This window comes from Miscanthus floridulus, chromosome 14 (assembly GCF_019320115.1).
Source record: "Miscanthus floridulus cultivar M001 chromosome 14, ASM1932011v1, whole genome shotgun sequence".
In the NCBI taxonomy this organism is placed as follows: Eukaryota; Viridiplantae; Streptophyta; class Magnoliopsida; order Poales; family Poaceae; genus Miscanthus; species Miscanthus floridulus.
This window is the reverse complement of record NC_089593.1, coordinates 20,773,465-20,845,108: the sequence shown is the minus strand read 5'-3', so window position 1 is coordinate 20,845,108 and position 71,644 is coordinate 20,773,465. Positions and strand designations below refer to the sequence as shown.

Sequence of the window (71,644 nt, the reverse complement as noted above, 5' to 3'; positions counted from 1 at the left end):
TAGCTGTTGTTTGGATCCAAAAGGGATAACTATTAGCAGATAGCTATTATCTATATATAAGGATATATCTAAACAGGGTCTAAGTAACATGTACATTAAAACAAAACACGAGGACTATATTAGCAAACACGTTATGCATGGTTGGTTGGTGCATACTCCCTATAGACACGGAAGGTCAAAGTTCAAACGGACACAGTTCTGATCTTGGCCCACGTGTCAGTGAGACAGCTACAACTCTTTTTTCAACTCGCCTGGTTCTTTATCGGTGTGTATAATTTGTAGGAAGATCCAATGTTAGGTACTAGTATGATTTGTAGGAGACTAGGAGTAGTATGCAGCAGTGAGATTAAAAAAGAGGTTAGGTACTGTGTGCAGGGAGAAGGTACATGTACGAGTGGTAATAATAATATGTACAAGTGCGGCGGGCAGTGTCGTGGTCGGAACAGAACACCGCGTAGCGAGCACAGTGTTCGGTCGGGAAAGGAGGTCAGGCCAGGTCGAATACAAGCGCGTTGTACTCATCCCAATATATCCCATATAATAATCTCATCACCGGTCGAATCCGGTCGGAGTACCTAACTCGTCGTTTTCCTGCCACCACCACCGGTCGAGGATCACGGATCGTCCGGGCCATATGGATCACACACAACAAACTGCATGCATGCGCACGACCGTGTTGATCTTCCTTCTCCGTTCTTTTTTGGCTGCATGCATGCGTCAACTTGTTCGATCTGCCGACGTCCATCGTATCGTAACATAAAAACCCCAGTTGCTTTGCATTGCATTGCATTGTTGAACAGAACCGAACCGACGCGTACGAATAGACGAACCAGACGTGCAAGCTAGCTGCACGTCAACGACGGCTGCAGGTAGAAAGCGAGTGTACTAGCTTCTTGGCACGCATGCAATTTTTACTCCATGCATCCACGGCCACGGGTCGACGATTGACCTTGGTACTCACGCTGCAGGGCGCGCATGCAACCGTACCGGCAAACTCATGTGACATGTGTCTTCCAAGATCCATCTCCTTGCTTTTGCATCTCTTTTGACCTGCACTACTCGATCCCTCGCCGCGTGGATATTCATGCAATCAAGCTCAATGCGATCCCGCCACGAGGGCACTGCCTTTCACGCGCATCTTCTATTCCCGCAGAAATATGAGGGCAATAAACCTCGCCGATTTGGATTTATAATCGACCACTCAAAAACAATTTTTGAGTCTACCGTCTATATCAATTTTCAATTTAAATTTTGATCTTATTGGTTGTTATTACAAATATTTATCCTCATATTAAGTTAAAACTTTTTTTTGGTTAGGGTAGCTTTTATTCAAAACTGTTGTGCATTTTATTAAAACAAGTATTTTAGGTAGCACACTAGTACACACTAAATTACATCATTTTAAACATGCACCACAGTACTTCAGATCCAAGGGCGCGCATCTAGCGTCTCGGGGTGGTCAGGGCTTGAACCCGTCGTGCCGCCACAGTGGTTCGGTCGAGAAAGAGAGAGGAGGTCAGGAAGGCAGCTAGCTACGACTAGAAGCGGCAAGCGCGTCGTGTCGTACCCATCCGGCATCACACACACACATATATAGACACACAGTATGATCTCATCTCATCGCGCGCCGGCCGAATCCGGTAGGAGTACCTAACTCGTCGTTTTCCGGCCACGGTACCGCATGCTGCACCACCACCGTCCACCGGTCGATCTGAGGATCGTCCGGGCTACATGGATCACAACAACAAACTGCATGCGCACGACGACGGTGTTGATCTTCTTTTCCCGTTGTTTTGGGCTGCATGCATGCGTGCGTCAACTTGTTCGATCTGCCGACGTCCATATCGTATCACTCTATCCTGTAATCTCTACGACTAAAACTTACGGATTATCAATACACTACTACAGAATGAACTTGTTGTCCCGGACGGTAACGGCCTTTAGTCCCGGTTACCACGCCGGGACAACGATCCCGGGACTAAAGGTGGAACCTTCAGTCCCGGGTCATCGAGCCAGGACTAAAGAGGGACCTTTAGTCCCGGTTGCCAACCGGGACTAAAGGCCCTCCAGCCGAGCAAATCTGGCGCACCCTTTAGTCCCGGTTGGTAACATCAACCGGGACTAAAGGTTCACCCTTTAGTCCCGGTTGGTAACCCCAACCGGGACTAAAGGTTCCTTTTCTTTTTCTTTTTTTTTGTTTAATTTGTTTTCAGTTCAGTTACACATATTTGTTTAATATATAATATGTTTTATGTACGTATTCTACGCTGCTAATATAAATACACGCATACATATAATTACATCTAATTCTCATCCCGAGCATTATTATATTCGAATAAAGTATGAAACTATATATATTATAGATATATATGTATATATACAACACTTTCATAATCTTGTTCTCGAAAATAATGATATCAATACACATTTAATTTACATCATTAGTTCCTTAGATCAAAGTAGAACTCGCCGTTGGGATTTAGCACTTTTTCTAGAAGATATCCTGCTATTGACTCTTGAACTGCTTTCAGATGGTCTTTTTGCATGACCCTTCGTTTCAACCATTCATATATATATATATATATTCATTTAAAAATAAATAAAAAATTGATATATACGTACTCTGAGGACATCTTCAGGAGTTTTTCTTATGTATGCAGTGATAAATTCACAAACGTAGTATCCACACAAGTTATTACCTGGTTCCTGCCGCAAACACCACTGTACGAGAAGAAGATTATTCTCATCATCTCACACGTAAATTGAAGTACGATATAGTAATTAAACACGTGGAGAAGTATATATAGTACTACTTACTGGTATTTCAACTACATTAAGTGGTGCCTTACAATCCTTGCGGTGTTGCCGAATAAACTCTTTCCAAACCCTGTGCGACCAATAATGTATGATCCTTAATAAATTATGGTAAAGTCTATTCAATAATAGTTGTGCGCAAGAGATCGAAATTACCCCTGGATAATGTTTATCATATCTTGGTATTGTGCCCGCTCTTTTCTCAATGAGTCCAAGATTACTAACTGACTTGAGTTTAACTCAATGACAATGAGTATCCAGTGAAACCTGCATTGGTTTATACACACACGTACATGCATATAAGTTGTATTGATATTACATAAAATGTGTAGACTACATTATTATTAACACTTACTCAAAGTTGTACGGGAAAAGTATTGTCTTGTCGTGCTGCTTCACGAAGAACTTCATGATATTTGTCTGTGCTTCAGATACCCAGTAGTCCTTGACAATAATATCGGTTTTGAATACGATATAAGGATCAATGAAGCCAACACTGGTGTCTTGTATTCTTTGGAGCTCTGACATCTGGAATCTGTATATAAATATAAGTTACATGTAAGGATAATTATATACACGTACGCATGGAAGTGAGTTTCTTAAATAAAAGTAAGAATCACTTACAAACAAAAGAAGCTAATGATTGATTTGTCCAGAGCGTCCAAGTGGTATAGTTGATGCAATTCTTCGAAACTAATATGTAAGATGTCATCTCCACGGAAGTAATGATGGTCTCTAAATCTGACAAAGATCCACTGCTCACCCCTGCCACACGCCTGCATGTACCACTTGTTGAGCAAGTACATTTACGTACCCAATTCATTCAGAGCCGCAGGGTTGTACGGACTTTTGCCAAATTTATAAGTCTTCCAGGTATCAACTTCCAGGTTCTGGATTGGAGCTTTGCCCGTCACTTGATCCAAGGTTAAACCAGTTTGTTCAAAAAAATCATTAAGGTCTTGAACCGACACTTCTCCAGAGTTGTCTGGTCGATAGACTTCTATGTTGGAACCATATTGATTAGCAACAACAAGATTTTACATTGGTTGCTTCTGTTGTCCGAGCTGTGGGATATCCTTCCCTGATGCTCTTTTCCTTTTCTTATGTGCATCATGTGACTTCACGAGGGAGCAGTCATAGTCTGATAGTGGCGGTGGCTTACGAACTTCAAGCATCTTTTTCTTGTGAGCTTCGACCTTCTGCCTCAGCTAATCTCGTGGTATATAAAAGTACGACTTCTCCTTAAGCTTCGCTTGTCTCTGCTTTTGGGTATCTATAAAAAAATCTTTCACTTTTTGCCTTCTTCAGCTGCTATTTGGTCATCAGTCTTTTCAGGAAGTATTTCTTGAGAAATAACTCTTTTTTTGGGGTCTTCTTTGCCACCGGGACCTTAGACGTCTTTGTAGTACGTCGCTGTGGAGGTGGTGGGGCGGTGTTGGAGACCGGCATGGAGGCGATGAGGCCGGTGTTAGAGTCCGGCTTGGAGGCGTTGGAGATCGTTGTGGAGGCGGTGGGGCCGGTGTAGGAGTTGGAGATCGTTGTGGAGGCGATGGGGCCGGTGTAGGAGTTGGAGATCGCCGTGGGGATGAAGTCGTCTCGCCCCCCGCGACGCTGTGATGTGATGGGGAATGAATGATTGGGCTAGGCTGGGGGGAGACCCTGCTACAAAAATAAGTTGTGGTCAATTATTTTTGAAGCCAATATAAAATTAATGGAAAAATAATATTTTATTCACTATCATTCGTACCTAGGGTGAGGTAGGGGAAGCGGTGGCGCCCCAAGAATGATGATGAAGCGTTTGCGCCATTGAATAAATGTCTTCTCTGCTTCTCCTAGTGTCTTCTCCCTATCACCGCCTTCAATGTCAAGAGGAACATTGCTGTAACCTTTGAGCACTCTATCGACCGAGACGCTAGCATATCCATGTTGAATAACTGACCCATGGATTCTTGGTGTCTTTGTTCGGTCTATTGGAGATACAACCCCGACAGCCACCATGATTGATGCATTATTACCATCTGGAATGTGCAGCTCACATGTTGTTAGAGGCTCGGTAATGTCATCAACAGGGAAGCGCAACCCAGCATCACCTTGAATAACTGGCAGCTCCATGGAAGCACAACTGCTTTTCATCCGACCAACGGGGCTAATGGTGACTCCCGGTGTCGATTGCATTTGACTCATTGCTAGCTGCACTTGTCTCTTGATCTCCTCCTGCATTCTTGCCTCAAGAGATTTTTCTCATTCACGTGATTCAAGCAATGCTTGTCGTGACTCATTAACAAATTGCTCCAATATACAGATTTGGTCTGCCTCCTCATCCTTCTTTCTCTGGCGGCTTCTGTAGGTATCCCTGTCTGCTGGGAATGCTTGCAGCCACGGAACCACCCTATAGCCTCTTGTTCGACCACCGTGTTCGGGATTCTCTAGGGCATATGTCAATTCATCCTTTTCTCTGTTGGGCTTGAAAACACTACTATCAGCTTCTTCCCTAGCACGAGCTAGTCTCTGTGTTGCTCTCTTAATTTTTTGGTCGAAAATTAGCTTGCCAGTGTCTGGGTTTAGGCTTCCCCCATGAGCATAGAACCAATTCTTCGTGCGTTGAGGCCAGTTCTTCTCTATTGTTTCAGGTATGATTCCCTTGGTAGTAATCTTTGCTTCTAGGTTCTGCCACTTGGGAATAGCACTCCTATAACCACCTGATCCCATGCGATGATGGTATTGCTTCTGTCGGGCATTCTACTGATTCCTCATCACACGTTCCTCACTCTCTTGAGATGTCTTGTATTGTACGAAGTCATCCCAATGGGACTCCAACTTGACAAACGCCTTAGCATTGAAATTCGGCGTTTCATTCTTCAAGATAAACTTTTTATACAATGTCTTCTTCCAACTCTGGAACAATGTTGCCATCTTCTTCATTGTCCAATCCCTCACTAGCTCCTTCAAAGCATCATCTGCTTGTAATATGAAATGCTGAGTGATATCTCTCCAAGCTAGGTTCTTGTCATGATCAGATACAAAACTAACATTAGGAGCGGATATTTTCTGCTTCCATTCACGAGCACTAACTGGGATCCTATCCCTTACAATGAACCCACATTGATTGACATATGTCTGAGCATGTGGTCCCAATGGTTTACCGGTGTCGGTGTCGAATTCTGATATTATGAAACGGCCCTCTAATGGCTTTTTTGGCCCTCGGACTTTCCTACTCTTGTCGGTGGTTGATGTAGATCCAGAGACCGGCTACATGAGTAGAAACACAACGATTAACAACAAATATACGTACGCATGCATCTATAAGAGATGATAGATAATCGAATATACCTCGCCATTATTTTCTTGTGCGATAATTTATTGATCTTCAACCACTGGCATATTCAGGATATCATCATAATCAGCAAAGTACTGACTCGTGTCATCCACATTGGTGCCGGCGTTGATAATATTTGCCATTATGTCATCATTCAAGTTATCATCCGGAGCAGCCATTTGTATCTTCAAGATAACACATAGATATATAGAATTACTATGGCACATAACATAAGTACATGTGATAACACATATAGAATTACTAAATCCAATTAAATATAATAACACATAATATTTCATAAGGATAAACAATAATAAGGTATAGGCTTTGGAATCGAATAAAAAACACTTTCGATCCAAAAAACATGGAAATAAGTACATGTATATATACATATAGAATGATACAATTTTCTCTCTCTCTCTCAACACATAGAATAAGTGCATATGTATATATCTCTAGATATGCATGTGATAACACATAGAATGTCTCTCTAGATACAATTTTCTCTCTCTCTCTCAACACATGGAAATAATTAAGTACATGTATATATACACATAGAAATAATTAAGTACATATATATATATGTATACATATAGAATCTCTAGATAGAATTAATTACTAAATCTAATTAAACCTAACATATATACATAGATAGAATTTTACTAAATCAAAATTAAATCTAACACATATAGAGAGAGAGATAGAATAATAATTACTAAATATATCAAAAACTATAATAAAAACTATCTAAAACTATCTAAATAAAGTAATAATTAAATTTTAATACATTTAAATCTAATTAACATATATCAAAAACTATCTAAAAACTAAGAATAAACTACTAATTAAATTTTAATACATTTAAATCTAACATATATATCAAACACTACCTAAAAAACTATCTAAAAACTATCTAAAAAACTATCTAAATAAAACAGGCTATGGATGCATGCATGGCCATGCATGCATGGCGGCTGGGCGTGCTGGCCGGCCACGGGGCCGAGCAGAGCCGCGCGAGGACGACGTACGGCGGAGAATCGACGGCCGCCGGGCGGGGCTCGACGACGATGACGGCATGAGCGCGGCAAAGACGATGATCGAGGCCGGGTGGGGGTAGATGATGACGGGGGCGTGCGGGGGTGCTACAGAGATGATGAGATCGATTCTAGATCGAAAAGTAGAAGATGAACCGGTCGATATATATAGGCCGTGTCACGCCCAATTTTAAGGATAAAATTGAATGCACAAAACTCGTGTGTGCCCCGGAATCAATCACACACACAAGCTGACAAATTACAATAGTATCATCACGGTGTCTCATACATCAGAGTTATAATAAAACTTAGTCTCATACATCACAGCGGAATAATAAAAAGATAATGAACTCTCGTGGCCGTCACCACAGGGAAGGTCAACTGGTTGACCACAAGCCTAATAATCCTCCAGGAAATCCTCATACCCGTTGTCATCTGTTACCCATCCGGGATTTTTATCCAAGTAAAGAAAATAAATAAGTGTAAGTACATTCCGTACTTAGCAAGCTAACATGGGGTTATGAAGCTCAAAAAGGATAGACTCTGGTTTACTGCAGTTAGCACTTTTAATAGGTTAAGCTTTTATTCTCAATTATTATCAAATTATGCTTAAGCTCCCATTTAATTCCCATAAGATCATATATTGGGGTCAAGTTTACCATATTTCATCATAGAACAACTTAATTGATCATCATCAAGTATCCAGTTATTCTGTGAGTTTTCCGGGCCGCTCGTAACCGCGAGCACAGCTGTTATAACAGTTTGTTACCCTCTGCAGAGGTGGTGCACATTCACCGCGAGTCGTGATCCCCATATGCCCGGGTTAATTACTCCCATGTCACTACCAAGGTGAGCGGGCAGGGTACACTATGAAGCCATTTCGTAGGTTTCCCTAACAAGTTAGGGCCGCTAGGTTTCCTTGGCAGGCAGATGTAGGGACCCCCCTTTTCCTATGGCATAAATCCGTCATGGCTATACTCATAGGAACAGAGGCAGCCCTATACCCAAAGTGGCAAGCCCCATTTGCGCCAAAAAGGTAACCTCTAACCAGCTAGGAAAGGTCCTATTACTGAGCTAAAGTCAGAGCCATATGACTCTCCCGGTTGCACTATCAGTCCCAGCTTTTGTCGACAGATAAGTCCTTATGGAGGGCCGGGAGCAACATGAACAAAGGTCATTTGCACTTTCGCCCTATGGAACAGTTGTTATAATTCATGTTACTCACTTTGTTCCATAGTATCATTCATCAACATGTATGTCAAATTCAGTTAGAGCACTAGCAATCTACCCATATGCATTTAACCCATAGGAGACAAGGAACGGGATAACAATCACTAGGATGTCCTTACGGGTATCAAAATTAGACACATGCAAATGAGTAATTGCTTAAAGTGAAATAGGACATCAAGGAAGGCCCATGTTATACTTGCCTTGGTTCACAAACTCGTGCTGGTCCTGCTAGTCGTCGAAGAGTTCTTGGTCTCCAACATTTTCCTCACCGTCTGAACGCGACCAACACGGCAACATACAACATTCCAAATACGAAAGTTATGATTAAAACGGGTTTTTCCTATAGCCCTATATTTAATTAAATCTAACCATGAAATTAAAAAGTTCCAAACTTGACTAACAGTAGCTCCAACATGTAGCTTATGAAATTACAAAGCTAACGCGATTTGAATGGATCAATTCGGAGTTAAAACGACAATTCTATAAGCGAAACAGTTCGAATGGCATTTCTGTAAATACTGAAAGCGTACTTTTGACTTAAACAGTGAAGTTTACGCTTTCCAAATGGGATTGCGCATTCGGGAAATTACGCCTTGGACTGCGGGTTCTATTTTCTGAAAACCGAGGGGCTCTTTAGCATAATCACCCGCGAAGGGGTATCTTCTAACGTGAGCCGTCGGATTTGAAAAGAACGGCCAGAAATCGATCCGGGGAGAGAGAAGAAGAGATGGCCGGCCGGAATAGTGACTCCGACGAGGCTTAGCCATGGCCGGCGGCAAAGAACACACCGGCGAGCTCGGTTAGGGGGGCTAGGGTTCGCCAAACGGGAAACCGAGGGCACCCGAGAGCTCGGGGGGGAGAAGGGGGTCGCGGCTATGCCGTTTTGGCGGCCGGGAACGGCGGCAATTGCGTTGGCCGCCATGGCCGGCGACCATGGCCCGCAGAGCTTGTGGCCAAGGCGCGGGAAGCCAACAAAACGAGAAAAGAAGAGCATGGGAGGAGAGGGAAGAGTACGGCGAGTCTCACCGCAGTGAAAACTGGAGCGGAGGCGGCTCGGTGACGGAGTTTCGCGTGGAGGCGGACGCCGGAGCTTGAAGATCCCGGTAGCGGCGGTTGCGGGTTCCTCGGTGCTTGGCGAGCGAGCAAACGAGAGTGGGGAGGGCAGCCAGGTGCGCGCGGGGGTCCGGCTCCCTTTAAAACGAGGCCGAGGAGCGGGCGACGCTCCCACGTCGCGAGGAGCGGGCGTGGAGCAGTTGCAGCCTCGCGACATGGCCGGGCGGTTCCGAGGGCGCGGGGCAGAGGTGGGGGACGCGCTGACGGGTGGGGTCGGGCTGTCAGCGGCTGGGCGCGTGAAACAGGCGCACGGTGCTGGGCCGGTGGTTGCTTGGCCGAGCTGGGCCAGAGCACGGGCGGCTGGGCTGGGCTGAGCGGCTAGCGGGCCGAGCGGGGAAGAGGGAGAGGAGAGTGAGCGGGCCACGAAAGAACGGGCCTGCAGGCCAAAACCGAGGAAGGGAGGAGATATTCATTTTCCTTTTTATTTTCCAACAAATTTTCCCAAAAGCATTTTCAAATTATTTTTGAACTCATTTGAACACTAATTTAAGAACAATCATCCCATGAATAAATAATGCAGCAGCATGTATGCATTCAAAAGTTTCAAATCTTATAATTGATTTTAATTCGCCAAAAATTATTAATTTCCTATAATTGAATGCACACTTAATAACATAATAAATCAAATTTACTTATTTAAAAGAATGAAAAAGTTTGGGTGTTACAGGCCGAGACCCTTTAGTCCCGGCTGGTAACACCAACCGGGACTAAAGATCCTTTAGTCCCGGCTGGTAAGCCGAATCGGGACTAAAGGTCCAACCCTTTAGTCCCGGCTCGGCTTACCAGCCGGGACTAAAGGATCTTTAGTCCCGGTTGGTGTTACCAGCCAGAACTAAAGGTATTTTTGGGCGGGCAACTCCGCCCACCCTTTAGTCCCGGTTCCTGGCCTGGGCCGGGACTGAAGGCCTAAAATTTTTGCAGCCCGCCAAAGTGTTGTTTTTTCATTAAGGATTGTAGATCTTGATGAGCTGCTCAAATGAGACACTAAATGACCTCAGATGAAAAATCTCTGAATACCAAGTTTGATCATCTCAACAAGATCTACAATTGTTACATAGCTCATTTTTCCATTTCAGAAAGTTTTATCAAACACTAGTCACAAATCCTTGATTCTCATATAGACTTTCTAAAACTATGTCACACACTTGTGAAATTTGAACTATATTTTATTCAAACTTTCTCAAATGAAAAAATGGCTTATATAAGGATTGCATATCTTGATGAGCTGAACAAGCTTGGTATTCAAAACTTTTCAATTGGAGACAATCTAGGGTTCCGAAAACTAGTTTGTAGGCGTCAAAATTCAAAAATCACAAATTTGAACCGTCCAAACTATCTCAAATGGAAAGTTGACCAAAACAATAATTGTAGATCTTGATGATTTTAACAAACTTGGTACTCAAAACTTTTCAATTTGAAGTCATTTAGAGTTTAGAATACTAGAGTCAAAGTGTTGCTAGTTTAGAATCACTCTTATGTCCAATCAGATAATGTCTCCAGATCTTCAAAGCATGAACCACAGCTGCCAATTTCAAGTCATGAGTAGGATAATTCAACTCATGCTTCCTTAGTTGTCTAGATGCATATGCAACCACTCTTCCTTCTTGCATAAGCACACATCCAAGACCCAAACGGGATGCATCACAATATATAGAGAAGTTCTTGTTTAAATCGGGCAAAATTAATACTGGAGCTGTAGTCAATCTCTTCTTTAGCTCTTCAAAGTTTGCCCGGCATTTATCCGACCATACATACTTAACTTTCTTTTCCAACAAAGCTGTCATAGGCTTGGCTAGCTTGGAAAAGCCTTCAATGAACCTTCGATAATAACCAGCCAATCCCAAAAAGCTATGAATCTCACTTACAGTAGTTTGTGGTTTCCAATTCAGTACATCTTGCACTTTGCCTAGATCCACTGCTATCCCACCATTGGAGACAACATGACCCAGAAAAGAGACTTCCTTTAACCAAAACTCACACTTGCTCCGCTTAGCGTACAACTTATGCTCTCTAAGCTTTTGCAAGACCATCCTTATGTGTTCCGCATGTTCTTCTTCAGTCTTGGAGAATATTAGTATGTCATCTATGAATATTACCACAAATTTATCCAGAAACTCCATGAACACCTTGTTCATCAAATACATGAAGTATGCAGGTGCATTGGTCAATCCAAAAGACATAACGGTGTACTCATATAATCCATACCGTGTAGTGAATGCTGTCTTGGGTATATCCGAGTTCCGAATCTTAAGCTGATGATAACCAGATCAGAGATCAATCTTGGAGAACACATGAGCTCCTCTCAACTGATCAAACAAATCATCTATCCTAGGCAAAGGGTGTTTATTCTTGATGGTAACCTCATTAAGTGAGCGGTAATCCACACACATCCGTTGACTACCATCCTTCTTATCCACAAAGATCACAGGTGCCCCCCACGGGGAAGAACTAGGGCGTATGAAACCTTTTTCTTGCAACTCTTTTATTTGTTTCTTAAGCTCTTCTAATTCATTAACTCCCATTCTATATGGGCGTTTAGCTATTGGTGCAGTTCCAGGTAATAATTCAATAATGAATTCAATGTCTCGGTCAGGTGGCATACCTAGCAAGTCATCGGGAAAGACATCCGGGAATTCCTCCACGACACGATCTTGTTCATTGATTTCACCATCTAGCTGATTCACTATGGCTATAGGCTGAGCTTGCACTACTACTACACAGATTCTATCCCCATTGAGTGATGTCACAACCATAGATTTCTCCTGACACTAAATCACTGCCCGATGTTGTTTCATCCAATCCATTCCCAGGATAAGGTCAATTCCTGCTGTTCTCAACACAATAGGCTTCACCTTGAAGTCTACCCCCTTAAGGAAATGCTAGTTGAGGGGCTCCAATAAGAAGCGGGCATACTACCTCCCGAGGAATTCACTAGTATTGGGTTTTTCATGGCACACAAAGGTATGCTATGCATTCTAACAAAAGCTTGGGAGATAAAAGAATGCGAAGCACCAGAATCAAAAAGTACGGTAGCAAAAATAGAGTTGACACTGAACGTACCCAACATGACCTCAGGCGTCTCCTGAGCTGCATCAGATGACACATAGTTCACCTTCGCTGTGAGAGGTGGTCGGGCATTGAACTTCTGATTGTTGGCCTGGTTCTGAGGTGCTTGTTGGTTCTGCTTCTTACTGATGAGCATAGTGCCCTACTTCTCCACATCGGTAACAGGCATTGGGATTGTTCGGTGCACCACTCTTCACAGGAGCATTGTTAGGCACTCCCTGGCGTGTTGCCGGATTGCTAGTCTGTTGCGGGGGACGCTGATTTCCAAACTGTTGCTGATACTGAGGGCGTTGCTGGAACTGGTTCCGCTGAGGATACTGACCACGGTTTCCCTGATGAGTTGGTCCTTGATTCCTCTGCTGGAAACCTTGCTGGGGATAAGCACGTGGGCGAGTGTTGCTTCCAGAAGCTTGCCCTTGGAGCCTTCTCTTCTTAGCTTCCATCTCCTTGCGCTTATCATCAATCACGATTGCGCGATTCACCAAAGACTGGAAGTTAGGATAAGTATTAGACATCAGCTAGAGCTGCAGTCCATCATAGAGTCCCTTGAGGAAATGGCATTGCTTATCCTTGTCATCTGCCACATCATTAGGAGCGTAGCGAGATAGTTGCGCGAACTTGTCCCGATATTCTGCCACAGTCATTGATCCCTGCGTGAGAGATCTGAATTCTTCCTGCTTCAGTTCCACTAGTCCATCAGGAATATGGTATGATCGGAAACTATCCTTAAATTCCTGCCAAGTGATATCAGGAGCATTGTTGGGACGTCCAAACTGGAATGATTCCCACCAATCCTGAGCAGCTCCTTGGAGTTGCCCGGAAGCGTACAACACCTTCTCCAGGTCGTTGCATTGTGCTATGTTCAGTTGTTTCTCCACAGCACGCAACCAATCATCGGCCTCCATAGGGTCTGTGGCATGTGTGAACACCGGTGGACGACCTTTCATAAACTCTCCACGCTTATCTCTAACCTAGACAGGCGGTGGACCTCTTGCAGGTTCATTGTCTAAGCGCTGCATCATAGCTTGCATCAGCTGCGCTTGCATTCCCAATATCTGCTCCATTGTCACAGGTGGCGGTGGTGGATTCATAAGAGCATCACGCCCACGACCATAGCCTCTGCCGCTTCCTCCTCTTGCGGCCATCTGTTTTCCAACAAATGTGCAAAATTTAGAGATTTTTTCTAATTATAGAGAGCTTACAAAAGATAAGAAACAATGCTGAGAATTTTCTGGGCAAGATTCAAATTCAGCAGTTCAGTAAAACTGTTATAACTCGAGTTTCAGAGATCCAACAGAGGTGCACCAAGATTCGTTAGAAAGCTTAGGACTTCAGCTACAACTTTCATTTAGACCACTTTTACAGATTCGAAATCGCACATAGTCAAAAATAGAGCTAAACCGAAACTGTTCTGAGTTCCAGACAGCGCAGGAACATCAACTTGTGCTAGCTAGATCTCCCAAACTTGAATAGCTATTGATGTGATTCCAAAGACACTTGAAAGATACAGAGGTCTAGTTATCTCCACAAAAATTTCAGAATTTTTATCATCACAGATTTCGAGTTACCAGATAAAGAACACAGGCTGCTCCAGAAATCAGCACAGCAGAGATAAGATAAAATGAAACATCTGCATTAAGATTTCTTTCTAAATTCAAAGTTCCAATCTACGGAAGTTGTGGACATGCCCACAAACTTCCAGCAACCAAGCAAAATACCAAATCAACCAAGTTCACAAATCAAACATCTAATCAACCAAGTTTACAAGACCAACAAGACTAAATAAGGACACGAACTAACAACGTGATAATCTAGATCAAGGCACCTAACACCTATGGAGCGGTGTCAATCATGGTGAAGTAACGGCGCTTCTTCTTGTAGATGGAAGGCTATCCCAATTGTGCTCGAAGTTCATCCACTTGTTTCTGAAGACATCTCTGCGCTCTCTGAGATGCACGCAGTTCTCCTTTGACCTCATCATCCACTCCCTGCATAGCGTGGACATGCTGCACTGTTGCCTCCAGAGTTGGGTCATTCTCTGGTGGAGCCAAAACTTGCCAAACACCCTCATGATCATTTCATGGAAGGAACCTGAAGCGATCCTCCCTCATGGCCTCGAAACGACGACCATGGTAGTGGATGTAGGCATTCTGTGCTGCATCCTCCATGCCATCCAAAGCATGGGCTCTCCTAGTAGGGGCACTGTGGACAGTCTCCACCTCATGTCCATTAATGATATCATTCCATGCGGTGACCACCAGCTCTACCTTCCAGAAGGTAGCCTCCAGTGGGTGCTTGTACTCGGCGCAGTGGTAGCTGATGGAGGCGTGCAAGTCGGGGAAGTAGTCGTCCAGCACGTGGGTGAGGAGAGTGTGGTAGTAGGCTGTCTCTGGAGCTGGCTTGAAGTAGTACTTGCACTTCCAGCCAATCTCATCGTCCTCCACGGGGGCAGCTAGGGAGGGTGCAGGTGTAGGGGAAGTAGTTGTCGACTCCTCAGGTGTAGCTACCACAGGGTAGACGGGTGAAGGGTCGAGATGGCGACTAGAGGGGGGGTGAATAGTCTTTTCTAAAACTTAATCGCGTCGGCTAACCGATACAAATACGGAATTTAAACTAACGGTCTAGCCAAGACTACACCCCACTATATATGTTCACTAGCACCTTGCAAAGATAACAATTATGCGACAAAGGTGCCGGGCTAGCTAGAGCTCTCCTAAACAATTCTAGGAGCAAGGTTACACAAACCTATGCCACTAGTACTTTAAGCGACAAGAGAGCTCCTACACATGCTAGTAAGCAAAAGCACAAAGCTAACTAAGCTCACTAGCAATGCTCAATAACAAGGCGACCAATGCCAAATTAGAGAGCGCGAATACTTAGCTACACAAACTAAGCAATGTGACTAACAAGGTTACTAAAACCAAATTAGCCACGCAAGGGAGCTACTTCTATGCTACACAAGCAAGAAGGTAATTAGCAAGCTACACAAGCTATCTAATTACAAGAGCAACAACACAAGCTTAATGTATATGAATGTAAACGCAAGCTTGTGTAACGGGGATGCAAACCAACGGGAAGAACAAGGTTGACACGATGATTTTTCTCCCGAGGTTCACGTGTTTACCAACACGCTAGTCCCTGTTGTGTCGACCGCTCACTTGGTGGTTCGGCGGCTAATTAGCATCACCCGCTAAGCCCGCACGTCGGGCACCGCAAGAACCTACCCCTTGAGTGAGGGTAGCTCAATGACACGCTTTACTAAAGTTGCTCTTCGCGACTCCCGCAGGGTGAGCACAAGTACCCCTCACAAGCACTTCTCCGGAGCGCCGCACAAGCTTCTTGCGGGCTTCGACGGAGACCACCACCAAGCCATCTAGGAGGTGGCAACCTCCAAGAGTAACAAGCACCACCGGTTTGCAACTCGATCACCTAGTGCCACTCGATGCAACCTCACAATGCAATCGCACTAGAATCGCTCACTCACACAATCGAATGATCACTATCAAGTATATGTGTGATGGAGGGCTCCCAAGCACTCACAAGTATGGACACTAAGTCCCTTGAGGTGCTCCACGCCAGCCATGGCTGAAGGCCACTTCTATTTATAGCCCCAAGGGCTAAACTAGCCGTTACCCCTTCACTGGGCAACGGTCGGGCCGACCGGATGCTGGACCTCAGCGTCCGGTCGCCCACAGACGACCACGTGTCTCGGTTCCAATGGTCACTTGACCTGACCGGACGCAGCAGCACTCAACTGACCGGACGCTGGACCCTCAGCGTCCGGTCGTTTCCAGTAAGCTCCCGAGCATGACCGAACGCGTCCGGTCGAACGCGATCGGACGCGGCCAGCATCCGGTCACTCTCCAGCTACTGCTACACTCCACGTCAGTGCGACCGGACGCAGCCTGCCAGCGTCTGGTGCATTCAGATCCAGCGTCCGGTCAGTTGACCGACGCCAGCATCTTCTCCATTCTCTTCACCCTTGCTCAAGTGTGCTAACTACAAGAATTTGCATCCAGCGCAATAGAAAATAGACATTCCATTTTCCCGAAAGCACCGAATCCCGCCTCACAAGCTCGGCGGAAGGGAGAGAGGGACCCAAACCCATCTCAACCCTGCAAACACCACCGCCTTTGTAAATGTGCCAACACCACCAAGTGTACACCACCATGTGTATGTGTGTTAGCATTTTCACAATCATTTCCAAAGGATGTTAGCCACTCAACTTGCCACGCCACTCGATCCAAGCGACAATGCAAAGTTAGATCACTCGAGTGGCACTAGATGACCGATATGCAAACAAGTTTGCCCCTCTTGATAGTACGGCCATCTATCCTAAACTCGGTCATAAACTTCTCTACACACCTATGACCGGTGAAATGAAATGCCCTAGGTTATACCTTTACCTTGCGCATTCCATTCCATCTCCTTCAATGTCGATGCAACACATGCACCAACACGATCAACAATGATATGATCCACTTCATATCATCATATGATCATATTGGTTCATCGATCTTGACTCTACTTGCTCTTCATCGTTGCCATCGTCCATCGGCGCCAAGTCTTGCTCAAGCTTCACCGCCACGCGGTCCATCACTCCAAAGCCTTCGACTTGCCCTTCACGCTTGCAACCGGTCCATCAAGCCAAGTCTTGTCTTGATCTTCTCCACCTTGATCACATGACTCAATGTCATGTCTCATGTGCATTTAAGCTCCTTCATCATCACATGTGTGAGCTTTGCAATATCTCCAAGCCATTTTTACCTCCATGGCATATGTTGCTCACACACATGTACCTGTGGACTAATCACCTGTGTATCTCACATAAACACAATTAGTCCACCTAAGTTGTCACTCAATTACCAAAACCAAACAAGGACCTTTCAACGGGCACGACGACTGGTGTAGGAGTAGGTGTAGGCGTTGGTGTAGCCATCTCCTCATCATCGGAGATGATCACAATCTCCCTCTCCGCCGGTGGGGCACGCGGGGTGAACATGGCACGATAGCCGGCGGTGCTGAGTTGAGTAGTCTTTGGATTATGAGACATCTATAGATTTAAAGTGAGATGAAATTAGAATCAATAATTTTAAATAATAGATTAAGGTATGAAAAGCATAAACGTTTTAATAAAATAACAAGGATAAGTCAGTAAGCAAGAAACTAGAGGAGCAAAGCTGCTAAAACGACCATTTTCTAACTAGGCTTGCGTCCTACAGTCAACACGTCTCTGATACCAATTTGTCACGCCCAATTTTAAGGATAAAATTGAATGCACAGAACTCGTGTGTGCCCAGGAATCAATCACACACACAAGCTGACAAATTACAATAGTATCATCACGGTGTCTCATACATCAGAGTTATAATAAAACTTAGTCTCATACATCACAGCGGAATAATAAAAAGATAATGAACTCTTATGGCCGTCACCACAGGGAAGGTCAACTGGTTGACCACAAGCCTAATAATCCTCTGGGAAATCCTCATACCGTTGTCATCTGTTACCCATCCGGGATTTTTATCCAAGTAAAGAAAATAAACAAGTGTAAGTACATTCCGTACTTAGCAAGCTAACATGGGGTTATGAAGCTCAAAAAGGATAGACTCTGGTTTACTGCAGTTAGCACTTTTAATAGGTCAAGCTTTTATTCTCAATTATTATCAAATTATGCTTAAGCTCCCATTTAATTCCCATAAGATCATATATCGGGGTCAAGTTTACCATATTTCATCATAGAACAACTTAATTGATCATCATCAAGTATCTAGTTATTCTGTGAGTTTTTCGGGCCGCTCGTAACCGCGAGCACGGCTGTTATAACAGTTTGTTACCCTCTGCAGAGGTGGTGCACATTCACCGCGAGTTGTGATCCCCATATGCCCGGGTTAATTACTCCCATGTCACTACCAAGGTGAGTGGGCAGGGTACACTATGAAGCCATTTCATAGGTTTCCCTAACAAGTTAGGGCCGCTAGGTTTCCTTGGCAGGCAGATGTAGGGACCCCCCCCTTTCCTATGGCACAAATCCGTTGCGGCTATACTCATAAGAATAGAGGCAGCCCTATACCCAAAGTGGCAAGCCCCATTTGTGCCAAAAAGGTAACCTCTAACCAGCTAGGAAAGGTTCTATTACTGAGCTAAAGTCAGAGCCATATGACTCTTCCGGTTGCACTGTCAGTTCCAGCTTTTGCCAACAGATAAGTCCTTATGGAGGGCCAGGAGCAACATGAACAAAGGTCATTTGCACTTTCGCCCTATGGAACAGTTGTTATAATTCATGTTACTCACTTTGTTCCATAGTATCATTCATCAACATGTATGTCAAATTCAGTTAGAGCACTAGCAATCTACCCATATGCATTTAACCCATAGGAGACAAGGAACAGGATAATAATCACTAGGATGTCCTTACGGGTATCAAAATTAGACACATGCAAATGAGTAATTGCTTAAAGTGAAATAGGACATCAAGGAAGGCCCATGTTATACTTGCCTTGGTTCATAAACTCGTGCTGGTCCTGCTGGTCGTCGAAGAGTTCTTGGTCTCCAATGTTTTCCTCACTGTCTGAACGCGACCAACACGACAACATACAACATTCCAAAAGCATTCATGCAAAGAAAACATTCCTATCATTAGAACAATACACCAACAGTATTGAAATCAAGATAAAATGTTTGTAAAACTAATCTACGTTTCGCTACGATCACGTCAACGCGAAGTTCACGAAAAACAGAGCTAAAATACGAAAGTTATGATTAAAACGGGTTTTTCCTATAGCCCTATATTTAATTAAATCTAACCATGAAATTAAAAAGTTTCAAACTTGACTAACAGTAGCTCCAACATGTAGCTTATGAAATTACGAAGCTAACGCGATTTGAATGGATCAATTCGGAGTTAAAATGACAATTCTATAAGCGAAACAGTTCGAATGGCATTTCTGTAAATACTGAAAGCGTACTTTTGACTTAAACAGTGAAGTTTACGCTTTCCAAACGGGATTGCGCATTCGGGGAATTACGCCTTGGACTGCGGGTTCTATTTTTTGAAAACCGAGGGGCTCTTTAGCATAATCACCCGTGAAGGGGTATCTTCTAACGTGAGCCGTCGGATTTGAAAAGAACGGCCAGAAATCGATCCGGGGAGAGAGAAGAAGAGATGGCCGGCGGCAAAGAACACACCGGCGAGCTCGGTTAGGGGGGCTAGGGTTCGCCAAACGGGAAACCGAGGGCACCCGAGAGCTCGGGGGGGAGAAGGGGGTCGCGGCTATGCCATTTTGGCGGCCGGGAATGGCGGCAATCGCGGTGGCCGCCATGGCCGGCGACCATGGCCCGCGAAGCTTGCGGCCAAGGCACGGGAAGCCAACAAAACGAGAAAAGAAGAGCATGGGAGGAGAGGGAAGAGTATGGTGAGTCTCACCGCGGTGAAAACCGGAGCGGAGGCGGCTCGGTGACGGAGTTTCGCGCAGAGGCGGACGACGGAGCTCGGAGATCCCGACAGCGGCGGTTGTGGGTTCCTCGGTGCTTGGCGAGCGAGCAAACGAGAGCGGGGAGGGCAGCCGAGTGCGCGCGGGGTCCGGCTCCCTTTAAAACGAGGCCGAGGAGCGGGCGACGCTCCCACGTTGTGAGGAGCGGGCGTGGAGCAGTTGCGGCCTCGCGACATGGTCGGGCGGTTCCGAGGGCGCGGGGCAGAGGTGGGGGACGCGCTGACGGGCGGGGTCGGGCTGTCAGCGGCTGGGCGCGGGAAACAGGCGCGCGGTGCTGGGCCGGCGGTTGCTTGGCCGAGCTGGGCCAGAGCACGGGCGGCTGGGCTGGGCTGAGCGGCTGGCGGGCCGAGCGGGGAAGAGGGAGAGGAGAGTGAGCGGGCCGCGAAAGAACGGGCCTGCAGGCCAAAACCGAGGAAGGGAGGAGATATTCATTTTCCTTTTTATTTTCCAACAAATTTTCCCAAAAGCATTTTCAAATTATTTTTGAACTCATTTGAACACTAATTTAAGAACAATCATCCCATGAATAAATAATGCAGCAGCATGTATGCATTCAAAAGTTTCAAATCTTATAATTGATTTTAATTCGCCAAAAATTATTAATTTTCTATAATTGAATGCACACTTAATAACATAATAAATCAAATTTACTTATTTAAAACAATGAAAAACTTTGGGTGTTACAGGCCGGGACCCTTTAGTCCCGGCTGGTAACATCAATCGAGACTAAAGATCCTTTAGTCCCGGCTGGTAAGCCGAATCGGGACTAAAGGTCCAACCCTTTAGTCCCGGCTCGGCTTAGCAGCCGGGACTAAAGGATCTTTAGTCCCGGTTGGTGTTACCAGCCGGAACTAAAGGTATTTTTGGGCGGGCAACTCCGCCCACCCTTTAGTCCCGGTTCCTAGCCTGGGCCGGGACTGAAGGCCTAAAATTTTTGCAGCCCGCCAAAGTGTTGTTTTTTCATTAAGGATTGTAGATCTTGATGAGCTGCTCAAATGAGACACTAAATGACCTCAGATGAAAAATCTCTGAATACCAAGTTTGATCATCTCAACAAGATCTACAATTGTTACATAGCTCATTTTTCCATTTCAGAAAGTTTTATCAAACACTAGTCACAAATCTTTGATTCTCATATAGACTTTCTAAAACTATGTCACACACTTGTGAAATTTGAACTATATTTTGTTCAAACTTTCTCAAATGAAAAAATGGCCTATATAAGGATTGCATATCTTGATGAGCTGAACAAGCTTGGTATTCAAAACTTTTCAATTGGAGACAATCTAGGGTTCCGAAAACTAGTTTGTAGACGTCAAAATTCAAAAATCACAAATTTGAACCATCCAAACTATCTCAAATGAAAAGTTGACCAAAACAATAATTGTAGATCTTGATGATTTTAACAAACTTGGTACTCAAAACGTTTCAATTTGAAGTCATTTAGAGTTCAGAATACTAGAGTCAAAGTGTTATTTTTTCATTTGACCAAATTTGACTTGGTCAAACTTTCTCAAATGAGACACTAAATGACCTCAGATGAAAAATCTCTGAATACCAAGTTTGATCATCTCAGCAAGATCTACAATTGTTACATAGATCATTTTTCCATTTGAGAAAGTTTATCAAACACTAGTCACAAATCCTTGATTCTCATATAGACTTTCTAAAACTATGTCACACACTTGTGAAATTTGAACTACATTTTGTTCAAACTTTCTCAAATAAAAAAAATGGCCTATATAAGGATTGTATATCTTAATGAGCTGAACAAACTTGGTATTCAAAACTTTTCAATTGGAGACAATCTAGGGTTCCGAAAACTAGTTTGTAGGCGTCGAAATTTAAAAATCACAAATTTGAACCGTCCAAACTATCTCAAATGGAAAGTTGACCAAAACAACAATTGTAGATCTGGATGATTTTAACAAACTTGGTACTCAAAACTTTTTAATTTGAAGTCATTTAGAATTCATAATACTAGAGTCAAAGTGTTGTTTTTTCATTTGACCAAATTTGACTTGGTCAAACATGCTCAAATGAGACACTAAATGACCTCAGATGAAAAATCTCTGAATACCAAGTTTGATCATCTCAGCAAGATCTACAATTGTTACATAGCTCATTTTTTCATTTGAGAAAGTTTTATCAAACACTAGTTACAAATCCTTGATTCTCATATAGACTTTCTAAAACTATGTCACACACTTATGAAATTTGAACTACATTTTGTTCAAACTTTCTCAAATGAAAAAATGGCCTATATAAGGATTGCATATCTTGATGATCTGAACAAGCTTGGTATTCAAAACTTTTCAATTGGAGACAATCTAGGGTTCCGAAAACTAGTTTGTAGGCGTCGAAATTCAAAAATCACAAATTTGAACCATCCAAACTATCTCAAATGGAAAGTTGACCAAAACAACAATTGTAGATCTTGATGATTTTAACAAACTTGGTACTCAAAACTTTTCAATTTGAAGTCATTTAGAGTTCAGAATACTAGAGTCAAAGTGTTGTTTTTTAATTTGACCAAATTTGACTTGGTCAAACTTGCTCAAATGAGACACTAAATGACCTCAGATGAAAAATCTCTGAATACCAAGTTTGATCATCTCAGCAAGATCTACAATTATTACATAGCTCATTTTTCCATTTGAGAAAGTTTATCAAACACTAATCACAAATCCTTGATTCTCATATAGACTTTCTAAAACTATGTCACACACTTGTATCATGCGGGCACAACAGTGATTTTTTTCTTGACGTATGACCCTTGGTTATGATCTTGTCGTAACCATGGAGTGTCTTCATCATTTAACATGATGCTTGGATCTTTCTTCACTATGAAGGGTGGAATTCGGACATTTCTTTCATAATCTTCTGACATGTCTGACTTGTCTTCAATTCCCACTATATTTATTTTCCCAGAAAGAACTATGTGGTGCTTTGGCTCATTGATCATTGAGTTGATGTCTTCATTTTTTCCTCTCTTTGATTTTGTAGACATGTCTTTCACATAGAACATCTGACTCACATCGGCAGCAAGGACGAATGGTTCGTCTTTGTACCCAATATTGTTGAGGTCCACTGTTGTCATTCCATACTCTTTGTCGACTGTTACCCCTCCTCCGGTCAGCTTCACCCATTGGCACCAGAACAAAGGGACTTTAAAATTAGGTGCGTAGTCTAGTTCCCATATATCTTCTATGCGGCCATAATATGTTTGTATATTCCCATTTGGATCTATGCCATCTATGCGAACACCACTATTTTGATTGGTGCTCCTTTTATCTTGGGTAACTGTGTAAAATGTATTCCCATTTATCTCATACCCTTGGTATGTGAAGATATGCCATGATGGTTGCCTAGCCAACAAATACAGTTGCTCATCAATATTATCATCGCCTTGACATTTTTTCGCAACCAACCACTGAAACTTTCTATGTGCTGACGCCTAATCCAAGCTTCAGTCTTCCCTGGAAACTTGGATCGTAAGAACTCCTTATGTATCTCGATGTACGGATGCACCAATGACGAGTTCTGAAGAACTGTGTAGTGTGCTTTATTGAAATAATCGTCTTCCATGCCGATATATGTTTTCTTCCCTAAAGTTCCTTTACCACTGAGTCTCCCCTCGTGTCGCGATTCGGGAACGCCAATCGGGGCAAGGTCAGGAATAAAGTCAACACAGAACTCAATGACCTCCTCTGTTCCATAGCCCTGGGCGATGCTTCCTTCAGGCTTAGAATAGACTTTCACATATTTCTTCAAGATTCCCATAAACCTCTCGAAGGGGAACATGTTATGTAAGAACACAGGTCCAAGAATACTAATCTCCTTCACCAAATGAACTAGGAGGTGTGTCATGATATTAAAGAAGGATGGAGGGAACACCAACTCAAAGCTGACAAGACATTGAACCACATCATTCTATAGAGTAGCTAGTTCCACTAGATTGATTGCCTTCTGAGAAATTGCATTGAGGAATGCACATAGCTTCACGGTGGCTAGACGTACATGTGGAGGTAGAATTCCTCTTAAAGCAACTGGAAGCAATTGCGTCATAAGCACATGGTAGTCGTGGGACTTTAAGTTTAGGAATTTCTTCTCTGGCACATTTATTATACCCTTTATATTGGAGGAGAATCCCGATGGGACCTTGATGCTGCTTAGACAATCAAACATGATGTCCCTCTCTTCTTTGCTAAGCGTGTAGCTAGCAGGACTTAAGTAATGACGTCCATCATCTGTCTTCTCTGGATGAAGGTTGTCTCATTCTTTCATGCCCTGTAAGTCCTGGCGTGCTTCAAGTGAATCCTTTGGCTTCCCGTACACACCCATGAATCCTAACAGGTTCACACAAAGATTCCTTGTCAGGTGTATCACGTCGATTGCGTTGCGGACCTCTAGGACTTGCCAATAGGGTAGCTCTCAAAAGATGGACTTCTTCTTCCACATGGCTGCGTGTCCCTTAGCATCTTTGGGAATAGATTCGCTGCCTTGTCCCTTTCCAAATACTACTTTCACATTCTTAACCATTGCGAGTACATCTTCTCCGGTTCGGTTATGAGGCTTCTTCCGGTGGTCTGGCTTACCTTTAAAATACTTACCTTTCTTTCTTACTTGGTGATTCAAAGGAAGGAATCGACGATGGCTACACGACCTTTCGACATCTTTAGATTACTTTGAATTCCTATAATAACGAGAAGGTGGTACTTTAGATGCAAATTGAGGGACATACTACATTGTTTTTCATAATGACATAGGTGAGTAATTTATATAAAATAATTAGGATTTTTGTGGAAAAGCTATATAATTTATCATAATGGAAAAGCTATATAATTTGTGGAAAAAATAGAAAATACCTAATGCTATTATTATAAATTATGTTTAGAGTATACTGGCCCCGTTCGCTTGTCTTAAAAATGGCTTATTCGGCTTCTTTTTTCAGCCGGAACAGTATTTTCCTCTCACAACAATTCAGCCGGAACAGTGTTTTCAGCCAGTTTCAGCCAAGTTTCAGACCAGCGAACGGGGCCACTGAATTAATAGCAAGACGCTTCGTTTTGTTTAGAATGTTTATGATTTACCTTTTTTAGTGTGTCTCGTGAGAAATAATGTAGAGATTGTAACAGTAAGATTGTGTTGGGCATAAATTTTGTTTGAAATATTCCTGTTGTTTGAACCGTGTTGTGTTATATATTGATTAATATGAAGAACATTAAACTCATCGACTGTTTCTGTCTTGAACCTGAGTGAAGACCTTTCGGGTGAATCACGCGGTATATTTACTGAAACAGCAACATGCCTAAAGCAGGTACATGCCCGAATAAAGTTAAAAGAAATTACACAACACGGTGTTTTAGGCCCCGTTCGCTGGTTCGAAACTTGGCTGAAACTGACTGAAAAACACTGTTCCGGCTAAATTGTTGTGAGAGAAAAACACTGTTCTGGCCGAAAAAAGAAGCCGAACGAACCATTTTTAAGACAAGCGAACGGGGCCTTAGAGTGACGAAATTATTAATACTCATTTGTTAAACGCGAAGTTTCAGAATCCAATTCATTTCCATACATGAAGCTCCGGAATCGCTACTCTGAGAGCTAAAAGTCTAAAACTTGTACAACAAGAACTCATGAACTATACTCCTATACATGATCTCTCCGTAGTTATGTAAGGAAAACACTCCCTTAATTCTAAATTATAAGTTGTTGCTATTTATATAGATATGCATTATGTCGAGATATAAAATAAAAATAGATGTATATAAAAAGTAATGATTTATAATTTGAAATAGAGGGCTATGTACTTCTGAAAACGTGACCGGGTTGCATTGTCGTCACAGGCGTCGGCGTGACTGCGTTGACCGAGCACGTTGCCTGAGGCAACTGGGTCGTGCAATTGAACTTGCAAAGTTGGTCTGCGCTGGGCTGGGCTGTGGAAACTGGTAGGTGGGGCTTACATATGTCCACCTTTTTGAACTGGGCTGTGTGGATGAATCATGGTCAGGACCGAAACGACGAACGAGCGCTCAAACACCAATCGACAGGGTGCAACGACGTACAAGACCCAGGAGCTCCCCTACTGGTGCACATCGGCCCAGCTCTGATGACAGAACACCTATATTACTGAAATATTCTAAATCCTGTCCTCCTATGTCCTATCTGCTGCCTCAGTGTTCTTCTCCTTCTTCCTTCCCAAGGCACCGATTGCTCACACCTTTTCCTGGACTGATGCCAATTGGAACTGTCACCTCCGGCTTCCTGGCTGATCTGTACAACTAAAAAAGACCCAAATATCATCGTCATCGCCCCGCTAATCGCCCCCTTCTGTGATTAACCGCGCTAATCACCCCCACCAAAAAAAATTAACGATTCGCCCACGCCCCCGCCCCCGCCCCGCTCGGCTCTCCACGGAACCGCAGTCTGCCCCGTTCTCTCTACCGTGGAACTGCTGCCCGCGCACGATGCCCACCTCCGCAGCGCGCTGCTAATCATCCCCGCCATCGTCGATGACGACGAAGAAAGCCAGGACTAGGAGACCCCAGCCACCTCCGCCGATAGTCTCGAGCAGAGGAGGACCAAAAGAGAAGACGAGGACGCCGAATCTTGGGCCTGCTCCCACCATCGCCTGTTGTTGCCTGTGCTGTCGTTCGTCGCTGCCTTTTCTTCTCCAGTACAGTGCGCCTGCTGCTCTCTCTCGTGGCGACGACTGGGCGGCCGCACTACACCAGGTGCCCATGTCTTCATTAGGCCCTGGATCTTAACCTTACACTTTTCCGACGAGGAGAACCACCAGGTGTGCCAACCCCTTCTCTTCCTGCTATGCAAAACGGAGCACCCAAACCATCTATTTTATTCGGATCTGATCTAATTACATATAGGTGTACATGTATGATGCCTGTTAACTTCGAACACTTTCAAAGATTATCATGTGTACATGTGCACACCCATGCCCTTTTACTGGATCTACGCAGAGATGTGTGCTTTGCACTGAATGTTCCTAGCCATTCTGCTCTTCATCCTCCCCACCTTGGTGGTTATCTTTCTTTTAATATTTCTTTCATGTGCACTATGTTGCAGGTTAAGCAAACAACAACTACTGTTGGGGCTTCAATTACTGTTAGCCAAGTTGGAAGCCGTCCACCAAGCACAACAACACCCGTTACCATATTCCACCAGCATCAAGAATGTTGAAAAGGAGATGGCAAACAAGATTTACGACCTTTGCGGTACGTCAACATTGGGATAATTTGGTTATAGATCTAGGGATATATGTATGAATTGTAGGAGCCCAGTGCAATTACACATTGGTGCAGTGAGTTAAATTGATCTGATATGTAAATTTGTTGAATTCTAGTCATCAAAGAGTCAGATACTGGACTGCCTCCATCAAGCCAATGTGATCTTGTGCTAGACAACCAGATGATGCATTAGGAGCAACCATTGCAGGTAAATCACTATATTGGAATGCACTGTAGGCGATTCATAGTTGTATTGTGCCCTGCTCTTATGCTTTCTTGATGTTATTCTATCAATATGTTTTGCATCAAGGCCTCCACAACAGTTTGGAGGAGTGGTGAGGAGGATCCATCCAAAGGGTGACCTTCAGCTGCCACTGCCAAGGGAGAGGGAGGGGCAACCTCCTGTTGCCACCATAGCAGATCAAGGAGAAGTGAATGAGGAGCCATACCCTAACCAATCATGGCAGACCCTATCCTCTATCATGCTGGATCGGCTCCTTGCATGAGTGCTCGTGGCGGCCCAGTGTGGAGGAGACTGGCGGCAGGGGTCTGAATTTGCAGCTACGCCCAACTGGTTGCTGGCTTTGCAGGTAAACAAAGCAAATTTAAACATTCCCCATGGTGAAAATTGTAGGCGTCATAGCAATCTCACTGGTTACTCACCGCATCTCTGATCCTGGTGTGTTCAATTAGATAATGACATATCTTTCTATAGATTATTTGCTACAAGTTGAGGTTCATCAAGATCTCATTATTGTGGCAAACATGAGGTATTAGGGCCTTGTTAATCACCAAAAATCACAGAAGCAAAACTTCCAATATTTATGTGACAGATCATCAGAAAGTATCAATGCCTCATTTATTCGTTGCTTCTTTATAGTTAAAACAGTGACATGCAACAATTCCACTCTTTTTTGTTGCAACCAAACCATTTTTCCATTTCAAGTAGAAATATAAATTGAGCACCTTATGGTCAATAATACAACTCTCATCCTTAGAAATATATGCAACTACTCATGAGGACGATCCACCTCATTGTTGAGTGCCTTTGCTTTGGAAGACCATAAGTACTTGACCACATGATATTATGTAGGATTTTTGTAGGGTCAGAAATAAATAGGAAATGAAGTCCAATTGCTGCTCATTAGGACTCTACTGGTTTGGCTTCTAGGTGATCTGCATAGAAAAGGATACAACCCAAAATGGAGTTTCTGCTTGGCATCTATGTTAGGCATAGTTGAAGTTCAGGCCATGCAGATTGTTAGCACAGTTCATATTGGCAAAGTTCAGTTCATGGAGAATAAAAAATCTTACATTAGAACTTGTTTGTGGTTTATGTCAGTTGTGCTTCTTTCTTTGGTAAAAAGAAAACTTTCTAATTTGGTCTCGTGCTTGTGGTTTATGCATATCTGTTGTTTGAAAATTCTTAATTGGTTTACCAGATGAAGTGTTACAAGGAGCCACACATATACAAGACAATATGATTCCTCTCTGTTTGTTGTTTTTTACGCAACTATTTGCTGTTTTTAGATGGAGCAGAATGTTTACTTTCCATAAATTAGTGCCAAGTTTGAATACTGATAAATTTGAGTAATTCCATACTTAGTTCTTCTTTTTTCCAGCATACTTATGGAATTGCTCTATACACCCTTTCGGATCTGGGAGCCTGTTCATTTAGTGCCTTCATAAAAAGTCTTCAGCCTCAAAATTTGGTTGATGAGTGTTGATGGAACATAAGTCCAAGGCTTCACTGCAACAATGGGTAATTGAGTCAATTAGATGCTTAATGATTCTTGAAGGCCAGATCCTAATGGCATTTTTGCATGTGTATTTCTGAACTTCATGGTTCCTGTGTGTGTGGCATGAGGTTTCTGTAGCACTACATAATCTCAACTATTTAAAAGGTAAAATAATTTCGTATAAGCTTTTTTTTCTTTTAATACAAATTTTATTTTCCTTTCTTTTAATAATTAAGTTGCCACTTGTCAGAGTAATGATAGGTCTTTGATATATTATGTGTGGAAATTCTCAAATAGTAAGGCATTAGGAAAGTAGTTATGTACTACATTATTAACGTACATGCATAATTGTTTTTTTGCATACATGAATTTCCTATCTTAATGTGATAATTGCAACAATTCAATCTCTCTTTTTGTAGTGGGCAGACTGCAAGAAAGGAACCTGCTTTGGTAAACCTTGAAGAGTACTGTAGACCACAACTATGGGACCTCGACTTTGCTTTTGGCAAATTGAAGATGAAGTTGTAGGATGGGGCAAGGTGCTGAAGGGTGATAAGATGTGCAGGGCTGGTATTTCCTAGATAGTATGAGTTAAAAAATTGCCGTTACATAATGTTTGCTCTTTTATAGACCATAATATAAGGAGATTTTGTCATATATACTGAGGTTGTGCCCATTTAGCTGCTTAGCATAATTGGTCAGAAAAAAATGGATATATTGATGCTATTTTTCAACCAAACCAGATTTCAGAGCATTGCTTAAGCAAAAGATGTGCTGGGTTGATTTTATGTGAGCTCTCTCTTTTCAGTAACATTCATCTGGTGTCTCTCCTACCAACAAATTATGGCAAATGCATTTGCACTTTGCAGACGACAGTGGTTTCCTCAGCCTCCCACAAGCATTTTGCTTGGTGGTCGAAGCAAGTTAAGATGAGCACTAAACCAATTTGGTTTTTCTTGAACTGAGTAGATAATCTCTTTGTGAACACCACTGCTATGATTTTATGCATCCTAAGTCAACTATCTGTTCCATTTCGAAAGTAGCTACATAGAAATCTCTTGAGCTTTTGTAACCTAATCACATACTAATCTAATAATCTATCATTTTGACAATTTCGTTTGAGCCTCTTAGTTGTATTGCCTTGTTCTAATTTTCTTTTTGTTTCCGTAGCAACGCACGGGCACTCAACCAGTGCCTAATTGCATGCCTATGATGACAGTACATCGACGATCTATTCCAACATTCCATCGCCCAATCCGTTTGCTGTGTCGCCACCTGTTGCATGCATCTCCATGCTGTCCTAGCTGTTAGTTCGGTGATTGATGTACAGTGTACACACACACCAGTCAGATGTGTGATACTACTACTGTATATCCAGCATGCATATGCATCATGTATACTATTACAGTTATGGGAGTGTGGATGTAATTTAAGTTTTATATTTAAGGCAATAGTAGTATACAGCTCAAGTGAAGGACAGGTGGTTTGAGATGATGGCATTGCTTGCGGCAGTGATTGGTGATGATCGTCAGTAATAGCAAAAAAAAAAAAAAAAACGATACCTTTAAGATGTAAATAGCAAATACATGTAAGTCAAGCTAACGTATGATGCTCAAATTAGGATTAAAAACATGGCTGGCATAGCAGTAGGCAACAATAAAAGCATCTGAGAAGCTGACTAGAGCACTGAGATCTTTACCTGGCAAATCTCTTGCTGTTCTTTTTGGTAAAAGAAAGAAAGGTAGCAAGTCAATTACTGGATCTTGAGACCCTATGGCTGCAGCCAAACTCTAAAATTCAGGAAATTATCTGAGTAGGCAGTGCCTACTTTAAAAATAGGTGAAAATATGTGCAGAAATGCAGCATAGTCGAATGTGTTAAGAGTGATGTAGTGCAGCACAACAAAATTTTGGGAAGTACATTGACTGATCCAACATACAAGTTCTCAAATTTAAGAAAAAAAATACCATTACATAGATTTCTTGATCTGCCGAAGGTGTTCATAATCCAAGAAGATTAAATAACTAAAAGAACTTTACATGGCAAGAGTGCTCCACGCATCAAAAGTTTCAGTAACCAACATTTCACTAACAGTCCAAGAACTTGACACTTCATGAGACCCAAGGTGGAAGGAACTCAATGAGCCAGTGCCATTGAGATTCCATATGTGGATGTTGGTTCCTTTGAGAACGTTGAAAGCAATGGTAGTAACTGGTGTGTAATGATGGAGTGTCCCTTAGATCTCAATTGTTACCTGCACGGACATAATTTATTTGCACGAGTCTAAAGTTAGTTCCAATAGTAGTTTTCTTAATTTTACTCAGAAAATTGCATGTCTCTTCTCTCAGTTTGCTCTTTATTGGCAGATAACTGAATGAAGTACAAACATCTTATTCAGATCATGGGGGAAAATAACATAGTCCATGAAGAGTAAATTCAAAGCGTGAATGATTAAAAAGCATATGACGTTGATACGACTCGAACGTACAGAACAGAAGAATTGTAGAATAGAAATTTTTATACATACCTACTACCAGGAACATCAAATGCTCTGAGCTCCTGCAAATGTGATGTTTTGCAGGATCTAAAGACTTGCAAAATCTTTTCAACGCGGTATATATAAAATTGGAGAGATATCCATCTGCAAGCATATGATGATAAAAATAAAATTATAGAATCATGATAGTATAGTACGTGTGCTCACAACGTTAGATTAAACCATTTGTAGTATTTCCTTGTATGCAATATTCTTAGTGATTTTTCCACATGTTCCATCCTGATTTTCTATCAATATTTTTAATCCATTTCTATTTCTCACTCGTGATATTGCGACGTATAGCTGTCCATGTGTGAATACTGTTTTTTTAAGTGTACTCCTACATTTGATAAAGTTTGTCCTTGGCTTTTATTTATAGTCATAGAATAACAAACTTTTATGAGGAATTGGCGTCGACATAACGTAAATGGCCAGTGACTTCCTCGTGTTGTTAAATTTATTCTCGGTATATATGTTGTTTCTCCATTATGTGTCCCTGTTATTATCTTAGCTTCTACAACATTGTCTCATAAATTAGTAATTATCAACCTTGTTCCTTTACATAGGCCTATACTTTGATTAAGATTTCTCAAGAGCATTATAGGAACACCGACTTTGAGTTTTAATCTATGGCATGGAAAATTATTTGCATTTAAAGTATTGGGATATTCAGTAGAGTATAATGGCATCATTACAAGTGTCTGTACATTGTGATATAGTATCTGCACTAAAGTATTCCTTTTCTATAGTTGGAACTAAGTTTAGCATGTAAGCATTGATTTCATCAACAATTTCATTAGTTGTTGCTAGAATTGCTCTATCCTTAAGATACTCTGGTTGGTTAAACTTTGTTTTGAAATCTGGATATGTACATTGAATTAAAGCTTCAATTTTGTTCCCTGCTGTATTTATTAATAAATCTTGTGGCACTTCGATTATAATGGAGTCAGGATCTGAGTTTTCGTCAGTACTATATCCATGTGTAATAGTTCCATTTCTCCAATTTCAAGTATCCAATTGTTGAAATCATTTAATTCTCTATATTCTAAACTATGTGGTTCCATTTTTTGTAAACGCATATTTTCATGTAGATACAATCTCTTAACATGGTTCCAAAGGTATGATCTAACTAACGAAGCACTTATGATTTGTGACTTCGATGCATTTTCAATAACAGGTAGTATCTGTTTTGGATCTCCTCCAAGAACGACAAATTTTCCTCCAAATGGTATATAAGAAGCTTTTGTGTCGTTTTCGAATAGTATATCTCATAGTGATCTATCAAGAGCTTCAAAGCATTGTCGATTCGTCATCAATGCTTCATCCCATATAATCAGAGCAGTTTCTGTAAGTAGTTCAGCAAGTTTTGTGCCACGTTTTATATCACATATTGACAATTCATCTATATCGATTGGAATCCGGAATCTTGAATGGGCAGTGCGTCCACTTGGGAGCAACAAATAAGTGACACCTGATGATGCAACTGTTAGAACAATTTTTCTCTGTGCTCTTAGGCATGAGATGATTGTGTTCCACAAAAATGTTTTGCCAGTTCCTCCATGCCTGGATATGAAAAAGAAATTAGGTTCTTTATTTAAAACACTATTGACTATGTAGTGGAAAGCATCTTTCTGTTCCTTATTTAGTTGTAGGTACAATTTATTTGCTTCTTCTTCTAAAGTGTTTACATTATAATTTAATTCTTCTTGAATAAGCAGATTGTTCTTAGTTGATATGCATTGCATTGATTTTTTAGGTAGGTTATAGTTGTTTATGGTAACCCCATCTTACTCAAGATTTGTTCTAATTCTGCAAGTAATAAATCTTGTAATTCTATTTCTGTAGGAGAATATTTGATTGGATGGTACCTCAAAATTAGTTTTTTCTCAATGTCATCTATCATTTTCCTCCAATTTGTGTCATAAAATTTTCTTTCATCTTGTAAATTGCAGTATACTAGTATCGTTGTGAATAAGTATCGTAATTGTAAAGCAGTTGCCCAATTTACAGCTTCGTCAAATGTTTTGTACCATTCATTGTCATTGTTTAATAAGCCACGTGCAGCACATGCTTCTTTAAAAGTTTGGTAAACAGTACCATTGTATGTTCTTATATCTTTGTAATCCTTCGCTCCTTTTCACAATCATTAGTAACATGCGAAGATAAAAACGTTCTCCTTCTATTGGGTTTACATAATATAAGCGTCCAATTTGAAATCCATGTTTTTGTTTGATCCATTTTTTATTTTTTGCTATCCCATCTCCAGTATTGGGGGAATTCACAATATGTAAGGTCTCTGGCTTCTTGATAATTCTTATTAGTTTCAAACCATTCTGTAAGCATTGTTTTTCTATTTTTAGGATCTTCAATAATGCTCCGCAGTTTTGTATTTTTGGTAAGCTTCACTATATTCATTAAAGGTATATGAACCGGTAGTCTCTCAACTAGAGGCCAATGATAATGCATATCAAACCCAAATAGTCTCCATAACGCATCTTGCTCACATAGATATCTACGGTCTAGATATTCTTTTATCTCATCTATATCGTTGGTTTCTTCATTTGTAGGTGGATCTTCACATTTTCTTATACGTTCAAACATAATCTTTGCTTTATCTGGTCCTTTATTGACATATTTGCAAAGGTATTTTAAGAGTTTACTCTTGTTTACATATTCAACATTTATATGTGCTTCGTATTTTTTAAGGAGGAATAAATTATGCGGCACAACCCATTTGTCAACTACAGAAATGAAGATTAAATCCAATGTGAATAGTTGGGAAAGTTTGATAAATATGATTGGCATTTCTCTACGTCTGAATTATTAGTAACACTTAGAAATTTTCCTACTAAAATTTAAAGCATATATAGGTACAGGAAAAAAAAAGAATTACTGAATAGTTGGGAGGAGATTTCACAAGGCTGACGACAATCCTACGAATGGGATAGGGATTAGGAATAATAGCTTACGAATCTCATATATCTGATTCATTAATTAGTCTGCTACAATCTAGGAAACTGAAATATTGGATTCTATTCAAGTCGCTCAGATCAGATTGATTTGGTTTGAAAAACTGAGAACCGATTCATGCATACCTGTTTAGCCTGACCCTTTAGGCAACACCGCACGAGGAAGAGGAGACCTGGGGAGGGGGGGGAGGGAGGCGCTCCCGGGCAGTGTTTATGTGGTGGTCGCAGCGCACAACAGAGGACTTGGGACACGAAGGCAGCCCCGAGCGGTGCCGAGATGCGGTGTCGGCGGCGCACGGCGGAGGGTCAAGCAGAAGGGGAGCAGCGTGGCTATGGATCGATTGTGAGGCGCGGCAAAGCTCGTGGTGGTTGCACTGCGCTAGGGAATCTGCAAGCTGAGATAGAGGATTGGCAAGACCGGAAGAGACGTTCTGGAAGAAATAAGCCTGCGGGCACGAGGATGGTAGCCTGTTGGAAGCTCGTGGACATACCTAGCCCAAGCTGTTGTACGACGTCCGATTGATATCCAATGGCCGAGAAATTCCTGCTGACGTGGCCAGAGCTTGGCCCTGCTTCCGTCATTTAGAGATGATGCGACTGTGCATGTGCAGAAACTTGACTGCATGCATCTGATGGCCATCCACCTTGTCGATCTTCAGTCTCAAGATCTTATATACAGTGTGTTGCCAGCCGTCGTAAACCTCTTCAATTCTTCATCATTCTTGCATATCAACCGCCGTCACCTTGGCATTGCCCTCTCTGACGACTGAATGACCAGGTCTGATATGTAGTACTGTATGTACGTCCTAGCTAATCCCGTGGCCGTGGTTGCCTTTGTCATTCTCACCACCTCTGACCTCCTCTCATTCTTGCCTTCGATCTGGCCGGAGTAGTGGTAGCCTTGTATATATTATTAACTATTAACTCGTCCTAACTGATTATAATAATGCAAAAATAAGGAGGAATAGACCAGCAGTGTGCTAGTGTGACAGCTAGTCCGTTGGCTAGCTGTTGCTGCTGCCTGCTGTGCACGCACAAGATCTGAAGATCATACATCTGTCTGTCTGCAGAGAAAGAAAGAAAGAAAGAAAGAAAGAAAGAAAAAGTGCCCCTCTGAAAGATACGGGCTATAGCTAGCGAGCTCTGTACAACTGTGTGTCCCGTTCGTGTCTGACTATTCATTCGCATGGATCAGTTGTGGGTGGAGCCTGGCTGCAATCTAGACCCTGGACACAGCATGCAATGCCATGCAAGTTGACAGTACAAATGCAGCAGCAGGCCGGTCGACAAGCTAGCTAGCTCCTGGGTTGTGCAGTTCCAACCATGCAAAAGCCTGTCTGTCTGATTGCAAGGCCCGCAGCCTAATCATTTGGGCGGGGATATATAGCGGGTGATTGCTGTCAGCTGCTGGTCCCGCGCATGCCCTGGACCATGCATGCATGCATTCGCGCGCGCAAAAGATGATCGGCTGCTTGCGGCGGTGGATGGCTGATGGCTCCAGCCTCCAGCTCAAAAACCCTTGTGGGGCTCCATCTATCTGCTACTAGCTAGAAGTTCCGATCCCTAGCTCATGGTCAGTAGTAGATAGACCATCAATTTTATGGGATGCTTTTAATTTGCTGCCGCTTCCACATGAGGTTGGAGGACGTTGGAGCTCCAGCCTCAAATTGCACTAATTGTATACTATTTGTAACCTGTCAATCTATTGCTCTTCATATATCTTCTCCCTTTGAATTCTGATGAACACTTTCCCTTGATCCCTTCTACTGCAAATCATGCATCATATATATATCTGTGAGGTGTGTACACTGATGGTTGATCGCTCTCCATCAACTAGCATCACTCTTGGATCGATCAGTGTACATGCATGATTTGTTAGCTGTCCATCCAGAGAAGAAGCTAACGCCCAGTTCACTTGAACTTATCAGCCCGGCCACAGGAACCAAACGTGACACACACAATCTAGTAACTGCAGAAAAACGTACGGCCTGATTAGCTAGCTAGCGTGACGACTGGACGGCAGGGTCTCAGCCTCTCATGCCAGAGAGCATTTCTAACTGCACGCATGCATGCAGATATATTTCAGATTGCAGAGCCATGAAATGCAAGGGGCCCGGCGGATCGATCGATCGACTAGAACTGAAGTGAAAGGGTTCTGATGTTCCAACTAACCGATATGATGCCTGTCTGATTCCCAAGACCGACCGACCTAACAATCATTTGGGCAAGATGAAAGTGTGTACTTACGGGCGACCGCTGTTAGCGCGTGTGTCGGTCCCCATCTGTGTCTGGACAACCATCAGCTCATCACTGAAAAAAAGATGAACGATCGATCGATCGGCTCCTGTTGATTGCGGCGCTGGACAGCTACTTAAGCCTTGTGGGCAGGGGTTTCCAGTCCAACACTACCTATAGCTAAATAATAAATGGCCGATCGGTAGCGCATCAGATTTTTAATTAATTAATTAATGTGTTGTTTCAGCATCACTCAGAACAATTAAAAGATGTTGATTTGCTATAGTATAGTGGAAAATCGATGGATGGTTGCTATGTATTGGTTGGTCCTTTAGCTAGCTGATTCCCATGAGATGGATAGAGGTTGCAAGTTTGGAACCATACACTGTACTCATACTACTTTCCTGTGAACAACGACATGCATGAACAGGGATAAATACCTCTGTTTAGGTTGTTAAAAATAGGCCAGATCTTGGAGAATATTTGTCTGCAGCTTTGTTTATTTGCATTGTACCATGATAGCAAAGAATATATGCCCATGCCTCTGCATATATAGCAAATAATCAAAACAAATCCTTCGCCTCTTGCACATGCTTTATTTGTTCAAGATATCCTAGCTAACTGATATTATCCTTTTACCTAAAAATAAAGAGATCATCAATACCACAAACCAGAATTCTTCTCTGTTCTCTCCTAAAACCAAAACTTGCAAAACTGTGAAAATATCTTGTGAATCACATGAGCAATGCAAAACTGTGGGCGGTTGCAGCATATTATATATAGTGTCGCTTTTGGAGAGTAGGCATCAACAATCTGGTCCTAAAATAATGGCGATTAGGTGGAAGATCCGCTTCTGTGGTGGTCCATCACTATATATGCGGCCAAGCCGCTATATATAACAAGATTTCGACGTATCATTTGATGTGGATGGCACTAGTTTACACGCTTTATTTCGTCTTCACTTTTGACTCACTATATATAAAATTAAGGAAAATTTTTAAATTTATAGGCATGAATCATTAGCTTGGGGTTATATATATAGTAGTAGTTACTATCTAGACACAATCCTATTATTAGGTTGGCGACCCAAAAGTTGTTAGCCTTTTCTCTCCTCTTGCAAATTAATGCTGTCCATGTGAATACGTACATACGAAAAAAGGGTGTTTACATGCACATCTAATGAAAAATGCTACTAAGATAACTATTAGTGTTATTATCTCATTTGGTCCAACTAGTGAGATAGTTGTTATCTAGATCAGTTATAGTTATTTTATTAGCTGTTGTTTGGATCCAAAAGGGATAACTATTAGCAGATAGCTATTATCTATATATAAGGATATATCTAAACAGGGTCTAAGTAACATGTACATTAAAACAAAACACGAGGACTATATTAGCAAACACGTTATGCATGGTTGGTTGGTGCATACTCCCTATAGACACGGAAGGTCAAAGTTCAAACGGACACAGTTCTGATCTTGGCCCACGTGTCAGTGAGACAGCTACAACTCTTTTTTCAACTCGCCTGGTTCTTTATCGGTGTGTATAATTTGTAGGAAGATCCAATGTTAGGTACTAGTATGATTTGTAGGAGACTAGGAGTAGTATGCAGCAGTGAGATTAAAAAAGAGGTTAGGTACTGTGTGCAGGGAGAAGGTACATGTACGAGTGGTAATAATAATATGTACAAGTGCGGCGGGCAGTGTCGTGGTCGGAACAGAACACCGCGTAGCGGTACACACAGCCTGTTCGGCTGGGTTGGCTTGCTCGTAAATGATCGTAAATTTTTAGTCAGAATAATATTTTTTTCTCATACTAAATTAGGCAGCAGTACTTCTTCATGAACCAGCAACAATCCAGCCCAGCCAAACGAACAGGTGATGGTTGCTTTGAACTGCCGTACTGTACGTGGGCACAGCACAGTGTTCGGTCGGGAAAGGAGGTCTGGCCAGGAAGGCAACCAAGGGGTCGACCAGGGTTAGATGATTAGGGCCTTGTTTAGATTGCAAATTTTTGCAACATGGATACTGTAGCACATTTCGTTTGTATTTGACAAACTTTGTCCGATCATGGACTAACTAGGCTCAAAAGATTCGTCTCGTGATTTACAACCAAACTGTGCAATTAGTTATTTTTTTACCTACATTTAATGCTTCGTGTATACGTCTAAAAATTGATGTGACGGAGAGAGAGTGAAAAAACTTGGAATTGGGAGGTAATCTAAACAGGCCTTAGATTAGAAGCGGCAAGCGCGTTGTACTCATCCCAATATATCCCATATAATAATCTCATCACCGGCCGAATCCGGTCGGAGTACCTAACTCGTCGTTTTCCTGCCACCACCACCGGTCGAGTATCACGGATCGTCCGGGCAAACTGCATGCATGCACACGACCGTGTTGATCTTCCTTCTCCGTTCTTTTTTGGCTGCATGCATGCGTCAACTTGTTCGATCTGCCGACGTCCATCGTATCGTAACATAAAAACCCCAGTTGCTTTGCATTGCATTGCATTGTTGAACAGAACCGAATCGACGCGTACGAATAGACGAACCAGACGTGCAAGCTAGCTGCACGTCAACGACGGCTGCAGGTAGAAAGCGAGTGTACTAGCTTCTTGGCACGCATGCAATTTTTACTCCATGCATCCACGGCCACGGGTCGACGATTGACCTTGGTACTCACGCTGCAGGGCGGGCGCGCATGCAACCGTACCGGCAAACTCATGTGACATGTGTCTTCCAAGATCCATCTCCTTGCTTTTGCATCTCTTTTGACCTGCACTACTCGATCCCTCGCCGCGTGGATATTCATGCAATCAAGCTCAATGCGATACCGCCACGAGGGCACTGCCTTTCACGCGCATCTTCTATTCCCGCAGAAATATGAGGGCAATAAACCTCGTCGATTTGGATTTATAATCGACCACTCAAAAACAATTTTTGAGTCTACCGTCTATATCAATTTTCAATTTAAATTTTGATCTTATTAGTTGTTATTACAAATATCTATCCTCATATTAAGTTAAAACTTTTTTTTGGTTAGGGTAGCTTTTATTCAAAACTGTTGTGCATTTTATTAAAACAAGTATTTTAGGTAGCACACTAGTACACACTAAATTACATCATTTTAAACATGCACCACAGTACTTCAGATCCAAGGGCGTGCAACAAGCGTCTTGGGGTGGTCAGCGCTTGAACCCGTCATGCCGCCACAGTGGTTCGGTCGAGAAAGAGAGAGGAGGTCAGGAAGGCAGCTAGCTACGACTAGAAGCGGCAAGCGCGTATACTTGGCCGTCGGGCCGGCCCGGCTCGGCACGGCACGAGCCCGTGCCAGGCACGGCCCGGAGGATGTCGGGCCGGCACGGCACGCGGGCCTCCCGGGCCGTGCCCAGCCGGGCGTCGTGCCTGACCAAGGGCCCAGGCATGGCCTGCTGGGTCGTTTTTCGGGCCGGGCCGGCCCAAGAAGGCACGGCCTGCCAAGCGTGCCAGGCTGGCCCGAGGCCCATAGAGAGAGGGAAGGGGAGAGCAGGAGGCAAGGGCAGCCACGGGGAGCGGCGGCCGCCGCCGGCGCGCTCACCCTGGTGGGGAGGGGGCTGCGCGGGCGGAGGGGAGGCAGCCAGGGCGCTTGACGCCGGATCCGTCGGGGTGAGCGGAGAAGGGAGCAGGGCGGAGCTCGGGGTTGGTGTCCCACGGCCCGCTCACTAGAAAAGGTCGCCCGCTCGCTGGATCCGGTAGTTGCTCGCCAGATCCGGCTGCCACCTCACTGGATCTGGCCAGTCTCCACCGTCGTCTCGTGCGGGCGCCGCCGGATGGAGGAGAGGAGAGAGGGCGCCGCCGGAGACCTCCCCGTGCCCGCCATAGCGGGATGTTTGGATCCGGCCTCCCCGCGCAGCGACGTCGCCGGATCTGGCATCCCCGCGCCTTTCTGGCACCGTAGGGAGGAGAAAGGGCGCACGCCGCCGAAGGGATAGAGGCAGAGAGAGGGCGCGCGTGGGCCGGCTGGGGCCAGCGCCGCCGTGCTCCTGGGACCACCGCGCCGCTGGAGGGTGAAGGTCGGGCGCCACATCTCGGAGACGGAGAGGGAGAGGGCCCGAGAGCGAGAGGGTTGGGCGCCGCATCTCAGAGACCGAGAGGGAGAGGAGGGGGAGAGGAGGGGTGCGGGTGCGGGTGCGCGAGTGCGCGACGGCGTGGGCGGTGGGGGAGAAGACTGAGGAGGGGTGCGGACCATGCGGTGCGGGTGCGGCGTGGGGGAGAGGCGGAGAGCCGGAGAGGAGGGGTTTGGGGAAGGTGCGGGTGCGGCGTGGGGGAGTGGCGGAGTGCGCGAGTGCCGCAGGGAGGGGAAGTGCCGAAGTGGAGTGAGGAGGGCTGGAGGGGAAGGGAGGGGGTGGCCGGCCGGGCCGTTGCCGGGCCGTCTGTTGAAGGCCGGGCCGTGCCGTGCCAGCCCACAGGCCTGAGCAGCGGCCCAGGCACGGCCTGCTCCCTCGGGCCGGGCTAGCCCGGGCCCACATGTCACTGGGCCGGGCCGTGCTCGTGTCGGGCTAAAAAACGGGCTTTTGTGCCGTGCCGTCGTGCCTCGGGCTACATGGCCAACTATACAAGCGCGTCGTGTCGTACCCATCCGGCATCGCGCGCGCGCGCGCACACACACACACACACATATATATATATATATATATATATATATAGACACACAGTATGATCTCATCTCATCGCGCGCCGGCCGAATCCGGTAGGAGTACCTAACTCTTCGTTTTCCGGCCACCGTACCGCATGCTGCACCACCACCGCCACCGTCCACCGGTCGATCTGAGGATCGTCCGGGCTACATGGATCACAACAACAAACTGCATGTGCACGACGACGGTGTTGATCTTCTTTTCCCGTTGTTTTTGGGCTGCATGCATGCGTGCGTCAACTTGTTCGATCTGCCGACGTCCATATCGTATCACTCTATCATGTAATCTCTACAACTAAAACTTATGGATTATCAACATCTACCCGGCAGAACCAAAACACTCATACCACTAGTAGAGAACAGACTTTAGAACGATGTCCCAATTTAGCGTTAGCCTCGGCATTTTTTGTCTCCGGAACTAAAGGTTCCTGCCCAACGGTCGTCCGCGGGGCAGGGATCTTTAGTCCCGGCTGGTATTACCAACTGGGACTAAAGGTAAACCTTTAGTCCCGGTTAGTAATACCAGCCAGGACTAAAGCTTTTAGTCCCGGTTTGGATGATGCCTCGGGAATAAAGATTAATCTTTAGTCCCGGTTTGGCCTCCTAACCGGGACTAATTATCCCGGCCTATAGACCAGCTCATTTCTTCCTCTCCGAGCCCGAGCCCGAGCCATTCCATTCAAACTCACTGCCTCTGTTCTTCAGCTTGCTGTTGTTCTTGCTCTCCCCCCTCCATTAGTGTTGCTCTTCGATTTTGGAGGTAACAAACTTAATTCTCTTATGTTTTATCAGTAGCTTATCTTATTTTGCGATGTAGATGCATGTGTAACTTTATATGTTGGACTTTATTATGATTTTATGTCATTTTTAGCTCAAAATCACATGATGATTTGCATATATGTTTGGATAAACAAAAGTTAAATTAGTTCATCAAAATCACTTGATAGTTTAGTATTGCTAGTATATGTAGTACATTTCATGGTTTAGTTAGATAAATAAATATTTTTATTTTTTTAATATATTACTTTAATATGTTACCAACCGGGACTAAAGGGTGCGGCCACGTTTGCTTGGCTGGAGGGCCTTTAGTCCCGGTTGGTAACACCAGCCGGGACTAAAGGTCCCTCTTTAGTCTCAGCTCGATGACCCGGGACTGAAGGTTACACCTTTAGTCCCGGGATCGTTGTCCCGGCTCGGTAACCGGGACTAAAGGCCGTTACCGCCCGGGACAATAAGGCCATCCTGTAGTAGTGTACGATCCATATCCGCCAGGCAAATAATTATTGCATCTCATGCGATCCATATCCGATAGGCAAATAATCACCGCATGGAGACACTGGAAGACAAGTAAATAAAATGGAATAAAACTCACGGAATCACCGGGAAGCAAATAATCATCGCATGGAGACACTGGAAGGCAAGTAAATAAAATAGAATAAAACGGAAAGAGAATTATGAGACGAGAAAGTAATTTATTGGAATATCACCATGCAATGATCATGATCGATCCAAATCTCGTCCGTCGTCTCTCGCATTGCGTGTTGACAGCAAATTTTTTTTTCTAAAAATAAATTATTGCCATGCCTCATGCGGGCTAGGATATGGTAAGTCTGAGTATACATGTTTTGGCAAGGCAGAGTATGGATAAATTCAATTCGATGTATAGCAATAAATTTTCAGCCTTTGAGTCAACTGATGTTTGTCGTAACTTTTAGACAACAGGCTCCAAGTCTAGGTTTATTTCAGATTTATTACGATAATGAATATGTTTCTAGACATTATCATGGTATAATACACGTGAAAAATTGAATTGATATATTCTTGATTTTAACTTGGGCTAATAAACATCTCATTCAATTTATATTGCACCGTTGCAACACACGGACACTCATCTAGTCACAGTAATACATACTGTACATCCCAGTTGCTTTGCATTGTTGAATAGAACCGAACCGACGCGTACGAATAGACGAACCAGACGTGCACGCTAGCTGCAAGTCAACCGCAACTCCTGCAACTAGGGCCTTGTTTAGATCACCTCCAAATTTCAAGTTTTTTCACTCTCTCTCCATCACATCAATTTTTAGCCACTTGTATGGAGCATTAAATATAGGTAAAAAAATAACTAATTGCACAGTTTAGTTCGAAATCACGAGATGAATCTTTTGAGCTTAGTTGGTCCACGATTGGACAATATTTACCAAATAAGACAAAAATGCTACTATTCATCAGGTTAAAATTTTTTGCAATCTAAACATGGCCTAGGATGTGATTCCGTTTACGGCGAGTCGTCCACGACCGCGACTCCACGAGAGAGAGAGGGGCAGGCGGAGAGGGAGGTGGCTTCTCCTCGAGAGGCGTGCAAGGTGGTGGTGGTCCCTCTGCGGTCTGCGCGGCCAAAGCTAGCCGACAAGCCGGCCGGCCGGCCCGTCTCGCAGGCAGTGAGCCGTCGTGTCAGAGAGCAGAGAGCCAATGGGCACGCACAACGGCACAAGCCACCAAGGCACCAACAAGGAGTGCGGTGCGGGACAAGCAAGCAAAGCAAAGCATGCAAAACTGCAAGAGGCCAAAGAAAGATATGGCGCCGCACTGTGCCCGTCACGTCTCGTCGCACGAGCCGCTGCCGGCAACGCACGGGATTTCGCGCGTTTTTGGCAAGCAACGGCGGAATGGGCAGGGACACGCCGCTCGAGCGCTCGCTACGGCCTACGGGTAGCTTGTCGCCGTCGGAGGTCCACTTGTCATCCATAGTAGTAGCTGGTCACAGCACTCTGCATCCGTGGGAGGCGCTGTTCATTTGGCTGAAAGAACTGTTCATAATTCTTGATTTGTTATGAGAAAAAATACTGTTTATTCACTGAAATAGTACGCCTTATAAGACAAGTGAACATAGCGTATGCATGTGGCATGCCATAATGGTGGCATGGGTGCCGCATTAATGGCATCGATGTTCATCTGGATAATGCGCGCATCTTCCATTCCCGCATAAACATGTGGGCAATAAACTTTGCCGATTTGGATTTGGATTTGGATTTATAATCCAATCACTCAAAAACAATTTTTGAGTCTACCCTCTATATCAATTTTCAATTTAAAATTTGATCGTATTAGTTGTTATTACAAATATTTATCCTCATATTAAGTTAAAACTTTTTTTGGTTAGGGTAGCTTTTATTCAAAACTGTTGTGCATTTTATTAAAACAAGTATTTTGGGTAGCACACTAGTACACACTAAATTACATCATTTTAAACATGCACCACGGTACTTCAGATGCAAGGGCGCGCATCTAGCGTCTCGGGGTGGTCGGGGCTTGAACCCGTCGTGCCGCTGCCACCGAAAGCATGGAGTCCCTTCATTTTTTAGAAATGAATGGAGTCCCTCCTAATAAGTCCACATACAAATTTATATCCATGAAAGTTTAGAAGAATGATCTAAATGTAGAAAAATAAGGAGGAGCCACTCCTATCATATATTTCTAGATCTGCTAATGTCTGTATCATATTGATGGTAAATCTGCTTTCGATTATGTTCATCTAAATTGCTTGCAAATGCCATCATGGGTAATAATCTAAGTTAACCCCCAAAAAACTTATTCTAATTACCCATCTATGCTATTATAATAGATAATTTAAAGGTACTCTCTAAATTAGTTGTATCTACCATCATTCAAAATAACCTAAAGAAGTTCCATTGCATATGTGCCTCCATAAAAAAGATAGCCTAAACTCTAAAGCAACTCCATAAGTTTGCATTTGAACTACCCACTTCTAAGACAAAAATAAGTAGAAACCAAAATAGTTAGTTGTGTTTTCTAAACACAGGCTATAGTAACGTGGTGTCCAGAAATGAAGGGTACGACATGCATCAAGTTTAGGTTTTTATATAGGAGTAGACCCGATAACGTGGGTTTGGACTTTGAACTTTTTGTTTTGGGCGTGTCGGCCATGCATTACGTGGATGCCTATACCATCCATTTGTGGGGAGGATCGATAAGGACAGAAGTTGCAAGGCGCGTAAAAGAAGAAACCAGACGACAGCGCTTCACAAGAACGCCATTGGAGACAGTTATGTACTACGTACTGTACGTGCGTGAGCAGCGATCTCCAACTTGGCGGCTTCTTTTTTCTTTCCCAAGACGACAAAAGCAAAGCTTCAACTTGCGCCTTTCTGCATGTCACGGGTGTGTTTGTGTGTACACCATCAGTTGTTATCTGATTTCCGGCGACCCCCTCCCAATCAGACGTTAAATCAGTGGAAAACCTTCGGTATTTGCTTGAAGATTTTATTACATTAGCATGCACCACCCCGGCGGGTATATTGGGCAAGGCACTCAATGCAAGTTTCGGTTTTGTTGCCAACAATTGTCCGGCGGTGACGCTAGCTTATACCGTCAATGGAATTATGCCGTTGCTTTTTCACTGATCACCAGCGCTCAGTGTGCTAGTGGCAGTTACCACCCGTGCCCGGTGGCGGTGCCCGCCCCGCCCGCTCGCCCGGCCTCTTTATATACCGCACCCCCTCGTCCTCGCCAGCTCGCCACACCTCTCCGTCCCGCTCTTCTCCCCAAACCCCTGCCCGTGGTCGCTTGGCGGCGGCGCCATGGACAAGGGCGCGGCGCTGGCCTCCTCAGATGCCGTCCACCACCACCCGGCGGGGGTCACAGCCATCGGCATCGGCGGCACGGGGTCCTCGTCGTCGTCGTTCGCGAGCTGGCGTGCGTACGGGCGCGCGCTAGCGCAGACCCCGAGCCGCCTGTCGCGCCGCGCGTTTGCCGCGACGGCGGCCCGGGAGGAGATGAGCCGCGTGCGCGCGCGGTCGGGCACCGACATGGCGCGCGCGCTGCGGTGGTGGGACCTCGTCGGGCTGGGCCTCGGCGGCATGGTGGGCGCGGGCGTCTTCGTCAGCACGGGCCGCGCCGCCAGGCTCTACTCGGGGCCCGGCGTCGTGGTTTCCTACGCCATTGCGGGGCTATGCGCGCTGCTCTCCGCCTTCTGCTACACCGAGTTCGCCGTCGACTTGCCCGTCGCCGGCGGCGCATTCAGCTACCTCCGCGTCACGTTCGGTGAGTCCTGAGTCGTTTGTCGTGGGCCGTGGCCGCCCCGGCCAGTCGCTTGGTTTCGTTCCGTTTCTTCCGTTCCTGCGGTTCGCGGCATTGCGGTGCTGCATGGTGCTCTTTATGCCCGCTGCTCAAGCTGGACCCATGTTTGGCATGCAAATTTGTTTTGGATACAATTAAACTGCAAATTGCTGTTTCTCCAACGAGCCGGCACGAGACTACGTATACCTATTTGACCATATTTTATCCAAAAAAAATCACCGTATTTCCATCTGCCTCTCTCTTGGCGAGGTACACACGCGAGCTAGGAATCCAAAGTGATGTTTTCTTTCCTTTCATGGATTCCTTGACTCCTGATTTTTTTCCTGCTTAAAAAGTCAGATTTGTTTTCCCTTTTATCACCATCCGAAAAAGGTTTGCCTTTCACTTGTCGATCGGCAGTTAATTCAGTTTCCGTTTTTCAACACGAAATCATCGTAATAATGCACTTCCAGTGCAAATCAAACATAGTCTGTTGAGTAATGAAAGCACTGTTTCAAAAAAAACATACAAGTACAGAGGAATAATAACACGACCTAATAAAATCCGCATGAGAGGAGCGCGGGTTTGTCAATTGGTCGCTATTTATACCCGGCACGAACGGTTTTTAAAAAAAAGTCCCTGGGACGACGGCGACGTCCAACAGAATTTATCACATCCGCATGAGACGGAGACGGAGACCGCCGACCCAAGCAATACCTGTTTCAGGACAAAGGTCACGGTCATTTTCGTTTCGCTCGCAACCACCCTGCATTTGCCGTGCAGATTCGCATGGTCCTCCGACCAACGTCAGTAAATCCTAATTTGTTCCGGTGACCTCGGGCTGACTGACAGCGACTGCTGCATCGTCGTCTGCACTCTGCAGGGGAGCTGGCGGCGTTCCTGACGGGGGCGAACCTGATCATGGAGTACGTCTTCTCCAACGCCGCCGTGGCGCGCAGCTTCACGGCGTACCTCGGCACGGCGGTCGGCGTGGACGCGCCCAGCCAGTGGCGGATCACCGTGCACTGCCTGCCCGACGGGTTCAACCAGGTGGACCTCGTCGCCGTCGCCGTCATCCTCCTCATCACCGTCTGCATCTGCTACAGGTTTCCTCTTTTTCTGAATATCTCATCTCGTGATGTCAGGCTCGCTCATGTGTCACCGTAGCACTCGGCTTTTTCCTTCTTCTTTCTGTTTTATAAAAAAGAGATTATCGTGGTTGCGGAAAGGAAACTTGTTATTGCTTTAAGTGTCACTCTTCTTGTTGCCTCTTCGTGTGTCACTCTCCATTGGCGGCTGCCTCTGCTGTCTACGTTAGTGGGGAGTGGCACGATGACAAGGAAAGGAAAAGCAAGTGCACGACACTCGTGTCCTCCTCATTTCGCTGCCTCTTGTGGTTGCAGTACTCCGTGGTTCTTCTGTCTTCTCCGGAAATATTCCGAAGGTTCAGACAAAGCAGGGTCGATCAAATGGAGATTTTGTTCCGTGGCAAGGAATCTTGTCGGCCTCTGTTTTCCAGTGTTGGAGTACCCTCCTTTTAGTTCCGTGATCGAATGTTTTTATTACGCCAAATGCGGGTGAACTTCGTCGAAAGATGAGGATCAAATCAAAAGCTAGTAGTCTAGCTACTGCACGACTGATGTCTGAATTCTCGTACTTTTCTGAATGATTGAGAGACAGAGAGAGGTGTAAACGGTAAATTTTGCTAGGAAAAACGACTAGTAGTTCGTTTTGTTTTCTTTTCTGACAGGTTTCCCATTTCAACGGCGGCAGCACCAAGGAGAGCTCGGTGGTGAACATGGTGCTGACGGCGGTCCACGTGGCGTTCATCCTGTTCATCATCGGCATGGGGTTCCGGCATGGCGACGCGCGCAACCTGACGCGGCCGGCGGACCCGTCCCGCAGCCCCGGCGGGTTCTTCCCGCACGGCGCCGTGGGCGTGTTCAACGGCGCGGCCATGGTGTACCTGAGCTACATCGGCTACGACGCCGTGTCCACCATGGCCGAGGAGGTGCAGCGACCCGCGCGCGACATCCCCGTCGGCGTCTCGGGATCCGTCGTCCTCGTCACCGTGCTCTACTGCCTCATGGCCGCCTCCATGTCCATGCTCCTTCCCTATGACGCGGTACGTGCGTGCGTGCGCTTCTCTGCTCTGACGCTGCCTGGCCCATGCGTCAATAACATGGCCTGTTGTTCTGCTCACTGATCAGTCTATGAAACTCTGAAGATGCCAAAATTCTGCCTAGTTCAAGATTCCATCTAACATAACAGCATTTGAGAATCAGAGAGAGAGAGAGAGAGAGAGAGAGGTCTAGGGAAATTCTTGGGATAACAATGGGGATATGCTCTCTAAAAGGCCGATTGGCTGGCTATCGTTGCAGACGACACGATTGATGCTGCTAGTACTGATTTACAGTACACGGTCATCTTGGGCTAGTTCAGTAGCCAGTACTACTACTAGAGGATTTGGTGCCAGGCAGCCACTGCACCTGCATCTGATTCTTGGCACCGGCTTCTGCTTGTTCCATGTCCCCCTCAGCTTTTTTCTGGGATGTTGGTGCCGTGATTTGGGATGAATCTGCCGTCCCAATCGCTCCTGGACCGACGGCCTCGAATCCACTTTTGTACCGTAAATATTCGTCAGCTTCTCGAATCCACTTTTGTACCGTAAATATTCGTCAGCTTACTCACAGCCACTTTTCGGTCATGGGACGGTGTTTTTCTCTCACAGTATTTCAGCATTAGCATCACTGTAAGCTAAATTTCAGCATCAGCCAGAACAGGGCGATTAACGCGAGGAAAAGCGCCGAGATTTTTCACTACCTTTTTCGATAGTGTGGCTGGCTTCTACTGTACCGAGTACTACCTGCGACCACGAATAACAGTGACAGCCAGTAGGAGTAATTCTCAGTCAATCTGCCTAGAATCTGCGACAGTTCTTTTTCACCACCTGGTCTGGTTGTCTGAATGTTTCTCTTTTTTTCGTTTGCTCATCATGTGCAGATTGACCCGGAGGCGCCGTTCTCGGGGGCGTTCAAGGGGCGAGAGCGGTGCGCGTGGGTGTCCAACGTCATCGGCGCCGGCGCCAGCCTCGGCATCCTCACCTCGCTGATGGTGGCCATGCTGGGACAGGCGCGGTACCTGTGCGTCATCGGCCGCTCTGGCGTCATGCCGGCGTGGCTCGCCCGGGTCAACCCCCGCACCGCCACCCCCGTCAACGCATCCGCCTTCCTCGGTGCGTATGCGATTCCGCTCCAGCTTTAATTCGACATTTGGACGCCGGCGGCTGACTTGCTTGCATCGCATCGCACGCAGGCGTCTTCACGGCGGCGCTGGCGCTGTTCACGGAGCTGGACATCCTGCTGAACCTCGTCTGCATCGGCACGCTCTTCGTCTTCTACATGGTGGCCAACGCCGTCGTGTACCGCCGCTACGCCGGCTCCGTCTCCGAGCCCGCCGCCCGCGGCGGCGGCGGCGGCGCGAGATGGCCGACTCTCGCGTTCCTCACCGTCTTCTCCCTGGCCGCGCTCGCCTTCACGCTGGCGTGGAAGCTGGCGCCGACCGAGCCGCGGGGCGTGCGTGCGGGCCTCCTGGCGGCGTGCGCGGCGCTGGCGGTGGCCGCGGTGGCCACGTTCAAGGCGCTGGTGCCGCAGGCGCTCGTCCCCGAGCTGTGGGGCGTCCCCGGGATGCCCTGGGTGCCCGCCGCGTCCGTCTTCCTCAACGTCTTCCTGCTGGGGTCGCTCGACCGTCCCTCCTACGTCCGCTTCGCCATCTTCTCCGCCGCCGCGCTGCTTGTCTACGTGCTCTACAGCGTGCACGCCAGCTACGACGCCGAGGAGAGCGGCCGGCTCGATGGCGACGGCGGCGGCAAGGTACAGGACGAAGCGTGCACGGTGTAGTAGTTCGTTGCGTTGGGCCGGGGCGTCTGTCTGACGTCATAGAGAGGACTCACTTGCTATTTTTGACACGTCGTCGTATGCTGACAAGAGCACAGGAAAAGAATCAAACAAGGGTGGGTGATATATAACCATATATACAGCCCGAAGGAAATAGACAAGAACAAAGGCTGAGAGATATGTATCCTGTAGTAACTTTGCAAAGATGAAAAATGTATATGCCAAGCAAAGATAGATGCATATAAATATAATCCAATATATGGACTTCCTTCGAAAATGTTGTGATGCTGTGTGTGAATGATTTGATCAACCTCATGAATTTACTTTTATGTATAACATTTTGCATGATAAAATCTATGACCAATTTTTATTGTGATTTTTATACGATTTTTGTGACAACTTTATAGCGGAACTTATCACAACAAGTTTTCATGATGACATTTTCTTTTTCTTTATTGAAAGAGAGCTTTATGTATTGCCCATAATGTTATAATCATGAGCAACAAGGTATTCAACACAAATCGGTGACCTTTTCAACTCAAATTTTATTCACAGTTATTACTGAATAAATTTATTGTAACAATTTCTACATATAACTTTTCTAGCACTATAAGTTCAACAAATAACTTACACACATAACGTCTTTTGAAAAAAAAACGGCATACAACTTATTATTCAACATAACTTTTATACATGACTTGTTTCAGACATACTTGTCAATAGTATACAGAAGCAAAATACTAGGTTAACATGGAAAAAGAATGAAAAAGCTAAGGAATGAGGAGAGGGCAGAAAAGTGTAATGTGGTTTGCAAAAAAAGAAATTACATATGTTGATAAAATTACACAACCATTACGCAAAAGACTAACCTAATAAGGGCAACTTCAGTGTTAGCTACTAACATCGAGCCTACTACAAGTCGATGTGTAGCCTGGTTTATGTTCAGGAATCGGGACCATACCTTTGGCTAGCCGTCCCTTGGCCCATACATGCGCTTCACGTGGGCGGGGCCATGATGGTGTGAATAACTCATCATCTAGTTTCGCTGAACAGGCCATTAAGAGAAACTCAGAAGCACGTGCGGAGGCATTCCCCGAAGATTGACCAAGAAAGACCCTTACGAAAGTGATCTCCTAGCAAAGGTACACGACATTCGAAGTTGTACTTGAGGGGCCAAGGACGCGTGGCCCAAGAGAACGAAGACCTTCACATGTTCCCAAGAACACAATATTGTTCCTAAGGGCGCGTTTAGTTGCACCAACTTTGGAGGTGCAAACTTTGCACAGTAAAAGATTCTCCACTGTAGCATTTCGTTTGTATTTGGTAATAATTGTCCAATCGTTGACTAATTAGGCTCAAAACGTTCGTCTCGCAAAGTACAACCAAACTGTGCAATTAGTTTTTGATTTCGTCAACATTTAGTACTCCATGCATGTACCGCAAGTTTGATGTGACGGGAAATCTTCTTTTTGCATAGTGCCAAAGTTTGAATTTTGGGGTAACTAAACAAGGGCTAAATGAACTTAGAGTACGTCCTACAAACTATTAGGGTTGTATAATTTGGAGACGGCTATCCATCTTCCCTATAAATATTAAAACCATGTAACAAGTGAAGAGAGACTGAATATTGACATCACAACCTAATTTATCTCTTATCTCCGGTTGCCACCAAAAACCTTTGGATCTCCACCGAAGGCCACGAGCGTGGCCAATCCCTCCAATAGCTCAATAGCTCGTTTCCCCCCTACCGTGAGCATTGGTACGTGGGACCCATAACCAATTAAAAGATGTGTTCTTACCTTGCATATATATTGGTCACATGTGAAGGAGAGAAGGGACTCTCTAGTGCAATTTTAGGGCTTCAACCAACTCATGCTACAGCAGCTACAGTACATGAACAGACCCTTGACTACACACGTGACACATGTCGTATGAGCAACATCAGATAGGCCCATCTACATGTTCTCAAAGTTATAAATAAATGCTACACACGTGTAAAGCCGACCGACGCCATCAAACAACAGAGCTAGCGTTCTCCACTCCACAACCGGAGAAGGAAAAGCACACGAGTATGTACCTCCGATCCTTCCGCGCACTTGCATTGCATCTCCACTTGGGCAGTGCAGTGCAGTGCAATGGCGTCCCCTCGGCGAGATCGGCACAAATCCAAAACCCCACGATCGCGCCGCCGCGAACACTGCACATTCGCCACGAGCAGATCAGCAGATGGTGACCTCCATTAACCTTTCAGAACATGCATGCAGGGACGACGCAGCTAGCGCTCCATTGGTGATTGGTCGCACGCCGGCGGCGGCTACTCCGATCCGGCTCCGACCATGTGAACCCTACACCCTACTAGTAGTAGTAGTAGCCATAGCCAGCGTATATGATGATTACCCGGATCGACATCGTTTTCGCATGCCGATCTTGTGTCGCGACGTACGGTCGAACTCGAGCCCGGCCGACGAGATGATCCTGATCCACCGCACGCACGCACGATTGCACGCATTGAGATCGATGGATCAGACACATTTTTTTTTTCCTTCTCCTTTTCTTTTCAGTTGCACGCACGCACGCGTGAACAACAGTTTGCCACTACTTCAATTCGGATTTGACGATGCCACTGCGTGCCCAATGCTTGCTGCTGACTGTTCTGTATTAGTCCCATATATATCTGGTGCTTTTGCTCTCTGAATATTTTGCATCCATAGAAACACTCAAGATAGCAGGCTTTGGGTTGGGTGATGACTGATGAGGATTGATCGAAGAACATAATTGGAGTTATCTTTTGATGGGATGGAAATAAAATTGGTACAGCTGGTGGCAATAATTCGCCCCCCAAGACATATGCATCTTTATTTTTGTTTGTGCTACCCACTGTACTGCATGTTTCGATAAAAAGTCTGAATATTTTTTAGTTTTTTCAACCTTGTGGACTTCCTTTTGCGTTTCTCGTTCACATCAAATGGCTTTATCACCTCGATCAGTCGCAATTAATAAATGGAAACGAGTGTGGCATCTGACATGTATATATCGAAACAAAATATAACGAGACATCTATCATTTTCCTTTGTGGCCTGTTTGATGCTGACAGACATTTTATTTTCTGCACATCAATACTGTCACGTTTTAGAATTGCTTTTGCTAATATGTACGTACGTAAGAGTGGCATTAGATGCATCTTACAAATTAATCTGTAAATAAATTTTCCTTAGTGAACCTGCTTTGTGCTTTCAGAAAAAGCGAAATCTCCAGATGTCAAGATAACTCATTCTCTATGTCTCCGAAACGATCTATCAGTGCGAGAATCAAATCCTTTATCCACTCAGGAGCAGAGGGCGGCTGCTGCATGGAGGGATTAAAGTTTTCTTCCACCGCCATCGATTCACCACCCAACTGAAAACACTGAGAGTGGAATGCAGCCTGAGAGTGAGAGCAAGTGAGCAACAGCACAGGTTGTATTTGGTTCACAGAATTTCAGTCCCGTAGGTGCCATTTGCCGACACTTCTTTTCAGAGGTTTATAATATCTGATCCGGGCTCTTTTTTTTTTTGAGAATCCGATCCGGGCATTTGACAAAAGGAGAATAGTGAGCGTCGTTTGGTTCCATTTCAGGCAAGTGTTCATCGCCTTTTTATTTTATATATATATGGCCAATGGGTGCATTTGTTTTTTCTTTAGACCAAATCCTGTGGCCTGCTTAGGCAATGCAATAGCGGTGCTAGCTGATGGCAGTTAGTGAGTGCAGGCATATGTGTTCCACTTCCACTGCACTACGTACGCTTTGCAGTTAGTTGCACCTTCAGAGATACCCTAGTAGATACTCTTGAACGACTGTGCACAATCAAATGCAGCTAATGATTCTTTTCTTTATTTGGGTGCCTTTTGGACTTTAATTTGTAGCAGTTTACATATCGCTCTAGAGATTCTTCCATGGCCCATGCGGTGAATGTTACAGAACATACAAGAGAGAAATACAAAGATACGCTGCTATCCGATACCAGCGCATTCATTCAGTTCTGTTACCCCTTCCCAACCGGTGTTGTCCGATCCCTTCGCAGCGTCGGAGCCATTCTTTTCCGTCGCTCCCGATTGGCACGTCCAACCAAACAAAAGTGGCGGTATCTCTTCACCGTAACGGTTTCGATTGCCATTAACGTTGCCGTTGCCTGGCACGAACCAAACAGCACCTAGGTGGTTTGCTGAAACAGGCATTCATCAGGCTGATCTACAGTATCTTTCTGCATAAAGAAAGTAATCTCTCTGTTTACACAGTATAATTTTAAGTTGTTTACTTCAAGTCTCTGCTCACTGCTCGCTGGTTTATTGTATTGTGCCGAGTTTCAGTGTTAAAAAGGTTGATTATAAAAGGGTTTCAGCACGCACTCGGCGACATGGATCGGTGGGTGTAAATGACCATCTCTTTTCGAAAAGTGCAGCGTGGAGAAACTAAGAGGAATGCACCCAGGCCGGAATGATATTCCTGGCTATCCTCATGTGTTGTGGTCGTGGAGGACAAAAAATGACTCGTGCGACATGAACTGATCAACTGAGTAGTGATCATCTTACACGAGTAGAGAACAGATCTTTGATCCTCGGTTAAAATGGGCTCTAGTCTCGGAATTTTTTACGCCTGGGACTAGAGATACATTTAGTCCCGGTTGGTGGCTCCAACCGGGACTAAAGGTCCCTGCCCAACGGCTACTGCGCCAGACAGAGGTGGCAGGGACCGCCACCAACCGGGACTAAAGGTATACTTTTACTCCCGGTTGGTGGCTCCAACCGGGAGTAAAGATCTACTCCCGGGCCGTGGTTGCGCCTGGGGTTGGAAAGTTACCTTTAGTCCCGGTTGGAGCCACCAACCGGGACTAAAGGTCCCCACTTTATATCCCGGCCGTCTCCTTCTTCCCCGAGCCCGAACTCAACACATTTTGAAGCTCACTGCAGTAGTGTTCTTGCTTCCTCCCTCCCTCCATTGTTCCTCCATCCATTCTTCAATTCCTCCATCGATTTCTTCGATTTCTCCGTCGATTCTTCAGTTGTAAAGGTTGCCAATCTCATACTCTCATTTTTCACCATTGTCTTATCTCATTTTGTTCACTATATATATATATATTGTTCTTTATTGTGGTTTTTTTCATTTGTAAGCAATTTGAGCTCAAAATCACTTCAAGCTTGCATATTTACATGAAAGAAGGTTAAAGTAGCTAGTTGAACTTGTGGACCGTGTTCATCTCGGCGACCATGTTCTCTGCCGAGCGGTAACGGACGTCAAGGAGGAGCTTTGATTCTACGAGGGAGAGCGGCAACGGTCGTGGAAGACCGTGTTCCCTTCCTCGTAGAATCGGAGCTCTTCCATGGCAAGTACGGTGCCGTTCGGTGGAGAAATGCTCGCCGAGATGATCACGTAAGCAAGTTCAACTAGTACGGATGGTTATTTATTCACATGTCCCGATATCGTCGCAGTAGTCTGTCAATCACCGTACTTTTTATTTTTACTTTTTATGAAATGAAAAACTTAGAAAATAGTTAGAAAATTATAGAAAATCCGTACTAGTTGAACTTGCGGACCGTGTTCAGCTCGGCGAGCATATTCTCTGTCGAGCGGTATCAGACATCAAGGAGGAGCTTTGATTCTACGAGGGAGAGCGACAACGGTCATGGAAGACCGTATTCCCTTCCTCGTAGAATCGGAGCTCTTCCTTGACTAAATACGGTGCCGTCCGGTGGAGAAATGCTCGCTGAGATGATCACGTAAACAAGTTCAACTAGTACAGATGGTTATTTATTCACATGTCCCGATATCATCGCAGTAGTCTGTCAATCACCGTACTTTTTATTTTAACTTTTTATGAAATGAAAAACTTAGAAAATAGTTAGAAAATTATAGAAGATCCGTACTAGTTGAACTTGCGGACCGTGTTCAGCTCGGCGAGCATGTTCTCTGTCGAGCAGTAACGGACATCAAGGAGGAGCTTTGATTCTACGAGGAAGAGCGACAACGGTCGTGGAAGACCGTGTTCCCTTCCTCGTAGAATTGGAGCTCTTCCTTGATCAAGTACGGTGCCGTCCAGTGAAAAAATGTTCGTCGAGATGATCACGTAAGCAAGGTCAACTAGTACGGATGGTTATTTATTAAAACATGTTTTTGAGCTATAGTGTATTAAAAATGAGTATAGAGATATAGATAATTTTATAGTTTCTTAATTTTATTTGTTTATAAAATAAGAAATTTATTGTGTATTAAAAAATAAGTATAGAGAGTAGATGGCAACTGCTTCATTGTTTAGAGATATAGATAATTTTATAGTTTCTTAATTTTATTTGTTTATAAAATAAGAATTTTATAGTGTATTAAAAAATGAGTATAGAGAGTAGATGGCAACTGCTTCCGGGTCCTCGGCCTCTCATGATGTGATCCATACCTTCTTACACTCTTGCATTGCACCGCCTAAACCCTATGTGGACAAATTTATACTCCATCTGTCCCAAATTGTAAGTCATTTTATTTTTTTTAGAGTCAAAACATATCAAGTTTTACCAAATTTATAGATAAATTTACAAAGATTTACGACATAAAATAGGTATACTATGAAAATATAATAAATAAAGAATTTAATGAAACTTATTTGGTATCATAAATGCTATTGTTTTATTATATAAATTTGGTCAAAGTTGAGATGTTTTGACCCTACAAGAAAGTTGAAATGACTTATAATTTGGGATGGGGGGAGTAACTCATAATCAAAATTGATTATTTTTATTCTATCTTTATTTCTAACACCATAACATTTAGATAATTTATAATCCATTTACAGTTCTGATATCTTTTTTACCAATTACTCTATGTTTTCTAGCATTGTATATCCGTTGGTTTTTAATATGTACTTTGCTGAAACTTTAGCCTAAGTTAGATCTGCTCTTGCTACATCTTTTTGAGGCATCATAAATCTATATTTGGCTTTCAAAACTTTATCTTTTTGGTTGTTGCAAGACACTAGAGCTTATTATATATCTTTTATTCAAAATTTCCTATTAAATTAGAAAATGGATTCTAGATCATACATTATACTCTTAGTTATTACGATGACATAAACAGTAGTTTCAGCCTACACCACGACACTCAGAATGTTGAATTTTTCCTCTATCAATCATATGTATAGTAATATAGTTATATTTAAAATAAAACTCTTATAATTAAGGTACTAGTTTTGAATTTTGACATGCCATAATGTTTTAGTCAAAATGTATATAAAGGAATAACTTACAAAGTTTATTGTGATAGAGTTTGGTTTGTTAAGAAATAATTTCATCGCTAATGTATACATATATACTTGGTGACACATGACATCAATATTTCCTTCAAATTGAGCACCGGTACAACTAGATAATTTAGAAACATATATAGTATACTTTGCCGTTATTTAATTCTAAAGTCAAACTTCGGGTATCGATTTGAAAACAATATTAAAAAAAATGACTCAACCTGAACTTTTTGGGTAACCTGAATACCCACACCTAGATACACCCGTGGCCAACCTGAGGGCCGAAGCCGCAGGCAGAACACACAAACACAGCGCGATAGGTGTAGGTAAATGGGCCGAAACGAGCCACGAGTACTCATCCTCAGGGGCTCCACGCTATTGGGCTGCTAAACCAGGCACTCTTTCGGGCCGTATGCCCCTATCCGGAGTTTCCCCCACCAGCCCACGCACTCAATTTTGTTGAGATTTCCTCTCGTCACTCACCTCTACCACCTCGGCACCTCGCTCCCCGTCTCCGTCCTTCCTCTCCCTCCAAGTGTCGCAGCCAGGTTCCGATCGGCAGCTTCCTCGGTGTCTCGGTTTCCTTCGAATTCTCGTTCCCCTCCGAGCTCCAGACCCCTCCTCGTCATCCCACCGCTCCCCAGACGCGCGCAGCGGGTGCTGGTTCGCCGGGTGGGGAGACATCTCCTCCTACATTGAGGGTGTTTGACGGAATGACCCACATTGAGAGGTAGTCAGCGGGTCTTCTCTGACCGTAATTTTTTCCCCATCGTCGAAATTGATGCCCTGCTGCTGGTTGGACTGTAAATTGTCCCGTTCCCTTGGTTGATAAGTCACGGCTGAAAATACCGTTGATTGATTTGCTGTGAGAGAAAAATATTATTTATTGACTGAAACAGTATGGTTTATAAGTCAAACGAACAGGATGAATATACGTGGGCATTTTTGCTTGGTTCATGCCGTAAGTATAGGTATGTCGGAATAGCCAGACTAGCAGCCGAATAGCTTTTCAAACTTTTGAACCAGAAAATGGTGGGAAGCATGCTTTCTTTCGGATGTATATGCTGCCAGCGGAAGCTGGCAGAATGCTGTGTTGGCAAGGAAGTATTTGAATGGTACCTGTGCAAGGAAAGATACGGGTTCAAGTTGGATATGGGCAAAGAGTAATTCTCATATTTTTTGTTGTGAGCAAAAAGAGGAACTGTTTGTGCAGACTATGATTCACTAATGGAGGTTGCGATCAACATTGGCCATGATGTAAGGGATCGTAACGTCTAAAAGGGAGGACAAATCAAGTAACTTAAAAATTTAACTCTAAATTATGGTCTCTTTTTCTATCCTTGGCAAAAACCTATGCAAAAGATAAACTATCTAAACGTGCAACTACGGTTTTACTAGTATGTTGCTATCTCTACCGTAAAAAGGAATTATGCAACCTAGGTTTCAAACCTATCAACTAGCCTATCACTAAGCTAGGAAAGTAAAGCACAAACCAAAATTGCAATGTAAATGTGGAAGCTAAAGAGTAAGGTAGAGATATACAAACTCCCGTCGACGACTCCAATATTTTTACCGAGGTATCGAGAAGCGCGCAAGCTTCCCCTAGTCCTCGTTGGAGCCCCTCGCAAGGAATTCCTCGTAAGGACCAAGCTCCCGGTCGGGTAACTCCGTGGATAGCTCCAGGCCTTCCCCACGTGCAAGTGGGTCTCCGGTGTGTCTTCCGGCAAGCCTCTCCTAGATCGCTCTCCACCGTCTTCATTATCAAGCTTGTGGCCAAAACAACGTGGGTCTTGTTCCCTTCGGTACACGGTGGCGGCCACACCACAAACGCGGTTGGTGTGATTTCGCAACACTACAAGCCCCTCTGATGTACAACAACGGTGCGCGCAAGCACCGAGTGGTAAGAGGTGTGCAAACCTCACTAAACACTAGGCCTAAACCTATAGCAAGCGCATATGCGATGGTCTAATCAACCTAAGCACTTCGCAAAGCACTTACGCTAATCACCTAATGAATCACTAAGTACTATGCAAGTGGAGATCACTAAAATAGTGTATCAACACCCTTGATATGTTACCTCAGCTCTCCCCTTTTGTCTTGGCCGGTTGAAGGCATATTTATAGCCCCAAATGATAGAACTAGCCATTGGAATCAAAATCAACGTTTATGCTAGTGACCGAACGCTGTTGTCGTCCTGACCGGATGCTTTCGGTCTTGTCGACCGTTGGAGCACGCATGTTGATCAGACTCTGGGTCGAGTCCGATCTCACTGATCTGACGCGTCTGGTCACGCTGGCGCTGCTCTGGAATCTTTCTAGATATGATTGGACTCTACTTCTTGGTGCGTCCGGTCATCCTGCCGTCGCATCTGGTCATGCTGAAAACATTGCCATGACGAAGAACAATGTCATCTGTGCGTCCGGTCACTGCTTCCCTCAGCGTCCGGTCATAGCTGCTAACGCTTGCTATTGCCAAGCAACTAATCGGACGTGTCCGGTCCTTCTAAGGCCACGTCTGGTCACCTCTGCCGAGCTCGTTTCTTCGTGATCTTGTGTCTGCCTGGTTTCCATCTTCGTGCTTAGACTATGCTTGATATCTTGGGTCTTCTCTTGTGCTTCTAGGGTCTTGCTTATGGTGTTGATCTTGGGATCATCATGTCGCCTTTGTCTACGTCACGTCTTACACCCTATTGAATTACAAAACAATTACTTGCAAATTCATTAGTCCAAGACTAAGGAGCAATTCTTCTAATCTTCACATCTTCGACGGGTGGCTTCTCTTCAATCTCTAGTGCTAGTGGATGGCCATGGTTTGCATTCATTGGACCATAGTAGGCCGGTTGCCCATGGTTTTCAAGGTAGGCCGGATGACTATAGTAAGCCCTCAAAGCTTCAGCTTCTGTGTTGTATTTTTTGTGCAAATTATCAAGGTAGCGATTGACTTGAGCATAACAATCTCCCCAGGTTCGATAAATCCTAGGCACGTGACCAACATGGCACTACATACCATACCATGGTTGCATATACATTTAAGTAAAATAGGTTGTCATTCAAACATGATGTATTCTTATAAAATTTAATATATTTATGAATAATACACAACCATTGCATATATAGGAGTGTTTAGAAAATAGCTATTCACATGCCTAAACATTGATTGCTTCTGTTGCGTTTCAACTCTAGCCTACCCTAACTTATTTGGGACTTATAGGCTTTGTTATTGTTGTTGTTGTTGTACACAACCATTGCATAGACAAACAAAGGATACAAAATACAAATGTGACAACTATGTTGGCAATGTTCCTGATATAGGTCTGCAGCTTTCCACCATAGTTTCATTACGTTAGTCTGTTAATATAGACTAATTTTAAAAGTTGTTTTTAACTTTTGTTTCTAGAACAATCATTTATAGATGCCTTTTTTAAGCATGCTATACATTCTATCAAAATCAATTGACACTCTACCTATAGCGATTATTTTTCCTACAAATGAAATTCCGCAACATCATTTCTAGATATAGACCATTTTTACTAATGTACGTTGTTAAGCAATGTACAGGTTGAGCTCAGCTTCTCAAATGCAGTTCTTTGTACAAGCAGGCTTAAAGCCATTGCTGCATATTAAAAAATAGAGGGCAACAAAATAATTTATAAAAGGAAGCTTAAAAATAACCAAAAAGATAACAACACATGACCATAGCGCACATGTCTGTAGCCTCAGTAATAGTTACTACAACTCATGATTATATCATCACTGCACATGACCATAGCCTCAGTCCAATTAATATATTAAGTCATCATAACCTTAGTCTAAGTGCCATCATAGACGAGAGAAAACACTCAGATTAAATATAGTTGTCATCGGCACTGACATCATAGGAAATGGACAGTGCAAAGAAGTAAGAAGACACCATTGGCAATGGATCAATGCTCAGATTAAAAACAAATATCATAAGCATAGACATGTGCTTGGTATAGAGAAATCCTCATAATATAATCAATCGTCATTGGCATGGACATGTTCTCAGATTTATATAACATATTTCAACAATGGACATGTGCTCAGTATAACCATTTTCATTAACAAATTCAACTCGAGCTTGAGCAATCACTGAGAGAGAGAGATAAGGTTAACGGCCACCAACAGTTGTGGGAAACCAGGTTGAGCTACAAAAACTCCAAACCGTGGGGCATTTCATCAAACACATAGCAGAAAATGAGCCACGCACTCACCATGGGGGTGGGAAAGCAGCTGTCCACACGCTCCTGAAGGCCTCGGTGGTGGAAGTGCAGGCTTGGAGGAGGAAGGGCACGACTGGCGTCATGGATGAGGAATGAGGGCATGGATGGCGTGGTGCTTCGGTGTGGGGCAGTGGATGGCGTGGGGCGGTGCTCTAGTGTGGGGTGGTGCACAAGCGTCAACATCGAAGAAGAGGAGCGTTGGGCTAGGAATGGCGGGGGGGGGGGGCGGTGGACGGGTGCGCGGGGAACAGTGGTGCCCGTTGACACGGGGTGGTGATCTGATGACGTGGGGGGACGGGTTGGCGCGGGGTTGAAATGAATTTGGAAAATTTCAACCCGCGCCTTGCTATATACCAATGTTGGTTCATCACTGCCGGTTCTAACCAAAAACCGACTATGACGAGGAAACATCACTGTCGGGCCATTCCTCAAACCGATAGTGATGGAGGTGTAGCAGTTAGGGGTTAAGTAAGATAACTTTTCCCTTTCTTTCGAATTCCTCTGAATGGCTCAACGGTTAAGACCCCACAACTTAGCCCCCGAGACTCGTGTTCGAGTCCCAAACAGCCCAAATTTTTTTGTTCAATTTTATAAATTATTAAATAACTTTGGGAAATGGTTCATCACTACTGGTTGTAAGTCTAAACCGACAGTGATGAGGAAACATCACTGTCGGGCCAATCCTCAAATCGGTAGGATAACTTTTCTATTTCTTTCAAATACCTCTGACTTGCTCAACGGTTAAGACCCCGCAACTTAGCCCCGAGACCCGTGTTTGAATTCCAGGCGACCCAATTTTTTTGGTTTACTTTTATAATTTATTAGGTGGCCTAAAGGACAAAAAGAAAAAATAAATTAGCCTTGGCACACATTCGATACTAGTGCAGCGGTTAAGTCTCAGAACTCTGCAGCCCGACACTCGAGCTCAAACCCGAGGGCTGGCAATTTTTTTATATATATCACTGGCGGTTTTCAAAATAAACCGACAGTGTTAACCAACATCACTGTCGGTTTCATCTCATCACTGTTGATTTTTGAAATCAATAGTGATGTTTATATATATTAAAAAATTTCTTTTATATATTGAATAAATAGAAACATGCGTATTCCTACATCAAAATGGCTTGAAATTTTTTTGGCAAGCATGTACACCAAAATTAAGACCCCACACAGGATCTTAGGTTTTTTGATCAGTTTTTTTATTTATTATATTTTTTGTGTGACGAATAAGACAAAAGATGGTGAATTTCATCTTGGACCCTATAGATTTTTTCATCAACCTCCACAAAATTCTTATCCCTAGGGCACATTAGAGCCTATGTAACAGTTTGGCACCATTCCGGATTTTTTCGTGGGTAGACTCAGTTCAACCTATAATTAAACGGTGTCATTGTGCGGAAATTCAATTAAACCTTAGAAAGTAGCAAACCATCTCCGAAAAATCCCAAACTAGGTGTTTCCTTCACACGTGGTACGTGCAAGCCCAAGAAAAAGTTTCAGACCAATACAACACCGGAATGCATTTGAACCATAGAAACCTTGATAACCTATGTGTATAGTCATGGTTCGATGAAAGGGCCCATGTACCTCTGTGAAGAATGTATACTCCGCCTATGTTGAAATAGCTTAAATTTTTTTTGACAAGCATGTATACCCAAATTAAGGCCCCAAACAAGATCTGAGGTTTTTCTGATCATTTTTTATTAATATATTTTTCTCTGTGTTGAATAAGACAAAAGAGGGTGAATTGCATCTTAGACCCAATAGATTTTTTCATTGACCTCCATAAAATTCTTATCCCTATGGCACATTAGAGCCTGTGTAAAAGTTTGACACCATTTCAGATCTTTTCATGGGTAGACTCAGTTCAACCTATAATTAATCGGTGTCGTCGCGTGGAAATTCAATTAAACCTCAAAAAGTAGCAAACCATCTCTGGAAAATCCCGAACTTGGTGTTTCCTTCGCCTGTGTCACGTGCAAGCCTGAGAATAATTTTGAAACCAATACGACACCGGAATGTATATTTCTAGTTGCCCAACAAATGTTACACGAATTACATGCATGTCAATAATTAAACATACAAAGCTGTACAAATTAAAATTAGAACACAATTAAACTACGACCTTGAAACCTATCTAAATAAACATTAATTACTATCGGAATCACTACCGGGATCGATCGGGCCACGCACACTAACATGTCTCTGTAGCCATATATGGTAGTTCATGTCACAAATTATGTATCCGCTTGTATCGATGAAGGTCAATGCCCATATGAGTGCACTCTCTCGTGCCTCACAATACCGAAAGAATTGTCGGCCATAGATGTAACCTACTGAACGACCACTGCCCCTGTTAGTAATCCTTATGTAGTACTAGCATCCTTCTATAGTGAGCTGCTGAGGTTTCCATTGCAGAAGTCCCAATCGTACCCGAGTTGCTCCGTAGCTTAGTCTAGAACAGCCCACAAGCCACATGCAACATAGGTAAGGTCCTAGAGCGCAATCTACATGCGGAGAAAAGAAAAAAAATAGAGAATGTTATTACAATAATAAACAATAAATAACCACGACTCAGATATAAGTGACCATTTTACCACATCTGCACGGTTGTAGCTCGCAAACCATTCGCTTGCTTATGGGACGAGGATATCTCCAGCATTCAAAGCAAGTGCCTTGAAGTGCGAGAAATCAGGCATATCATAGCCAACACATCGAAGTGCCTCTAAACAAATATACACGGCACTAAATTGGGCGCTTATCATGTCCGGGCTCTATCTTCCCATCTTGTGGATATGGTTCTAATGATTTGCACCCCTTAAAAGGATGAAAAAACTAAGTTCACACGTCCATAGCCGACCACTCGCATTAGATGCCGTATTCTCGACGATGTCCGAGACAAAGAACCAGCTAAGTGTTGTTCGCAGCCAATCTATTGGGGATATAGTCTGCGACATATATGTATGCAACAATGATATTAAACTAATTACACTTATTTGTTAGCATCAAAAAACAAAAGATGTTAGAAAATATTTCATACAATAGCTAGAACAGAGAACCGTGGAATGGCCACATTAGGAGAGAATGGCTCATCGTCAGGGTGGAAACCTGGTTCTTATGGTGAGGGAGGTCCGTTGTTCTTACCACCTGATCGATAAAATGCAAAAAAATATGAACATAAAATATATGCACAAAAAAATCTTCCAAGTAAAATATGGCAACATAATTAAATATAGATCGAATGCAAGGAATAAGAATATATATAAATGTAGAATGCAAATAAACATGAATATAAATATAGATCAAATGAATATTGATAGAATATTGGAGAAGACAACATATCAATACCATTGAAAAATGCAGGAGCCGTGACCAAATCACGTAGAGAGAAAGTGAATTTCTAGAGAAGTGAGAGTGAAACGTGAGAAATAAGACTGTGAGAGTTCGTGGGTGGGTGGGATCGATATATGTGGCCGGCGGTTTGTTTTATATAGAGGGGCATGGACATCACTGTCGATTTTTAAGTAGAACCGACAGTGAAAGTTAATATCACTGTTGGTTTTTAAATAAAACCAACAGTGAAAGTTAATATCACTGTCGGTTTGTGAGTAGAACCGACAGTGAAGGTGCATATATGTAAAGAATATATTTATTTAGATAGTACAGTGGAAAAGTTTTAACAACAACTATATATTTATTTAGATAGTAATGAAATACATCAAAAAATAACAAAAATATTTAAAATAAATTATATATACGATAACAAAGACCTTACATTAAAATTTTATATACGATAACAAAGACCTATTTACGTATAGGTCAATGTTACAATCAACGTGTATCAACACATTATATTGTAACCACCTCAGTAGCATTCTTTTAGCACCAACTAGGGTCAAACAGCAGCACCGAGGTGGTCTACGAGTTGTACCGGTTGGAGATGACAAGGTGGCATCGATGAATCCATGCATTGTCTGTATATGGCCTTTTTCCATATGCGCACAGCAGCCGATGGCTCTGTGAACCTCGTGGCATCTCCAATCTTTGGCGTTGCTATATCTTTAGTAGCATTCTTCTAGTACCTCTTGTGTGCATCATTTTGGTGGACTACGACGCATAATGATATTTGTGGTTTGTTGTGAGAGAAAAATATTGTATCATGGCTGATAAGCCCTGGCTGAAACCAACATGCAAGGGGAGGCTACCTCCTAGCCAATAGCCATTTTATAGGGGCTAGTAGTCATGCTACATTTTTGTTTCTGAACTAAAGTTGTCGGGATATGTGGGAGCACTGTTCCTACTATTGTGGTTAGTGGGAGCATTGTTGACATGTGAGAAGCATCTAGACATCACTGTCGATTTTAGTTTAAAAATCTTTAGTGAAGGTTGCCTTCTGTGCCAGTTCTAGGAACCGACAGTGATAGCTTCTATCACTATCGGTTTTTAAACCAAAATCAACAGTGATGGCCCTGCCATGCTGACACCCAGCAGCTAGGCTACCTGCCATCGCAGCCTTTTATAAAAAATATAAAAAAATTCTGAGCCTAGGATTCGAACCCAGGCCTCGGGGTTCTTAGTTTGGAGCCTTAACCACTATGTTAGAATAGGGATTATGTTAGAATTAGTTGTTTTTTTCTTTTATCCTGTCGTAACACACTACTACTACATAATAAATGAAAAATTAAAAAAGTTTGGCCTGCCTGAGATTAGAGCGCGAGCCACGGGGTCGAGAGTGCACGACCTTAACCGCTGAGCTAGGATAGAGAGTTCGGTTAGGTTGGTTTTATTTTTTTCTTTTATCCCATCGTCATGCACTGATAAATAATAAATGCAAAATCAAAAAAAAAATTTGGCCCGTCTAGGATTTGAGCGCGGATCTCAGAGTACAGAGTCTGCGGCCTTAACCGCTGAGCTAGGATAGAGAGTTCGGTTAGTTTTCTTTTATTTATTTATTTATTAATAGAAATAATACAGTTTGTTTATATTCTAAAATAACACAAAAATTTATGTCTTGATTATTTAATTCTATGATAATTAATTAATGGTCTATAATTATCAAATAATAGAGTTTGTGAACATCATCTCAATATTTGATTACATAGTCAATAATTAAATTATAGAGATGCGCACAAAATATAAATTAGATATTCAGTGCGAATTACTGATACAACGTCTGCATAATGATTATATAGTTAACAATAATCTAACTATCTTTAGGTGCATCAACAATGAGGGCCTCATTGTGATCAAGTCGTACGTAAGCAGGTTCGTCACCCTCTTGAAGGATAGGTAGGGGTACGTTCGCCCTGAATCGAGGCATTTCCTGATAGCCCCTGTAGTCTTCTTCGTCCGTCACTCCATCGACATCGACAATCTTCCTTTTCCCTTCTAAGACTACTTTTAGCCTTCCTTTTGTCTTGTTGTCCCTTGCATAGAAGACTTGCATAACATCTCTTGCAAGAACAAAGGGGTCGTCTCTATATGCGGTCTTAGTGAGATCAACGGTAGTGAACCCTTCGTTGTCAGTGTTGATTTCCTTGAGCCGAACCCACTGGCAGCGAAAAAGAGCCACCTTCAACGGACCATAGGCTAGCTCCCATATCTCCTCTATAAAACCATAGTATGTCGCCTGCATGTTGCATTTTCGTCGTGAGCATCAAAACGAACACCACAATTTTGGTGTGTGCTCTTTCTATCTTGCTTTTTGTGTAAAATGTGAATCCATTGATCTCATACCCTTGGTACTTAAGATATGTAGTCAAATGTCCCTTGGCTAAGGCATCCAGTTAATTACTCAACTTTATTCTAAGCAAGTGGTGTCGCAACCAGTTGATAAATTCCTCCTTATGTTTTTATCCAACCAAGCCTGTGGCCTGCTTGGATACAGAGTTTGCAGCGATTGCCTGTGCTCGTCAATGTATGGCATCACACCCTTGGCTTGCTGGAGAATAATGAACTATGCCTGTCTAAAAGAAATAGGGTCGTCTACTGTAACAGATTTCTCCCCAATCGTTCCTTTGTCACATAGTCTTCCCTCGTGATGAGATTCTACAACTCTTACCCTTTTGATGTCCAGATAATATGTGCAGAACTCAATAGCCTCCTCCATTGACCATCCTTCAACCATGTCCCCTTCTGACCTGAATCTATTCTTAACATACCTCCTGAAAACTTTCATCAATCTTTCGAAAAAGAACATCTGATGCAAGTACATTGGGCCAAGGGCTCTAATTTGGTCAACAAGATAAATGAGCAGATGCAATGAGATATCAAAGTAAGTCTGTGGGAAATGCATCTCAAGCCTAATGAGAGTTTCGGCTATGTCCCGCTGTAGTTGCTCTAGCATGGACACATTGCGTTGAAGAACGAGCACAACTTTATGATTAGGGTGCGTTCTTTTGGGGGAGGATACCACGCAGGGCAACAGGGAGCAGCAGAGTCATAATGACATGATAGTCATGGGCCTTCATAGGGCCATAGTTGAACTTAAGTTCTCTTATGTTCACTAGCCTCTTCGGGTTCGCACAGTAGCCCATCGTACTTTGAGTTCATTGAAGAAAGAAATAAGCGCACGCTTTTCTTCCTTCTTAAATGTCCATGACACAACCGAAAGTTCGAACTAGCCATTCTCTAGCTCCACGAGATGCAGCTCCTTCCTGATTCCCAAGTGTTACATGTCCAGGCATGTGGCAAGAGAATCCTTCGATGTCCTTCGGTGTCCATCAAGGTGTTAAGAGTGTTAGCACACACCTTTTTAGTGATGTGCATGGGATCAAGACAGTGGCGTACACTCATAATGGCTAGTAAGGTAGTTTCTAGAAAACCAATTTTTTCTTCCAAATGCTCCCATCAGGCGCTGCTACTGCATTATTCCCCTTTCAAAGGACAACCTCCAGTTTGTTGAGTTCTCAAAGTATCGTAGGCCTATCTCGATATTTTGGAGCTAAGCGTTTCTCAATAGTACCATTGAAATCTTTTTTGTTCCTACGATAATGGTGATCTTTAGGTAGGGACCTACGGTGTCCCATATAAACTATCTTTGAGTTATTTAGCAGATTTACCGCATCAGTGTCATCCAAGCACTCTACACATCCATTATAGCCCTTTGTCTTCTCTCCGGACAATGAACCTCGATCTGGCAAGTCGGTGATTGTAGCGATAAGTACTCCCTTGATCGTGACATGTTCCTTTTTGTACTCTTCCCAAATATTCAGCACACCCTTTTCAAACATCTTCACTAGTTCATAGATCACTGATTATAGAAACACATCGATGTCATTCCTAGGTTGTCTTGGCCCTTGGATCAGTAGTGGCATCTAGATGTATGACCGCTTCATACAGACCCAAGGTGGAAGGTTGTATATACAGAGCATCACTAGCCAGGTGCTTTGATTGCTTCTTACCTGGTCAAAAGAATTCATCCCATCTATACTCAAAGCAAACCAAAGGTGCCTTACCTCTCCACCAATGTCCTTATAGAACATAGTATTGACAGTCCTCCAGGCATGCCCATCGGTGGGGTGCCTCATCATTGTATCTTTCTTACGCTCTTTGCCATGCTAGCGCAACAGCTTGGCTGACTTTGGACATGCAAACAACCTATGCACTTGGGGAGCTATAGAAAAATACCAAACGACCTTTACGGGACCTCCTTTGGTCTTGGTACCCTCATCTAATGGCCCTTCCTTGTACCGTGGAGCTTCAGACTCGGGGCACTTGTCCAAGTCTTTGTATTTTTCTCCACGGTACAACATGCAATCATTGGAACACGTGTGGATTTTTTCAATCCACGATGCAATCGATGGGGCAGATCATTTGCTTAGCCAAGTATGTCTTTTCTGGCAAATCATTTTTTTTCTAGGAGCAATTTCCTTATTATACCTAACAACTGATCAAAGCCGTTATCGCTCAATCCGTTTATCGATTTAAACTCTAACATCATGATGTTGGCTTCCAGTTTGCTCATTGGACAATTCCTATACAATGGTGTTTTGTCATCTTGTCTCATTTTCTCTAGCTTTCTTAGCTGTCTTTCACTAAGACATCCGGTCTCTACATTACATAACAGCTGAGAAATGCCATCGTTATCCTCAGTGTCGTCAGCTAGCGTGTTCCTAAACACATTATTAACTGTGGCCATAGGTTCTGTGTTGACACTGGGTTCCTCGTCAGCATCGTGGATGGTTACGTCAGGCATGTCCACATCATCATCATTTGCCTGCAGAACATTCACACCAACCTCATCATGCATAGTCCATATCGTATAGTTTGGCATGAACCCCCTAGTAATCAAGTGCGATTGTATAGACTCAATTTGACGAAAGTTTCTTAGATTCTTGCAATCTTTGCATGAGCAGAAGACAGGGTTTCTATTTTCAGTATGGGCTTTAGCATCGGTGATAAACTGGCTGACGCCATGCATGTACCACTTGTCTATTTGGGACAGATGCATCCACTTTTGATCCATCTCTGCACAAAAAAATATTGAGACAGTAATTACAAAGAATTAATAAGAAATCAAGCTTCATGAACAACAATTGTAGCTCGAAAGTACCATTTTTTGAAAACATTATTGTACACTAATTATTGTAAAATTAAAATTGGTAGCCCTGGCCTTATAAATTGAAAATCGTAGTAAAAAATAATTATTGCACAATAATAAAGAACATCTATTCTACTCTACTTCTAAGAACTAATTATAGCATCACATACTAACAATGATGTTCTTGACCACCATGGAATAATTAGCTAGGAATTTAAATGTGTTCTAGATACCAACCTTTTGGATGATGGATTCATCAAAATTTGAACCTTGCACAAATGTCCGATTAGAAAAGTGCTCTCTAGAATGGAGAAAGAAATAGAATGAGAATCAAACAATGTAGCCATCAAAACGAAGCTAATTAAGCAACAAAATCAAAGAAGTGGATGTTTGTTACTAACCTTAAAGCAAAAAGATCAAGCCATTCTTCAAAATCCAAGCGATAACTTCATGGTGAAGAGCAGACGCAACAATGGAGGGAAGGCCCAAACACGCTCCTTTGTTCTCAGGATGGAAGAGAGAAGAAAGTAGAGGACGGCTGTAGCCTTTTTGGGCTATAGGCTTATCACCGTTGGTTGTTAGCTAGAACTGACAGTGATAGATCAAAATCAATGTTGACTCTTGGTTTAAACCGGCAGTGACGAGTGGCCGCCAAAACACTGCCGGTTCAAGTCACAAACCAGCAGTGATGTGGTCCTTCACTGCCGGTTTTAGCCTAGCCCCAATCATTTTCTCATTTTCAAGCTCATAACCGGCAGTGAAGGTACATCACTGCTGGTTGTCATAAATCCGGCAGTGATGAGGCCGGCAGTGATGTCCAAATCTGGGGTAGTATTATCAGCTACAGAAACCATCAGCCGAACAACTCGAATAATTACAGTCGGCTGCTGACTGTAAGGTTCTTTACAGTCTTCTCATAGCCCAGCCATATAGTAGTTAGGTCTTCACTATTAATACATAGCACACTTGTCTCTCTCATAAAGTTTTTTTTCTTATGCCTAAGCCGGCTATAAACTTACAACCCGTTTTTTCTCTCTCTCCTCTTCTTTTTCATCCACCTTAGTATTTAGCTAGCTTACAACCAGTTATTATACTTGCTCAAAGAGAGGAGGGAACCCACAATAATAGCAGCACCAAACTCATTTTATTTAATTTAT

At 43.7% G+C, this 71,644-nt stretch overlaps 1 protein-coding gene and 1 long non-coding RNA gene across 3 annotated transcripts; both read left to right on the top strand.

The window, feature by feature from the left end:
- Window positions 1–26,609: 26,609 nt before the first annotated feature.
- Window positions 26,610–29,793, top strand: LOC136502532 (uncharacterized). The gene is made up of 5 exons (XR_010770617.1): window positions 26,610–26,865; window positions 27,150–27,298; window positions 27,427–27,518; window positions 27,621–27,900; window positions 29,469–29,793. It is a non-coding gene; the product is annotated as an uncharacterized lncRNA (long non-coding RNA).
- A 16,233-nt stretch (window positions 29,794–46,026) lies between these two features.
- Window positions 46,027–50,717, top strand: LOC136505143 (cationic amino acid transporter 6, chloroplastic-like). Of its 2 annotated transcripts, none has more exons than XM_066500246.1 (5): window positions 46,027–46,529; window positions 47,428–47,650; window positions 48,318–48,669; window positions 49,548–49,779; window positions 49,860–50,717. In XM_066500246.1, the coding sequence occupies exons 1-5, from the start codon at window positions 46,067–46,069 to the stop codon at window positions 50,441–50,443; spliced, it is 1,854 nt and encodes a 617-aa protein (XP_066356343.1). In that variant the 5' UTR covers window positions 46,027–46,066; the 3' UTR covers window positions 50,444–50,717. The 2 variants fall into 2 exon arrangements, with proteins under 2 accessions (XP_066356343.1, XP_066356344.1); XM_066500247.1 differs by having other exon boundaries at window positions 46,307–46,529; window positions 48,295–48,669.
- The last annotated feature ends 20,927 nt before the right edge of the window (window positions 50,718–71,644 follow it).

What these genes read in the sequence shown, in the direction of transcription:
- LOC136505143 (XM_066500246.1), top strand. Translation starts at nt 46,067, where the DNA reads ATGGACAAGGGCGCGGCGCTGGCCTCCTCAGATGCCGTCCACCACCAC. An exon ending in CTACCTCCGCGTCACGTTCG is followed by an intron (nt 46,530 to 47,427) that starts GTGAGTCCTGAG and finishes TGCACTCTGCAG; the next exon opens with GGGAGCTGGCGGCGTTCCTG. An exon ending in CAACGCATCCGCCTTCCTCG is followed by an intron (nt 49,780 to 49,859) that starts GTGCGTATGCGA and finishes CATCGCACGCAG; the next exon opens with GCGTCTTCACGGCGGCGCTG.